Below are 72,089 nucleotides of genomic sequence, written 5' to 3' on the forward strand. Positions count from 1 at the left end.
GTGTAATCTTGAATCGCAGTTCTGGGCCTAATCCGCGCAAGCTTGAGTGACACCTATTTGCACATCATCCCTAAAAGTGCCTGTAAGGTGTAGGGTGTAGTAACTTGTTTCGATTCTTTAGCCGCTATGTGCAAACTTGAATCGCATTTCTGAGCCTAACGCGCGCAAGCTTGAGTGACGCCTATTTGCACATCATGCCTAAAAGTGCCTGTAAGGCTTTGTGTGTATTGTTGTGAGCCTAACCTGCTCAAGCTTGAGTGACACCTATTTGCCATTCATGCCTAAAAGTGCCTGTAAGGCGTTGTGTGTATTAACTTGTTGAGATTCTTTAGCAGCTATGTGCAAACTTGAATCGCATTTCTGAGCCTAACCCGCTCAAGCTTGAGTGACACCTATTTGCACATCATGCCTAAAATTGCCTGTAAGGCGTTGTGTGTATTAACTTGTTGCGATTCTTTAGCCGCTATGTGCAAACTTGAATCGCATTTCTGAGCCTAACACGCGCAATCTTGAGTGACCCCTATTAGCACATCATGCCTAAAAGTGCCTCTAAGTTGTTGTGTGTATTGCGATTCGCGATTCGTTTTAGCCGCTATGTGCAAACTCGAATCGCATTTCAGAGCCTAACCCGCGCAAGCTTGTTTGACACCTATTTGCACATCATGCCTAAAAGTGCCTGTAAGGCGTTGCGTGTATTAACTTGTTGCGATTCGTTTTAGCCGCTATGTGCAATCTTGAATCGCAGTTCCGAGCCTAACGCGCGCAAGCTTGAGTGACGCCTATTTGCACATCATGCCTAAAAGTACCTGTAAGGCTTTGTGTGTATTGTTGTGAGCCTAACCTGCGCAATCTTGAGTGACACCTATTTGCCATTCATGCCTAAAAGTGCCTGTAAGCCGTTGTGTGTATTAACTTGTTGCGATTCTTTAGCCGCTACGTGCAAACTTGAATCGCATTTCTGAGCCTAACGCCGCAAGCTTGAGACCCCTGTTTGCACATCATGCCTAAAAGTGCCTGTAAGTCGTTGTGTGTATTAAATTGTTGCGATTCTTTTTAGCCGCTATGTGCAAACTTGAATCGCAGTTGTGAGCCTAACCCGCGCAAGATTGAGTGACACCTATTTGCCATTCATGCCTAAAAGTGCCTGTAAGACGTTGTGTGTAATAACTTGTTGCGATTCTTAAGCCGCTATGTGCAAACTTGAATCGCATTTCTGAACCTAACCCGCGCAAGCTTGAGTGACCCCTATTTGCACATCATGCCTAAAAGTGCCTGTAAGGCGTTGTGTGTATTAACGTGTTGCGATTCGTTTTAGCCGCTATGTGTAATCTTGAATCGCAGTTCTGGGCCTAATCCGCGCAAGCTTGAGTGACACCTATTTGCACATCATCCCTAAAAGTGCCTGTAAGGTGTAGGGTGTAGTAACTTGTTTCGATTCTTTAGCCGCTATGTGCAAACTTGAATCGCATTTCTGAGCCTAACGCGCGCAAGCTTGAGTGACGCCTATTTGCACATCATGCCTAAAAGTGCCTGTAAGGCTTTGTGTGTATTGTTGTGAGCCTAACCTGCTCAAGCTTGAGTGACACCTATTTGCCATTCATGCCTAAAAGTGCCTGTAAGGCGTTGTGTGTATTAACTTGTTGAGATTCTTTAGCAGCTATGTGCAAACTTGAATCGCATTTCTGAGCCTAACCCGCTCAAGCTTGAGTGACACCTATTTGCACATCATGCCTAAAATTGCCTGTAAGGCGTTGTGTGTATTAACTTGTTGCGATTCTTTAGCCGCTATGTGCAAACTTGAATCGCATTTCTGAGCCTAACACGCGCAATCTTGAGTGACCCCTATTAGCACATCATGCCTAAAAGTGCCTCTAAGTTGTTGTGTGTATTGCGATTCGCGATTCGTTTTAGCCGCTATGTGCAAACTCGAATCGCATTTCAGAGCCTAACCCGCGCAAGCTTGTTTGACACCTATTTGCACATCATGCCTAAAAGTGCCTGTAAGGCGTTGCGTGTATTAACTTGTTGCGATTCGTTTTAGCCGCTATGTGCAATCTTGAATCGCAGTTCCGAGCCTAACGCGCGCAAGCTTGAGTGACGCCTATTTGCACATCATGCCTAAAAGTACCTGTAAGGCTTCGTGTGTATTGTTGTGAGCCTAACCCGCGCAAGCTTGAGTGACACCTATTTGCCATTCATGCCTAAAAGTGCCTGTAAGGCGTTATGTGTATTAACTTGTTGCGATTCTTTAGCCGCTATGTGCAAACTTGAATCGCATTTCTGAGCCTAGCGCGCGCAAGCTTGATTGACCCCTATTTGCACATCACGCCTAAAAGTGCCTGTAAGGCATTGTGTGTATTAACTTGTTGCGATTCGTTTTAGCCGCTATGTGCTATCTTGAATCGCAGTTCTGAGCCTAACCCGCGCAAGCTTGAGTGACACCTATTTGCACATCATGCCTAAAAGTGCCTGTAAGGCGTTGCGTGTATTAACTTGTTACGATTCGTTTTAGCCGCTATGTGCAATCTTGAATCGCAGTTCCGAGCTTAACGCGCGCAAGCTTGAGTGACGCCTATTTGCACTTCATGCCTAAAAGTGCCTGTAAGGCTTTGTGTGTATTGTTGTGAGCCTAACCTGCACAAGCTTGAGTGACACCTATTTGCCATTCATGCCTAAAAGTGCCTGTAAGGCGTTGTGTGTATTAACTTGTTGCGATTATTTAGCAGCTATGTGCAAACTTGAATCGCATTTCTGAGCCTAACCCGCGCAAGCTTGAGTGACACCTATTTGCACATCATGCCTAAACGTGCCTGTAAGGCGTTGTGTGTATTAACTTGTTGCGATTCTTTAGCCGCTATGTGCAAACTTGAATCGCATTTCTGAGCCTAACACGCGCAATCTTGAGTGACCCCTATTAGCACATCATGCCTAAAAGTGCCTCTAAGTTGTTGTGTGTATTAACCCTTTGCGATTCGTTTTAGCCGCTATGTGCGAACTCGAATCGCATTTCTGAGCCTAACCCGCGCAAGCTTGTTTGACACCTATTTGCACATCATGCCTAAAAGTTCCTGTAAGGCGTTGTGTGTATTAACTTGTTGCGATTCGTTTTAGCCGCTATGTGCAAACTTGAATCGCAGTTGTGAGCCTAACCCGCGCAAGCTTGAGTGACACCTATTTGCACATCATGCCTAAAAGTGCCTGTAAGGCGTTGCGTGTATTAACTTGTTGCGATTCGTTTTAGCCGCTATGTGCAATCTTGAATCGCAGTTCCAAGCCTAACGCGCGCAAGCTTGAGTGACGCCTATTTGCACATCATGCCTAAAAGTACCTGTAAGGCTTTGTGTGTATTGTTGTGAGCCTAACCTGCGCAATCTTGAGTGACACCTATTTGCCATTCATGCCTAAAAGTGCCTGTAAGCCGTTGTGTGTATTAACTTGTTGCGATTCTTTAGCCGCTACGTGCAAACTTGAATCGCATTTCTGAGCCTAACGCCGCAAGCTTGAGACCCCTGTTTGCACATCATGCCTAAAAGTGCCTGTAAGTCGTTGTGTGTATTAAATTGTTGCGATTCTTTTTAGCCGCTATGTGCAAACTTGAATCGCAGTTGTGAGCCTAACCCGCGCAAGATTGAGTGACACCTATTTGCCATTCATGCCTAAAAGTGCCTGTAAGACGTTGTGTGTAATAACTTGTTGCGATTCTTAAGCCGCTATGTGCAAACTTGAATCGCATTTCTGAACCTAACCCGCGCAAGCTTGAGTGACCCCTATTTGCACATCATGCCTAAAAGTGCCTGTAAGGCGTTGTGTGTATTAACGTGTTGCGATTCGTTTTAGCCGCTATGTGTAATCTTGAATCGCAGTTCTGGGCCTAATCCGCGCAAGCTTGAGTGACACCTATTTGCACATCATGCCTAAAAGTGCCTGTAAGGCGTTGCGTGTATTAACTTGTTGCGATTCGTTTTAGCCGCTATGTGCAATCTTGAATCGCAGTTCCGAGCCTAACGCGCGCAAGCTTGAGTGACGCCTATTTGCACATCATGCCTAAAAGTACCTGTAAGGCTTCGTGTGTATTGTTGTGAGCCTAACCCGCGCAAGCTTGAGTGACACCTATTTGCCATTCATGCCTAAAAGTGCCTGTAAGGCGTTATGTGTATTAACTTGTTGCGATTCTTTAGCCGCTATGTGCAAACTTGAATCGCATTTCTGAGCCTAGCGCGCGCAAGCTTGATTGACCCCTATTTGCACATCACGCCTAAAAGTGCCTGTAAGGCATTGTGTGTATTAACTTGTTGCGATTCGTTTTAGCCGCTATGTGCTATCTTGAATCGCAGTTCTGAGCCTAACCCGCGCAAGCTTGAGTGACACCTATTTGCACATCATGCCTAAAAGTGCCTGTAAGGCGTTGCGTGTATTAACTTGTTACGATTCGTTTTAGCCGCTATGTGCAATCTTGAATCGCAGTTCCGAGCTTAACGCGCGCAAGCTTGAGTGACGCCTATTTGCACTTCATGCCTAAAAGTGCCTGTAAGGCTTTGTGTGTATTGTTGTGAGCCTAACCTGCACAAGCTTGAGTGACACCTATTTGCCATTCATGCCTAAAAGTGCCTGTAAGGCGTTGTGTGTATTAACTTGTTGCGATTATTTAGCAGCTATGTGCAAACTTGAATCGCATTTCTGAGCCTAACCCGCGCAAGCTTGAGTGACACCTATTTGCACATCATGCCTAAACGTGCCTGTAAGGCGTTGTGTGTATTAACTTGTTGCGATTCTTTAGCCGCTATGTGCAAACTTGAATCGCATTTCTGAGCCTAACACGCGCAATCTTGAGTGACCCCTATTAGCACATCATGCCTAAAAGTGCCTCTAAGTTGTTGTGTGTATTAACCCTTTGCGATTCGTTTTAGCCGCTATGTGCGAACTCGAATCGCATTTCTGAGCCTAACCCGCGCAAGCTTGTTTGACACCTATTTGCACATCATGCCTAAAAGTTCCTGTAAGGCGTTGTGTGTATTAACTTGTTGCGATTCGTTTTAGCCGCTATGTGCAAACTTGAATCGCAGTTGTGAGCCTAACCCGCGCAAGCTTGAGTGACACCTATTTGCACATCATGCCTAAAAGTGCCTGTAAGGCGTTGCGTGTATTAACTTGTTGCGATTCGTTTTAGCCGCTATGTGCAATCTTGAATCGCAGTTCCGAGCCTAACGCGCGCAAGCTTGAGTGACGCCTATTTGCACATCATGCCTAAAAGTACCTGTAAGGCTTTGTGTGTATTGTTGTGAGCCTAACCTGCGCAATCTTGAGTGACACCTATTTGCCATTCATGCCTAAAAGTGCCTGTAAGCCGTTGTGTGTATTAACTTGTTGCGATTCTTTAGCCGCTACGTGCAAACTTGAATCGCATTTCTGAGCCTAACGCCGCAAGCTTGAGACCCCTGTTTGCACATCATGCCTAAAAGTGCCTGTAAGTCGTTGTGTGTATTAAATTGTTGCGATTCTTTTTAGCCGCTATGTGCAAACTTGAATCGCAGTTGTGAGCCTAACCCGCGCAAGATTGAGTGACACCTATTTGCCATTCATGCCTAAAAGTGCCTGTAAGACGTTGTGTGTAATAACTTGTTGCGATTCTTAAGCCGCTATGTGCAAACTTGAATCGCATTTCTGAACCTAACCCGCGCAAGCTTGAGTGACCCCTATTTGCACATCATGCCTAAAAGTGCCTGTAAGGCGTTGTGTGTATTAACGTGTTGCGATTCGTTTTAGCCGCTATGTGTAATCTTGAATCGCAGTTCTGGGCCTAATCCGCGCAAGCTTGAGTGACACCTATTTGCACATCATCCCTAAAAGTGCCTGTAAGGTGTAGGGTGTAGTAACTTGTTTCGATTCTTTAGCCGCTATGTGCAAACTTGAATCGCATTTCTGAGCCTAACGCGCGCAAGCTTGAGTGACGCCTATTTGCACATCATGCCTAAAAGTGCCTGTAAGGCTTTGTGTGTATTGTTGTGAGCCTAACCTGCTCAAGCTTGAGTGACACCTATTTGCCATTCATGCCTAAAAGTGCCTGTAAGGCGTTGTGTGTATTAACTTGTTGAGATTCTTTAGCAGCTATGTGCAAACTTGAATCGCATTTCTGAGCCTAACCCGCTCAAGCTTGAGTGACACCTATTTGCACATCATGCCTAAAATTGCCTGTAAGGCGTTGTGTGTATTAACTTGTTGCGATTCTTTAGCCGCTATGTGCAAACTTGAATCGCATTTCTGAGCCTAACACGCGCAATCTTGAGTGACCCCTATTAGCACATCATGCCTAAAAGTGCCTCTAAGTTGTTGTGTGTATTGCGATTCGCGATTCGTTTTAGCCGCTATGTGCAAACTCGAATCGCATTTCAGAGCCTAACCCGCGCAAGCTTGTTTGACACCTATTTGCACATCATGCCTAAAAGTGCCTGTAAGGCGTTGCGTGTATTAACTTGTTGCGATTCGTTTTAGCCGCTATGTGCAATCTTGAATCGCAGTTCCGAGCCTAACGCGCGCAAGCTTGAGTGACGCCTATTTGCACATCATGCCTAAAAGTACCTGTAAGGCTTCGTGTGTATTGTTGTGAGCCTAACCCGCGCAAGCTTGAGTGACACCTATTTGCCATTCATGCCTAAAAGTGCCTGTAAGGCGTTATGTGTATTAACTTGTTGCGATTCTTTAGCCGCTATGTGCAAACTTGAATCGCATTTCTGAGCCTAACACCGCAAGCTTGAGACCCCTATTTGCACATCATGCCTAAAAGTGCCTGTAAGTCGTTGTGTGTATTGACTTGTTGCGATTCTTTTTAGCCGCTATGTGCAAACTTGAATCGCAGTTGTGAGCCTAACCCGCGCAAGATTGAGTGACACCTATTTGCCATTCATGCCTAAAAGTGCCTGTAAGACGTTGTGTGTAATAACTTGTTGCGATTCTTAAGCCGCTATGTGCAAACTTGAATCGCATTTCTGAGCCTAACCCGCGCAAGCTTGAGTGACCCCTATTTGCACATCATGCCTAAAAGTGCCTGTAAGGTGTTGTGTGTTAACTTGTTGCGATTCGTTTTAGCCGCTATATGCAAATTTGAATCGCAGTTCTGAGCCTAACCCGCGCAAGCTTGAGTGACACCTATTTGCACATCATGCCTAAAAGTGCCTGTAAGGCGTTGCGTGTATTAACTTGTTGCGATTCGTTTTAGCCGCTATGTGCAAACTTGAATCGCATTTCTGAGCCTAACGCGCGCAAGCTTGGGTGACGCCTATTTGCACATCATGCCTAAAAGTGCCTGTAAGGCTTTGTGTGTATTGTTGTGAGCCTAAGCCGCGCAAGCTTGAGTGACACCTATTTGCCATTCATGCCTAAAAGTGCCTGTAAGGCGTTGTGTGTATTAACTTGTTGCGATTCTTTAGCAGCTTTGTGCAAACTTGAATCGCATTTCTGAGCCTAACCCGCGCAAGCTTGAGTGACCCCTATTTGCACATCATGCCTAAAAGTGCCTGTAAGGCGTTGTGTGTATTAACTTGTTGCGATTCGTTTTAGCCGCTATGTGCAATCTTGAATCGCAGTTCTGAGCCTAACCCGCGCAAGCTTGAGTGACACCGATTTGGACATCATGCCTAATAGTGCCTGTAAGGCGTTGTGTGTATTAACTTGTTGCGATTCGTTTTAGCCGCTATGTGCAAACTTGAATCGCAGTTGTGAGCCTAACCCGCGCAAGCTTGAGTGACACCTATTTGCACATCATGCCTAAAAGTGCCTGTAAGGCTTTTCGTGTATTAACTTGTTGCGATTCGTTTTAGCCGCCGTGTGCAAACTTGAATCGCAGTTCTGAGCCTAACCCGCGCAAGCTTGAGTGACACCTATTTGCACATCATGCCTAAAAGTTCCTGTAAGGCGTTGCGTGTATCAACTTGTTGCGATTCGTTTTAGCCGCTATGTGCAATCTTGAATCGCAGTTCCGAGCCTAACGCGCGCAAGCTTGAGTGACGCCCATTTGCACATCATGCCTGAAAGTACCTGTAAGGCTTTGTGTGTATTGTTGTGAGCCTAACCCGCGCAAGCTTGAGTGACACCTATTTGCCATTCATGCCTAAAAGTGCCTGTAAGGCGTTGTGTGTATTAACTTGTTGCGATTCTTTTTAGCCGCTATGTGCAAACTTGAATCGCATTTCTGAGCCTAACCCGCTCAAGCTTGAGTGACACCTATTTGCACATCATGCCTAAAATTGCCTGTAAGGCGTTGTGTGTATTAACTTGTTGCGATTCTTTAGCCGCTATGTGCAAACTTGAATCGCATTTCTGAGCCTAACACGCGCAATCTTGAGTGACCCCTATTAGCACATCATGCCTAAAAGTGCCTCTAAGTTGTTGTGTGTATTGCGATTCGCGATTCGTTTTAGCCGCTATGTGCAAACTCGAATCGCATTTCAGAGCCTAACCCGCGCAAGCTTGTTTGACACCTATTTGCACATCATGCCTAAAAGTGCCTGTAAGGCGTTGCGTGTATTAACTTGTTGCGATTCGTTTTAGCCGCTATGTGCAATCTTGAATCGCAGTTCCGAGCCTAACGCGCGCAAGCTTGAGTGACGCCTATTTGCACATCATGCCTAAAAGTACCTGTAAGGCTTCGTGTGTATTGTTGTGAGCCTAACCCGCGCAAGCTTGAGTGACACCTATTTGCCATTCATGCCTAAAAGTGCCTGTAAGGCGTTATGTGTATTAACTTGTTGCGATTCTTTAGCCGCTATGTGCAAACTTGAATCGCATTTCTGAGCCTAACACCGCAAGCTTGAGACCCCTATTTGCACATCATGCCTAAAAGTGCCTGTAAGTCGTTGTGTGTATTAACTTGTTGCGATTCTTTTTAGCCGCTATGTGCAAACTTGAATCGCAGTTGTGAGCCTAACCCGCGCAAGATTGAGTGACACCTATTTGCCATTCATGCCTAAAAGTGCCTGTAAGACGTTGTGTGTAATAACTTGTTGCGATTCTTAAGCCGCTATGTGCAAACTTGAATCGCATTTCTGAGCCTAACCCGCGCAAGCTTGAGTGACCCCTATTTGCACATCATGCCTAAAAGTGCCTGTAAGGTGTTGTGTGTTAACTTGTTGCGATTCGTTTTAGCCGCTATATGCAAATTTGAATCGCAGTTCTGAGCCTAACCCGCGCAAGCTTGAGTGACACCTATTTGCACATCATGCCTAAAAGTGCCTGTAAGGCGTTGCGTGTATTAACTTGTTGCGATTCGTTTTAGCCGCTATGTGCAAACTTGAATCGCATTTCTGAGCCTAACGCGCGCAAGCTTGAGTGACACCGATTTGGACATCATGCCTAAAAGTGCATGTAAGGCTTTGTGTGTATTGTTGTAAGCCTAACCCGCGCAAGCTTGAGTGACACCTATTTGCCATTCATGCCTAAAAGTGCCTGTAAGGCATTGTGTGTAATAACTTGTTGCGATTCTTTAGCAGCTATGTGCAAACTTGAATCGCATTTCTGAGCCTAACCCGCGCAACATTGAGTGACACCTATTTGCACATCATGCCTAAAAGTGCCTGTAAGGTGTTCCGTGTATTAACGTATTGCGATTCGTTTTAGCCGCTATATGCAATCTTGAATCGCAGTTCCGAGCCTAACGCGCGCAAGCTTGGGTGACGCCTATTTGCACATCATGCCTAAAAGTGCCTGTAAGGCTTTGTGTGTATTGTTGTGAGCCTAACCCGCGCAAGCTTGAGTGACACCTATTTGCCATTCATGCCTAAAAGTGCCTGTAAGGCGTTGTGTGTATTAACTTGTTGCGATTCTTTAGCAGCTTTGTGCAAACTTGAATCGCATTTCTGAGCCTAACCCGCGCAAGCTTGAGTGACCCCTATTTGCACATCATGCCTAAAAGTGCCTGTAAGGCGTTGTGTGTATTAACTTGTTGCGATTCGTTTTAGCCGCTATGTGCAATCTTGAATCGCAGTTCTGAGCCTAACCCGCGCAAGCTTGAGTGACACCGATTTGGACATCATGCCTAATAGTGCCTGTAAGGCGTTGTGTGTATTAACTTGTTGCGATTCGTTTTAGCCGCTATGTGCAAACTTGAATCGCAGTTGTGAGCCTAACCCGCGCAAGCTTAAGTGACACCTATTTGCACATCATGCCTAAAAGTGCCTGTAAGGCTTTTCGTGTATTAACTTGTTGCGATTCGTTTTAGCCGCCGTGTGCAAACTTGAATCGCAGTTCTGAGCCTAACCCGCGCAAGCTTGAGTGACACCTATTTGCACATCATGCCTAAAAGTTCCTGTAAGGCGTTGCGTGTATCAACTTGTTGCGATTCGTTTTAGCCGCTATGTGCAATCTTGAATCGCAGTTCCGAGCCTAACGCGCGCAAGCTTGAGTGACGCCCATTTGCACATCATGCCTGAAAGTACCTGTAAGGCTTTGTGTGTATTGTTGTGAGCCTAACCCGCGCAAGCTTGAGTGACACCTATTTGCCATTCATGCCTAAAAGTGCCTGTAAGGCGTTGTGTGTATTAACTTGTTGCGATTCTTTTTAGCCGCTATGTGCAAACTTGAATCGCAGTTGTGAGCCTAACCCGCGCAAGATTGAGTGACACCTATTTGTCATTCATGCCTGAAAGTGCCTGTAAGACGTTGTGTGTAATAACTTGTTGCGATTCTTAAGCCGCTATGTGCAAACTTGAATCGCATTTCTGAGCCTAACCCGCGCAAGCTTGAGTGACCCCTATTTGCACATCATGCCTAAAAGTGCCTGTAAGGCGTTGTGTGTATTAACTTGTTGCGATTCGTTTTAGCCGCTATGTGCAATCTTGAATCGCAGTTCTGGGCCTAATCCGCGCAAGCTTGAGTGACACCTATTTGCACATCATGCCTAAAAGTGCCTGTAAGGTGTAGGGTGTATTAACTTGTTGCGATTCTTTAGCCGCTATGTGCAAACTTGAATCGCATTTCTGAGCCTAACGCGCGCAAGCTTGATTGACCCCTATTTGCACATCATGCCTAAAAGTGCCTGTAAGGCGTTGTGTGTATTAACTTGTTGCGATTCGTTTTAGCCGCTATGTGCTATCTTGAATCGCAGTTCTGAGCCTAACCCGCGCAAGCTTGAGTGACGCCTATTTGCACATCATGCCTAAAAGTGCCTGTAAGGCTTTGTGTGTATTGTTGTGAGCCTAACCTGCGCAAGCTTGAGTGACACCTATTTGCCATTCATGCCTAAAAGTGCCTGTAATGCGTTGTGTGTATTAACTTGTTGCGACTCTTTAGCAGCTATGTGCAAACTTGAATCGCATTTCTGAGCCTAACCCGCGCAAGCTTGAGTGACACCTATTTGCACATCATGCCTAAAATTGCCCGTAAGGCGTTGTGTGTATTAACTTGTTGCGATTCTTTTTAGCCGCTATGTGCAAACTTGAATCGCAGTTGTGAGCCTAACCCGCGCAATGTTGAGTGACACCTATTTGCCATTCATGCCTAAAAGTGCCTGTAAGAGGTTGTGTGTAATAACTTGTTGCGATTCTTAAGCCGCTATGTGCAAACTTGAATCGCATTTCTGAGCCTAACCCGCGCAAGCTTGAGTGACCCCTATTTGCACATCATGCCTAAAAGTGTCTGTAAGGTGTTGTGTGTTAACTTGATGCGATTCGTTTTAGCCGCTATATGCAAATTTGAATCGCAGTTCTGAGCCTAACCCGCGCAAGCTTGAGTGACACCTATTTGCACATCATGCCTAAAAGTGCCTGTAAGGCGTTGCGTGTATTAACTTGTTGCGATTCGTTTTAGCCGCTATGTGCAAACTTGAATCGCATTTCTGAGCCTAACGCGCACAAGCTTGAGTGACACCGATTTGGACATCATGCCTAAAAGTGCATGTAAGGCTTTGTGTGTATTGTTGTGAGCCTAACCCGCGCAAGCTTGAGTGACACCTATTTGCCATTCATGCCTAAAAGTGCCTGTAAGGTGTTCCGTGTATTAACGTGTTGCGATTCGTTTTAGCCGCTATATGCAATCTTGAATCGCAGTTCCGAGCCTAACGCGCGCAAGCTTGGGTGACGCCTATTTGCGCATCATGCCTAAAAGTGCCTGTAAGGCTTTGTGTGTATTGTTGTGAGCCTAACCCGCGCAAGCTTGAGTGACACCTATTTGCCATTCATGCCTAAAAGTGCCTGTAAGGCGTTGTGTGTATTAACTTGTTGCGATTCTTTAGCAGCTTTGTGCAAACTTGAATCGCATTTCTGAGCCTAACCCGCGCAAGCTTGAGTGACCCCTATTTGCACATCATGCCTAAAAGTGCCTGTAAGGCGTTGTGTATATTAACTTGTTGCGATTCGTTTTAGCCGCTATGTGCAATCTTGAATCGCAGTTCTGAGCCTAACCCGCGCAAGCTTGAGTGACACCGATTTGGACATCATGCCTAATAGTGCCTGTAAGGCGTTGTGTGTATTAACTTGTTGCGATTCGTTTTAGCCGCTATGTGCAAACTTGAATCGCAGTTGTGAGCCTAACCCGCGCAAGCTTGAGTGACACCTATTTGCACATCATGCCTAAAAGTGCCAGTAAGGCTTTTCGTGTATTAACTTGTTGCGATTCGTTTTAGCCGCCGTGTGCAAACTTGAATCGCAGTTCTGAGCCTAACCCGCGCAAGCTTGAGTGACACCTATTTGCACATCATGCCTAAAAGTGCCTGTAAGGCGTTGCGTGTATTAACTTGTTGCGATTCGTTTTAGCCGCTATGTGCAATCTTGAATCGCAGTTCCGAGCCTAACGCGCGCAAGCTTGAGTGACGCCTATTTGCACATCATGCCTGAAAGTACCTGTAAGGCTTTGTGTGTATTGTTGTGAGCCTAACCCGCGCAAGCTTGAGTGACACCTATTTGCCATTCATGCCTAAAAGTGCCTGTAAGGCGTTGTGTGTATTAACTTGTTGCGATTCTTTTTAGCCGCTATGTGCAAACTTGAATCGCAGTTGTGAGCCTAACCCGCGCAAGATTGAGTGACACCTATTTGCCATTCATGCCTGAAAGTGCCTGTAAGACGTTGTGTGTAATAACTTGTTGCGATTCTTAAGCCGCTATGTGCAAACTTGAATCGCATTTCTGAGCCTAACCCGCGCAAGCTTGAGTGACCCCTATTTGCACATCATGCCTAAAAGTGCCTGTAAGGCGTTGTGTGTATTAACTTGTTGCGATTCGTTTTAGCCGCTATGTGCAATCTTGAATCGCAGTTCTGGGCCTAATCCGCGCAAGCTTGAGTGACACCTATTTGCACATCATGCCTAAAAGTTCCTGTAAGGTGTAGGGTGTATTAACTTGTTGCGATTCTTTAGCCGCTATGTGCAAACTTGAATCGCATTTCTGAGCCTAACGCGCGCAAGCTTGATTGACCCCTATTTGCACATCATGCCTAAAAGTGCCTGTAAGGCGTTGTGTGCATTAACTTGTTGCGATTCGTTTTAGCCGCTATGTGCTATCTTGAATCGCAGTTCTGAGCCTAACCCGCGCAAGTTTGAGTGACGCCTATTTGCACATAATGCCTAAAAGTGCCTGTAAGGCTTTGTGTGTATTGTTGTGAGCCTAACCTGCGCAAGCTTGAGTGACACCTATTTGCCATTCATGCCTAAAAGTGCCTGTAATGCGTTGTGTGTATTAACTTGTTGCGACTCTAGCAGCTATGTGCAAACTTGAATCGCATTTCTGAGCCTAACCCGCGCAAGCTTGAGTGACACCTATTTGCACATCATGCCTAAAATTGCCTGTAAGGCGTTGTGTGTATTAACTTGTTGCGATTCTTTAGCCGCTATGTGCAAACTTGAATCGCATTTCTGAGCCTAACCCGCGCAAGCTTGAGTGACCCCTATTTGCACATCATGCCTAAAAGTGCCTGTAAGGCGTTGTGTATATTAACTTGTTGCGATTCGTTTTAGCCGCTATGTGCAATCTTGAATCGCAGTTCTGAGCCTAACCCGCGCAAGCTTGAGTGACACCGATTTGGACATCATGCCTAATAGTGCCTGTAAGGCGTTGTGTGTATTAACTTGTTGCGATTCGTTTTAGCCGCTATGTGCAAACTTGAATCGCAGTTGTGAGCCTAACCCGCGCAAGCTTGAGTGACACCTATTTGCACATCATGCCTAAAAGTGCCAGTAAGGCTTTTCGTGTATTAACTTGTTGCGATTCGTTTTAGCCGCCGTGTGCAAACTTGAATCGCAGTTCTGAGCCTAACCCGCGCAAGCTTGAGTGACACCTATTTGCACATCATGCCTAAAAGTGCCTGTAAGGCGTTGCGTGTATTAACTTGTTGCGATTCGTTTTAGCCGCTATGTGCAATCTTGAATCGCAGTTCCGAGCCTAACGCGCGCAAGCTTGAGTGACGCCTATTTGCACATCATGCCTGAAAGTACCTGTAAGGCTTTGTGTGTATTGTTGTGAGCCTAACCCGCGCAAGCTTGAGTGACACCTATTTGCCATTCATGCCTAAAAGTGCCTGTAAGGCGTTGTGTGTATTAACTTGTTGCGATTCTTTTTAGCCGCTATGTGCAAACTTGAATCGCAGTTGTGAGCCTAACCCGCGCAAGATTGAGTGACACCTATTTGCCATTCATGCCTGAAAGTGCCTGTAAGACGTTGTGTGTAATAACTTGTTGCGATTCTTAAGCCGCTATGTGCAAACTTGAATCGCATTTCTGAGCCTAACCCGCGCAAGCTTGAGTGACCCCTATTTGCACATCATGCCTAAAAGTGCCTGTAAGGCGTTGTGTGTATTAACTTGTTGCGATTCGTTTTAGCCGCTATGTGCAATCTTGAATCGCAGTTCTGGGCCTAATCCGCGCAAGCTTGAGTGACACCTATTTGCACATCATGCCTAAAAGTTCCTGTAAGGTGTAGAGTGTATTAACTTGTTGCGATTCTTTAGCCGCTATGTGCAAACTTGAATCGCATTTCTGAGCCTAACGCGCGCAAGCTTGATTGACCCCTATTTGCACATCATGCCTAAAAGTGCCTGTAAGGCGTTGTGTGCATTAACTTGTTGCGATTCGTTTTAGCCGCTATGTGCTATCTTGAATCGCAGTTCTGAGCCTAACCCGCGCAAGTTTGAGTGACGCCTATTTGCACATCATGCCTAAAAGTGCCTGTAAGGCTTTGTGTGTATTGTTGTGAGCCTAACCTGCGCAAGCTTGAGTGACACCTATTTGCCATTCATGCCTAAAAGTGCCTGTAATGCGTTGTGTGTATTAACTTGTTGCGACTCTTTAGCAGCTATGTGCAAACTTGAATCGCATTTCTGAGCCTAATCCGCGCAAGCTTGAGTGACACCTATTTGCACATCATGCCTAAAATTGCCTGTAAGGCGTTGTGTGTATTAACTTGTTGCGATTCTTTAGCCGCTATGTGCAAACTTGAATCGCATTTCTGAGCCTAACACGCGCAATCTTGAGTGACCCCTATTAGCACATCATGCCTAAAAGTGCCTCTAAGTTGTTGTGTGTATTAACCCTTTGCGATTCGTTTTAGCCGCTATGTGCAAACTCGAATCGCATTTCTGAGCCTAACCCGCGCAAGCTTGTTTGACACCTATTTGCACATCATGCCTAAAAGTGCCTGTAAGGCGTTGTGTGTATTAACTTGTTGCGATTCGTTTTAGCCGCTATGTGCAAACTTGAATCGCAGTTGTGAGCCTAACCCGCGCAAGCTTGAGTGACACCTATTTGCACATCATGCCTAAAAGTGCCTGTAGGTCGTTGTGTGTATTAACTTGTTGCGATTCGTTTTAGCCGCTATGTGCAAACTTGAATCGCATTTCTGAGCCTAACGCGCGCAAGCTTGAGTGACGCCTATTTGCACATCATGCCTAAAAGTACCTGTAAGGCTTTGTGTGTATTGTTGTGAGCCTAACCTGCGGAAGCTTGAGTGACACCTTTTTGCCATTCATGCCTAAAGGTGCCTGTAAGGCATTGTGTGTACTAACTTGTTGCGATTCTTTAGCAGCTATGTGCAAACTTGAATCGCATTTCTGAGCCTAACCCGCGCAAGCTTGAGTGACACCTATTTGCACATCATGCCTAAAAGTGCCTGTAAGGCGTTGTGTGTATTAACTTGTTGCGATTGTTTAGCAGCTATGTGGAAACTTGAATCGCATTTCTGAGCCTAACCCGCGCAACATTGAGTGACACCTATTTGCACATCATGCCTAAAAGTGCCTGTAAGGCGTTCCATGTATTAACTTGTTGCGATTCGTTTTAGCCGCTATATGCAATCTTGAATCGCAGTTCCGAGCCTAACGCGCGCAAGCTTGGGTGACGCCTATTTGCACATCATGCCTAAAAGTGCCTGTAAGGCTTTGTGTGTATTGTTGTGAGCCTAACCCGCACAAGCTTGAGTGACACCTATTTGCCATTCATGCCTAAAAGTGCCTGTAAGGCGTTGTGTGTATTAACTTGTTGCGATTCTTTAGCAGCTATGTGGAAACTTGAATCGCATTTCTGAGCCTAACCCGCGCAAGCTTGAGTAACCCCTATTTGCACATCATGCCTAAAAGTGTCTGTAAGGCGTTGTGTGTATTAACTTGTTGCGATTCGTTTTAGCCGCTATGTGCAATCTTGAATCGCAGTTCTGAGCCTAACCCGCGCAAGCTTGAGTGACACCGATTTGGACATCATGCCTAATAGTGCCTGTAAGGCGTTGTGTGTACTAACTTTTTGCGAGTCTTTTTAGCCGCTATGTGCAAACTTGAATCGCAGTTCTGAGCCTAACCCGCGCAAGCTTGATTGGCACCTATTTGCACATCATGCCTAAAAGTGCCTGTAAGGCTTTTCGTGTATTAACTTGTTGCGATTCGTTTTAGCCGCCATGTGCAAACTTGAATCGCAGTTCTGAGCCTAACCCGCGCAAGCTTGAGTGACACCTATTTGCACATCACGCCTAAAAGTGCCTGTAAGGCGTTGCGTGTATTAACTTGTTGCGATTCGTTTTAGCCGCTATGTGCAATCTTGAATCGCAGTTCCGAGCCTAACGCGCGCAAGCTTGAGTGACGCCTATTTGCACATCATGCCTAAAAGTACCTGTAAGGCTTCGTGTGTATTGTTGTGAGCCTAACCCGCGCAAGCTTGAGTGACACCTATTTGCCATTCATGCCTAAAAGTGCCTGTAAGGCGTTATGTGTATTAACTTGTTGCGATTCTTTAGCCGCTATGTGCAAACTTGAATCGCATTTCTGAGCCTAACACCGCAAGCTTGAGACCCCTATTTGCACATCATGCCTAAAAGTGCCTGTAAGTCGTTGTGTGTATTAACTTGTTGCGATTCTTTTTAGCCGCTATGTGCAAACTTGAATCGCAGTTGTGAGCCTAACCCGCGCAAGATTGAGTGACACCTATTTGCCATTCATGCCTAAAAGTGCCTGTAAGACGTTGTGTGTAATAACTTGTTGCGATTCTTAAGCCGCTATGTGCAAACTTGAATCGCATTTCTGAGCCTAACCCGCGCAAGCTTGAGTGACCCCTATTTGCACATCATGCCTAAAAGTGCCTGTAAGGTGTTGTGTGTTAACTTGTTGCGATTCGTTTTAGCCGCTATATGCAAATTTGAATCGCAGTTCTGAGCCTAACCCGCGCAAGCTTGAGTGACACCTATTTGCACATCATGCCTAAAAGTGCCTGTAAGGCGTTGCGTGTATTAACTTGTTGCGATTCGTTTTAGCCGCTATGTGCAAACTTGAATCGCATTTCTGAGCCTAACGCGCGCAAGCTTGAGTGACACCGATTTGGACATCATGCCTAAAAGTGCATGTAAGGCTTTGTGTGTATTGTTGTGAGCCTAACCCGCGCAAGCTTGAGTGACACCTATTTGCCATTCATGCCTAAAAGTGCCTGTAAGGCATTGTGTGTAATAACTTGTTGCGATTCTTTAGCAGCTATGTGCAAACTTGAATCGCATTTCTGAGCCTAACCCGCGCAACATTGAGTGACACCTATTTGCTCATCATGCCTAAAAGTGCCTGTAAGGTGTTCCGTGTATTAACGTATTGCGATTCGTTTTAGCCGCTATATGCAATCTTGAATCGCAGTTCCGAGCCTAACGCGCGCAAGCTTGGGTGACGCCTATTTGCACATCATGCCTAAAAGTGCCTGTAAGGCTTTGTGTGTATTGTTGTGAGCCTAACCCGCGCAAGCTTGAGTGACACCTATTTGCCATTCATGCCTAAAAGTGCCTGTAAGGCGTTGTGTGTATTAACTTGTTGCGATTCTTTAGCAGCTTTGTGCAAACTTGAATCGCATTTCTGAGCCTAACCCGCGCAAGCTTGAGTGACCCCTATTTGCACATCATGCCTAAAAGTGCCTGTAAGGCGTTGTGTGTATTAACTTGTTGCGATTCGTTTTAGCCGCTATGTGCAATCTTGAATCGCAGTTCTGAGCCTAACCCGCGCAAGCTTGAGTGACACCGATTTGGACATCATGCCTAATAGTGCCTGTAAGGCGTTGTGTGTATTAACTTGTTGCGATTCGTTTTAGCCGCTATGTGCAAACTTGAATCGCGGTTGTGAGCCTAACCCGCGCAAGCTTGAGTGACACCTATTTGCACATCATGCCTAAAAGTGCCTGTAAGGCTTTTCGTGTATTAACTTGTTGCGATTCGTTTTAGCCGCCGTGTGCAAACTTGAATCGCAGTTCTGAGCCTAACCCGCGCAAGCTTGAGTGACACCTATTTGCACATCATGCCTAAAAGTGCCTGTAAGGCGTTGCGTGTATCAACTTGTTGCGATTCGTTTTAGCCGCTATGTGCAATCTTGAATCGCAGTTCCGAGCCTAACGCGCGCAAGCTTGAGTGACGCCCATTTGCACATCATGCCTGAAAGTACCTGTAGGGCTTTGTGTGTATTGTTGTGAGCCTAACCCGCGCAAGCTTGAGTGACACCTATTTGCCATTCATGCCTAAAAGTGCCTGTAAGGCGTTGTGTGTATTAACTTGTTGCGATTCTTTTTAGCCGCTATGTGCAAACTTGAATCGCAGTTGTGAGCCTAACCCGCGCAAGATTGAGTGACACCTATTTGCCATTCATGCCTGAAAGTGCCTGTAAGACGTTGTGTGTAATAACTTGTTGCGATTCTTAAGCCGCTATGTGCAAACTTGAATCGCATTTCTGAGCCTAACCCGCGCAAGCTTGAGTGACCCCTATTTGCACATCATGCCTAAAAGTGCCTGTAAGGCGTTGTGTGTATTAACTTGTTGCGATTCGTTTTAGCCGCTATGTGCAATCTTGAATCGCAGTTCTGGGCCTAATCCGCGCAAGCTTGAGTGACACCTATTTGCACATCATGCCTAAAAGTGCCTGTAAGGTGTAGGGTGTATTAACTTGTTGCGATTCTTTAGCCGCTATGTGCAAACTTGAATCGCATTTCTGAGCCTAACGCGCGCAAGCTTGATTGACCCCTATTTGCACATCATGCCTAAAAGTGCCTGTAAGGCGTTGTGTGTATTAACTTGTTGCGATTCGTTTTAGCCGCTATGTGCTATCTTGAATCGCAGTTCTGAGCCTAACCCGCGCAAGCTTGAGTGACGCCTATTTGCACATCATGCCTAAAAGTGCCTGTAAGGCTTTGTGTGTATTGTTGTGAGCCTAACCTGCGCAAGCTTGAGTGACACCTATTTGCCATTCATGCCTAAAAGTGCCTGTAATGCGTTGTGTGTATTAACTTGTTGCGACTCTTTAGCAGCTATGTGCAAACTTGAATCGCATTTCTGAGCCTAACCCGCGCAAGCTTGAGTGACACCTATTTGCACATCATGCCTAAAATTGCCCGTAAGGCGTTGTGTGTATTAACTTGTTGCGATTCTTTTTAGCCGCTATGTGCAAACTTGAATCGCAGTTGTGAGCCTAACCCGCGCAATGTTGAGTGACACCTATTTGCCATTCATGCCTAAAAGTGCCTGTAAGACGTTGTGTGTAATAACTTGTTGCGATTCTTAAGCCGCTATGTGCAAACTTGAATCGCATTTCTGAGCCTAACCCGCGCAAGCTTGAGTGACCCCTATTTGCACATCATGCCTAAAAGTGCCTGTAAGGTGTTGTGTGTTAACTTGATGCGATTCGTTTTAGCCACTATATGCAAATTTGAATCGCAGTTCTGAGCCTAACCCGCGCAAGCTTGAGTGACACCTATTTGCCATTCATGCCTAAAAGTGCCTGTAAGGCATTGTGTGTAATAACTTGTTGCGATTCTTTAGCAGCTATGTGCAAACTTGAATCGCATTTCTGAGCCTAACCCGCGCAACATTGAGTGACACCTATTTGCTCATCATGCCTAAAAGTGCCTGTAAGGTGTTCCGTGTATTAACGTATTGCGATTCGTTTTAGCCGCTATATGCAATCTTGAATCGCAGTTCCGAGCCTAACGCGCGCAAGCTTGGGTGACGCCTATTTGCACATCATGCCTAAAAGTGCCTGTAAGGCTTTGTGTGTATTGTTGTGAGCCTAACCCGCGCAAGCTTGAGTGACACCTATTTGCCATTCATGCCTAAAAGTGCCTGTAAGGCGTTGTGTGTATTAACTTGTTGCGATTCTTTAGCAGCTTTGTGCAAACTTGAATCGCATTTCTGAGCCTAACCCGCGCAAGCTTGAGTGACCCCTATTTGCACATCATGCCTAAAAGTGCCTGTAAGGCGTTGTGTGTATTAACTTGTTGCGATTCGTTTTAGCCGCTATGTGCAATCTTGAATCGCAGTTCTGAGCCTAACCCGCGCAAGCTTGAGTGACACCGATTTGGACATCATGCCTAATAGTGCCTGTAAGGCGTTGTGTGTATTAACTTGTTGCGATTCGTTTTAGCCGCTATGTGCAAACTTGAATCGCGGTTGTGAGCCTAACCCGCGCAAGCTTGAGTGACACCTATTTGCACATCATGCCTAAAAGTGCCTGTAAGGCTTTTCGTGTATTAACTTGTTGCGATTCGTTTTAGCCGCCGTGTGCAAACTTGAATCGCAGTTCTGAGCCTAACCCGCGCAAGCTTGAGTGACACCTATTTGCACATCATGCCTAAAAGTGCCTGTAAGGCGTTGCGTGTATCAACTTGTTGCGATTCGTTTTAGCCGCTATGTGCAATCTTGAATCGCAGTTCCGAGCCTAACGCGCGCAAGCTTGAGTGACGCCCATTTGCACATCATGCCTGAAAGTACCTGTAGGGCTTTGTGTGTATTGTTGTGAGCCTAACCCGCGCAAGCTTGAGTGACACCTATTTGCCATTCATGCCTAAAAGTGCCTGTAAGGCGTTGTGTGTATTAACTTGTTGCGATTCTTTTTAGCCGCTATGTGCAAACTTGAATCGCAGTTGTGAGCCTAACCCGCGCAAGTTTGAGTGACACCTATTTGCCATTCATGCCTGAAAGTGCCTGTAAGACGTTGTGTGTAATAACTTGTTGCGATTCTTAAGCCGCTATGTGCAAACTTGAATCGCATTTCTGAGCCTAACCCGCGCAAGCTTGAGTGACCCCTATTTGCACATCATGCCTAAAAGTGCCTGTAAGGCGTTGTGTGTATTAACTTGTTGCGATTCGTTTTAGCCGCTATGTGCAATCTTGAATCGCAGTTCTGGGCCTAATCCGCGCAAGCTTGAGTGACACCTATTTGCACATCATGCCTAAAAGTGCCTGTAAGGTGTAGGGTGTATTAACTTGTTGCGATTCTTTAGCCGCTATGTGCAAACTTGAATCGCATTTCTGAGCCTAACGCGCGCAAGCTTGATTGACCCCTATTTGCACATCATGCCTAAAAGTGCCTGTAAGGCGTTGTGTGTATTAACTTGTTGCGATTCGTTTTAGCCGCTATGTGCTATCTTGAATCGCAGTTCTGAGCCTAACCCGCGCAAGCTTGAGTGACGCCTATTTGCACATCATGCCTAAAAGTGCCTGTAAGGCTTTGTGTGTATTGTTGTGAGCCTAACCTGCGCAAGCTTGAGTGACACCTATTTGCCATTCATGCCTAAAAGTGCCTGTAATGCGTTGTGTGTATTAACTTGTTGCGACTCTTTAGCAGCTATGTGCAAACTTGAATCGCATTTCTGAGCCTAACCCGCGCAAGCTTGAGTGACACCTATTTGCACATCATGCCTAAAATTGCCCGTAAGGCGTTGTGTGTATTAACTTGTTGCGATTCTTTTTAGCCGCTATGTGCAAACTTGAATCGCAGTTGTGAGCCTAACCCGCGCAATGTTGAGTGACACCTATTTGCCATTCATGCCTAAAAGTGCCTGTAAGACGTTGTGTGTAATAACTTGTTGCGATTCTTAAGCCGCTATGTGCAAACTTGAATCGCATTTCTGAGCCTAACCCGCGCAAGCTTGAGTGACCCCTATTTGCACATCATGCCTAAAAGTGCCTGTAAGGTGTTGTGTGTTAACTTGATGCGATTCGTTTTAGCCGCTATATGCAAATTTGAATCGCAGTTCTGAGCCTAACCCGCGCAAGCTTGAGTGACACCTATTTGCACATCATGCCTAAAAGTGCCTGTAAGGCGTTGCGTGTATTAACTTGTTGCGATTCGTTTTAGCCGCTATGTGCAAACTTGAATCGCATTTCTGAGCCTAACGCGCACAAGCTTGAGTGACACCGATTTGGACATCATGCCTAAAAGTGCATGTAAGGCTTTGTGTGTATTGTTGTGAGCCTAACCCGCGCAAGCTTGAGTGACACCTATTTGCCATTCATGCCTAAAAGTGCCTGTAAGGCATTGTGTGTAATAACTTGTTGCGATTCTTTAGCAGCTATGTGCAAACTTGAATCGCATTTCTGAGCCTAACCCGCGCAACATTGAGTGACACCTATTTGCTCATCATGCCTAAAAGTGCCTGTAAGGTGTTCCGTGTATTAACGTATTGCGATTCGTTTTAGCCGCTATATGCAATCTTGAATCGCAGTTCCGAGCCTAACGCGCGCAAGCTTGGGTGACGCCTATTTGCACATCATGCCTAAAAGTGCCTGTAAGGCTTTGTGTGTATTGTTGTGAGCCTAACCCGCGCAAGCTTGAGTGACACCTATTTGCCATTCATGCCTAAAAGTGCCTGTAAGGCGTTGTGTGTATTAACTTGTTGCGATTCTTTAGCAGCTTTGTGCAAACTTGAATCGCATTTCTGAGCCTAACCCGCGCAAGCTTGAGTGACCCCTATTTGCACATCATGCCTAAAAGTGCCTGTAAGGCGTTGTGTGTATTAACTTGTTGCGATTCGTTTTAGCCGCTATGTGCAATCTTGAATCGCAGTTCTGAGCCTAACCCGCGCAAGCTTGAGTGACACCGATTTGGACATCATGCCTAATAGTGCCTGTAAGGCGTTGTGTGTATTAACTTGTTGCGATTCGTTTTAGCCGCTATGTGCAAACTTGAATCGCGGTTGTGAGCCTAACCCGCGCAAGCTTGAGTGACACCTATTTGCACATCATGCCTAAAAGTGCCTGTAAGGCGTTGCGTGTATTAACTTGTTGCGATTCGTTTTAGCCGCTATGTGCAATCTTGAATCGCAGTTCCGAGCCTAACGCGCGCAAGCTTGAGTGACGCCTATTTGCACATCATGCCTGAAAGTACCTGTAAGGCTTTGTGTGTATTGTTGTGAGCCTAACCCGCGCAAGCTTGAGTGACACCTATTTGCCATTCATGCCTAAAAGTGCCTGTAAGGCGTTGTGTGTATTAACTTGTTGCGATTCTTTTTAGCCGCTATGTGCAAACTTGAATCGCAGTTGTGAGCCTAACCCGCGCAAGATTGAGTGACACCTATTTGCCATTCATGCCTGAAAGTGCCTGTAAGACGTTGTGTGTAATAACTTGTTGCGATTCTTAAGCCGCTATGTGCAAACTTGAATCGCATTTCTGAGCCTAACCCGCGCAAGCTTGAGTGACCCCTATTTGCACATCATGCCTAAAAGTGCCTGTAAGGCGTTGTGTGTATTAACTTGTTGCGATTCGTTTTAGCCGCTATGTGCAATCTTGAATCGCAGTTCTGGGCCTAATCCGCGCAAGCTTGAGTGACACCTATTTGCACATCATGCCTAAAAGTTCCTGTAAGGTGTAGGGTGTATTAACTTGTTGCGATTCTTTAGCCGCTATGTGCAAACTTGAATCGCATTTCTGAGCCTAACGCGCGCAAGCTTGATTGACCCCTATTTGCACATCATGCCTAAAAGTGCCTGTAAGGCGTTGTGTGCATTAACTTGTTGCGATTCGTTTTAGCCGCTATGTGCTATCTTGAATCGCAGTTCTGAGCCTAACCCGCGCAAGTTTGAGTGACGCCTATTTGCACATAATGCCTAAAAGTGCCTGTAAGGCTTTGTGTGTATTGTTGTGAGCCTAACCTGCGCAAGCTTGAGTGACACCTATTTGCTATTCATGCCTAAAAGTGCCTGTAATGCGTTGTGTGTATTAACTTGTTGCGACTCTAGCAGCTATGTGCAAACTTGAATCGCATTTCTGAGCCTAACCCGCGCAAGCTTGAGTGACACCTATTTGCACATCATGCCTAAAATTGCCTGTAAGGCGTTGTGTGTATTAACTTGTTGCGATTCTTTAGCCGCTATGTGCAAACTTGAATCGCATTTCTGAGCCTAACCCGCGCAAGCTTGAGTGACCCCTATTTGCACATCATGCCTAAAAGTGCCTGTAAGGCGTTGTGTATATTAACTTGTTGCGATTCGTTTTAGCCGCTATGTGCAATCTTGAATCGCAGTTCTGAGCCTAACCCGCGCAAGCTTGAGTGACACCGATTTGGACATCATGCCTAATAGTGCCTGTAAGGCGTTGTGTGTATTAACTTGTTGCGATTCGTTTTAGCCGCTATGTGCAAACTTGAATCGCAGTTGTGAGCCTAACCCGCGCAAGCTTGAGTGACACCTATTTGCACATCATGCCTAAAAGTGCCAGTAAGGCTTTTCGTGTATTAACTTGTTGCGATTCGTTTTAGCCGCCGTGTGCAAACTTGAATCGCAGTTCTGAGCCTAACCCGCGCAAGCTTGAGTGACACCTATTTGCACATCATGCCTAAAAGTGCCTGTAAGGCGTTGCGTGTATTAACTTGTTGCGATTCGTTTTAGCCGCTATGTGCAATCTTGAATCGCAGTTCCGAGCCTAACGCGCGCAAGCTTGAGTGACGCCTATTTGCACATCATGCCTGAAAGTACCTGTAAGGCTTTGTGTGTATTGTTGTGAGCCTAACCCGCGCAAGCTTGAGTGACACCTATTTGCCATTCATGCCTAAAAGTGCCTGTAAGGCGTTGTGTGTATTAACTTGTTGCGATTCTTTTTAGCCGCTATGTGCAAACTTGAATCGCAGTTGTGAGCCTAACCCGCGCAAGATTGAGTGACACCTATTTGCCATTCATGCCTGAAAGTGCCTGTAAGACGTTGTGTGTAATAACTTGTTGCGATTCTTAAGCCGCTATGTGCAAACTTGAATCGCATTTCTGAGCCTAACCCGCGCAAGCTTGAGTGACCCCTATTTGCACATCATGCCTAAAAGTGCCTGTAAGGCGTTGTGTGTATTAACTTGTTGCGATTCGTTTTAGCCGCTATGTGCAATCTTGAATCGCAGTTCTGGGCCTAATCCGCGCAAGCTTGAGTGACACCTATTTGCACATCATGCCTAAAAGTTCCTGTAAGGTGTAGAGTGTATTAACTTGTTGCGATTCTTTAGCCGCTATGTGCAAACTTGAATCGCATTTCTGAGCCTAACGCGCGCAAGCTTGATTGACCCCTATTTGCACATCATGCCTAAAAGTGCCTGTAAGGCGTTGTGTGCATTAACTTGTTGCGATTCGTTTTAGCCGCTATGTGCTATCTTGAATCGCAGTTCTGAGCCTAACCCGCGCAAGTTTGAGTGACGCCTATTTGCACATCATGCCTAAAAGTGCCTGTAAGGCTTTGTGTGTATTGTTGTGAGCCTAACCTGCGCAAGCTTGAGTGACACCTATTTGCCATTCATGCCTAAAAGTGCCTGTAATGCGTTGTGTGTATTAACTTGTTGCGACTCTTTAGCAGCTATGTGCAAACTTGAATCGCATTTCTGAGCCTAATCCGCGCAAGCTTGAGTGACACCTATTTGCACATCATGCCTAAAATTGCCTGTAAGGCGTTGTGTGTATTAACTTGTTGCGATTCTTTAGCCGCTATGTGCAAACTTGAATCGCATTTCTGAGCCTAACACGCGCAATCTTGAGTGACCCCTATTAGCACATCATGCCTAAAAGTGCCTCTAAGTTGTTGTGTGTATTAACCCTTTGCGATTCGTTTTAGCCGCTATGTGCAAACTCGAATCGCATTTCTGAGCCTAACCCGCGCAAGCTTGTTTGACACCTATTTGCACATCATGCCTAAAAGTGCCTGTAAGGCGTTGTGTGTATTAACTTGTTGCGATTCGTTTTAGCCGCTATGTGCAAACTTGAATCGCAGTTGTGAGCCTAACCCGCGCAAGCTTGAGTGACACCTATTTGCACATCATGCCTAAAAGTGCCTGTAGGTCGTTGTGTGTATTAACTTGTTGCGATTCGTTTTAGCCGCTATGTGCAAACTTGAATCGCATTTCTGAGCCTAACGCGCGCAAGCTTGAGTGACGCCTATTTGCACATCATGCCTAAAAGTACCTGTAAGGCTTTGTGTGTATTGTTGTGAGCCTAACCTGCGGAAGCTTGAGTGACACCTTTTTGCCATTCATGCCTAAAGGTGCCTGTAAGGCATTGTGTGTACTAACTTGTTGCGATTCTTTAGCAGCTATGTGCAAACTTGAATCGCATTTCTGAGCCTAACCCGCGCAAGCTTGAGTGACACCTATTTGCACATCATGCCTAAAAGTGCCTGTAAGGCGTTGTGTGTATTAACTTGTTGCGATTGTTTAGCAGCTATGTGGAAACTTGAATCGCATTTCTGAGCCTAACCCGCGCAACATTGAGTGACACCTATTTGCACATCATGCCTAAAAGTGCCTGTAAGGCGTTCCATGTATTAACTTGTTGCGATTCGTTTTAGCCGCTATATGCAATCTTGAATCGCAGTTCCGAGCCTAACGCGCGCAAGCTTGGGTGACGCCTATTTGCACATCATGCCTAAAAGTGCCTGTAAGGCTTTGTGTGTATTGTTGTGAGCCTAACCCGCGCAAGCTTGAGTGACACCTATTTGCCATTCATGCCTAAAAGTGCCTGTAAGGCGTTGTGTGTATTAACTTGTTGCGATTCTTTAGCAGCTATGTGGAAACTTGAATCGCATTTCTGAGCCTAACCCGCGCAAGCTTGAGTAACCCCTATTTGCACATCATGCCTAAAAGTGTCTGTAAGGCGTTGTGTGTATTAACTTGTTGCGATTCGTTTTAGCCGCTATGTGCAATCTTGAATCGCAGTTCTGAGCCTAACCCGCGCAAGCTTGAGTGACACCGATTTGGACATCATGCCTAATAGTGCCTGTAAGGCGTTGTGTGTACTAACTTTTTGCGAGTCTTTTTAGCCGCTATGTGCAAACTTGAATCGCAGTTCTGAGCCTAACCCGCGCAAGCTTGATTGGCACCTATTTGCACATCATGCCTAAAAGTGCCTGTAAGGCTTTTCGTGTATTAACTTGTTGCGATTCGTTTTAGCCGCCATGTGCAAACTTGAATCGCAGTTCTGAGCCTAACCCGCGCAAGCTTGAGTGACACCTATTTGCACATCACGCCTAAAAGTGCCTGTAAGGCGTTGCGTGTATTAACTTGTTGCGATTCGTTTTAGCCGCTATGTGCAATCTTGAATCGCAGTTCCGAGCCTAACGCGCGCAAGCTTGAGTGACGCCTATTTGCACATCATGCCTAAAAGTACCTGTAAGGCTTCGTGTGTATTGTTGTGAGCCTAACCCGCGCAAGCTTGAGTGACACCTATTTGCCATTCATGCCTAAAAGTGCCTGTAAGGCGTTATGTGTATTAACTTGTTGCGATTCTTTAGCCGCTATGTGCAAACTTGAATCGCATTTCTGAGCCTAACACCGCAAGCTTGAGACCCCTATTTGCACATCATGCCTAAAAGTGCCTGTAAGTCGTTGTGTGTATTAACTTGTTGCGATTCTTTTTAGCCGCTATGTGCAAACTTGAATCGCAGTTGTGAGCCTAACCCGCGCAAGATTGAGTGACACCTATTTGCCATTCATGCCTAAAAGTGCCTGTAAGACGTTGTGTGTAATAACTTGTTGCGATTCTTAAGCCGCTATGTGCAAACTTGAATCGCATTTCTGAGCCTAACCCGCGCAAGCTTGAGTGACCCCTATTTGCACATCATGCCTAAAAGTGCCTGTAAGGTGTTGTGTGTTAACTTGTTGCGATTCGTTTTAGCCGCTATATGCAAATTTGAATCGCAGTTCTGAGCCTAACCCGCGCAAGCTTGAGTGACACCTATTTGCACATCATGCCTAAAAGTGCCTGTAAGGCGTTGCGTGTATTAACTTGTTGCGATTCGTTTTAGCCGCTATGTGCAAACTTGAATCGCATTTCTGAGCCTAACGCGCGCAAGCTTGAGTGACACCGATTTGGACATCATGCCTAAAAGTGCATGTAAGGCTTTGTGTGTATTGTTGTGAGCCTAACCCGCGCAAGCTTGAGTGACACCTATTTGCCATTCATGCCTAAAAGTGCCTGTAAGGCATTGTGTGTAATAACTTGTTGCGATTCTTTAGCAGCTATGTGCAAACTTGAATCGCATTTCTGAGCCTAACCCGCGCAACATTGAGTGACACCTATTTGCTCATCATGCCTAAAAGTGCCTGTAAGGTGTTCCGTGTATTAACGTATTGCGATTCGTTTTAGCCGCTATATGCAATCTTGAATCGCAGTTCCGAGCCTAACGCGCGCAAGCTTGGGTGACGCCTATTTGCACATCATGCCTAAAAGTGCCTGTAAGGCTTTGTGTGTATTGTTGTGAGCCTAACCCGCGCAAGCTTGAGTGACACCTATTTGCCATTCATGCCTAAAAGTGCCTGTAAGGCGTTGTGTGTATTAACTTGTTGCGATTCTTTAGCAGCTTTGTGCAAACTTGAATCGCATTTCTGAGCCTAACCCGCGCAAGCTTGAGTGACCCCTATTTGCACATCATGCCTAAAAGTGCCTGTAAGGCGTTGTGTGTATTAACTTGTTGCGATTCGTTTTAGCCGCTATGTGCAATCTTGAATCGCAGTTCTGAGCCTAACCCGCGCAAGCTTGAGTGACACCGATTTGGACATCATGCCTAATAGTGCCTGTAAGGCGTTGTGTGTATTAACTTGTTGCGATTCGTTTTAGCCGCTATGTGCAAACTTGAATCGCGGTTGTGAGCCTAACCCGCGCAAGCTTGAGTGACACCTATTTGCACATCATGCCTAAAAGTGCCTGTAAGGCTTTTCGTGTATTAACTTGTTGCGATTCGTTTTAGCCGCCGTGTGCAAACTTGAATCGCAGTTCTGAGCCTAACCCGCGCAAGCTTGAGTGACACCTATTTGCACATCATGCCTAAAAGTGCCTGTAAGGCGTTGCGTGTATCAACTTGTTGCGATTCGTTTTAGCCGCTATGTGCAATCTTGAATCGCAGTTCCGAGCCTAACGCGCGCAAGCTTGAGTGACGCCCATTTGCACATCATGCCTGAAAGTACCTGTAGGGCTTTGTGTGTATTGTTGTGAGCCTAACCCGCGCAAGCTTGAGTGACACCTATTTGCCATTCATGCCTAAAAGTGCCTGTAAGGCGTTGTGTGTATTAACTTGTTGCGATTCTTTTTAGCCGCTATGTGCAAACTTGAATCGCAGTTGTGAGCCTAACCCGCGCAAGATTGAGTGACACCTATTTGCCATTCATGCCTGAAAGTGCCTGTAAGACGTTGTGTGTAATAACTTGTTGCGATTCTTAAGCCGCTATGTGCAAACTTGAATCGCATTTCTGAGCCTAACCCGCGCAAGCTTGAGTGACCCCTATTTGCACATCATGCCTAAAAGTGCCTGTAAGGCGTTGTGTGTATTAACTTGTTGCGATTCGTTTTAGCCGCTATGTGCAATCTTGAATCGCAGTTCTGGGCCTAATCCGCGCAAGCTTGAGTGACACCTATTTGCACATCATGCCTAAAAGTGCCTGTAAGGTGTAGGGTGTATTAACTTGTTGCGATTCTTTAGCCGCTATGTGCAAACTTGAATCGCATTTCTGAGCCTAACGCGCGCAAGCTTGATTGACCCCTATTTGCACATCATGCCTAAAAGTGCCTGTAAGGCGTTGTGTGTATTAACTTGTTGCGATTCGTTTTAGCCGCTATGTGCTATCTTGAATCGCAGTTCTGAGCCTAACCCGCGCAAGCTTGAGTGACGCCTATTTGCACATCATGCCTAAAAGTGCCTGTAAGGCTTTGTGTGTATTGTTGTGAGCCTAACCTGCGCAAGCTTGAGTGACACCTATTTGCCATTCATGCCTAAAAGTGCCTGTAATGCGTTGTGTGTATTAACTTGTTGCGACTCTTTAGCAGCTATGTGCAAACTTGAATCGCATTTCTGAGCCTAACCCGCGCAAGCTTGAGTGACACCTATTTGCACATCATGCCTAAAATTGCCCGTAAGGCGTTGTGTGTATTAACTTGTTGCGATTCTTTTTAGCCGCTATGTGCAAACTTGAATCGCAGTTGTGAGCCTAACCCGCGCAATGTTGAGTGACACCTATTTGCCATTCATGCCTAAAAGTGCCTGTAAGACGTTGTGTGTAATAACTTGTTGCGATTCTTAAGCCGCTATGTGCAAACTTGAATCGCATTTCTGAGCCTAACCCGCGCAAGCTTGAGTGACCCCTATTTGCACATCATGCCTAAAAGTGCCTGTAAGGTGTTGTGTGTTAACTTGATGCGATTCGTTTTAGCCGCTATATGCAAATTTGAATCGCAGTTCTGAGCCTAACCCGCGCAAGCTTGAGTGACACCTATTTGCCATTCATGCCTAAAAGTGCCTGTAAGGCATTGTGTGTAATAACTTGTTGCGATTCTTTAGCAGCTATGTGCAAACTTGAATCGCATTTCTGAGCCTAACCCGCGCAACATTGAGTGACACCTATTTGCTCATCATGCCTAAAAGTGCCTGTAAGGTGTTCCGTGTATTAACGTATTGCGATTCGTTTTAGCCGCTATATGCAATCTTGAATCGCAGTTCCGAGCCTAACGCGCGCAAGCTTGGGTGACGCCTATTTGCACATCATGCCTAAAAGTGCCTGTAAGGCTTTGTGTGTATTGTTGTGAGCCTAACCCGCGCAAGCTTGAGTGACACCTATTTGCCATTCATGCCTAAAAGTGCCTGTAAGGCGTTGTGTGTATTAACTTGTTGCGATTCTTTAGCAGCTTTGTGCAAACTTGAATCGCATTTCTGAGCCTAACCCGCGCAAGCTTGAGTGACCCCTATTTGCACATCATGCCTAAAAGTGCCTGTAAGGCGTTGTGTGTATTAACTTGTTGCGATTCGTTTTAGCCGCTATGTGCAATCTTGAATCGCAGTTCTGAGCCTAACCCGCGCAAGCTTGAGTGACACCGATTTGGACATCATGCCTAATAGTGCCTGTAAGGCGTTGTGTGTATTAACTTGTTGCGATTCGTTTTAGCCGCTATGTGCAAACTTGAATCGCGGTTGTGAGCCTAACCCGCGCAAGCTTGAGTGACACCTATTTGCACATCATGCCTAAAAGTGCCTGTAAGGCTTTTCGTGTATTAACTTGTTGCGATTCGTTTTAGCCGCCGTGTGCAAACTTGAATCGCAGTTCTGAGCCTAACCCGCGCAAGCTTGAGTGACACCTATTTGCACATCATGCCTAAAAGTGCCTGTAAGGCGTTGCGTGTATCAACTTGTTGCGATTCGTTTTAGCCGCTATGTGCAATCTTGAATCGCAGTTCCGAGCCTAACGCGCGCAAGCTTGAGTGACGCCCATTTGCACATCATGCCTGAAAGTACCTGTAGGGCTTTGTGTGTATTGTTGTGAGCCTAACCCGCGCAAGCTTGAGTGACACCTATTTGCCATTCATGCCTAAAAGTGCCTGTAAGGCGTTGTGTGTATTAACTTGTTGCGATTCTTTTTAGCCGCTATGTGCAAACTTGAATCGCAGTTGTGAGCCTAACCCGCGCAAGATTGAGTGACACCTATTTGCCATTCATGCCTGAAAGTGCCTGTAAGACGTTGTGTGTAATAACTTGTTGCGATTCTTAAGCCGCTATGTGCAAACTTGAATCGCATTTCTGAGCCTAACCCGCGCAAGCTTGAGTGACCCCTATTTGCACATCATGCCTAAAAGTGCCTGTAAGGCGTTGTGTGTATTAACTTGTTGCGATTCGTTTTAGCCGCTATGTGCAATCTTGAATCGCAGTTCTGGGCCTAATCCGCGCAAGCTTGAGTGACACCTATTTGCACATCATGCCTAAAAGTGCCTGTAAGGTGTAGGGTGTATTAACTTGTTGCGATTCTTTAGCCGCTATGTGCAAACTTGAATCGCATTTCTGAGCCTAACGCGCGCAAGCTTGATTGACCCCTATTTGCACATCATGCCTAAAAGTGCCTGTAAGGCGTTGTGTGTATTAACTTGTTGCGATTCGTTTTAGCCGCTATGTGCTATCTTGAATCGCAGTTCTGAGCCTAACCCGCGCAAGCTTGAGTGACGCCTATTTGCACATCATGCCTAAAAGTGCCTGTAAGGCTTTGTGTGTATTGTTGTGAGCCTAACCTGCGCAAGCTTGAGTGACACCTATTTGCCATTCATGCCTAAAAGTGCCTGTAATGCGTTGTGTGTATTAACTTGTTGCGACTCTTTAGCAGCTATGTGCAAACTTGAATCGCATTTCTGAGCCTAACCCGCGCAAGCTTGAGTGACACCTATTTGCACATCATGCCTAAAATTGCCCGTAAGGCGTTGTGTGTATTAACTTGTTGCGATTCTTTTTAGCCGCTATGTGCAAACTTGAATCGCAGTTGTGAGCCTAACCCGCGCAATGTTGAGTGACACCTATTTGCCATTCATGCCTAAAAGTGCCTGTAAGACGTTGTGTGTAATAACTTGTTGCGATTCTTAAGCCGCTATGTGCAAACTTGAATCGCATTTCTGAGCCTAACCCGCGCAAGCTTGAGTGACCCCTATTTGCACATCATGCCTAAAAGTGCCTGTAAGGTGTTGTGTGTTAACTTGATGCGATTCGTTTTAGCCGCTATATGCAAATTTGAATCGCAGTTCTGAGCCTAACCCGCGCAAGCTTGAGTGACACCTATTTGCACATCATGCCTAAAAGTGCCTGTAAGGCGTTGCGTGTATTAACTTGTTGCGATTCGTTTTAGCCGCTATGTGCAAACTTGAATCGCATTTCTGAGCCTAACGCGCACAAGCTTGAGTGACACCGATTTGGACATCATGCCTAAAAGTGCATGTAAGGCTTTGTGTGTATTGTTGTGAGCCTAACCCGCGCAAGCTTGAGTGACACCTATTTGCCATTCATGCCTAAAAGTGCCTGTAAGGCATTGTGTGTAATAACTTGTTGCGATTCTTTAGCAGCTATGTGCAAACTTGAATCGCAGTTCTGAGCCTAACCCGCGCAAGCTTGAGTGACACCTATTTGCACATCATGCCTAAAAGTGCCTGTAAGGCGTTGCGTGTATTAACTTGTTGCGATTCGTTTTAGCCGCTATGTGCAAACTTGAATCGCATTTCTGAGCCTAACGCGCGCAAGCTTGAGTGACACCGATTTGGACATCATGCCTAAAAGTGCATGTAAGGCTTTGTGTGTATTGTTGTGAGCCTAACCCGCGCAAGCTTGAGTGACACCTATTTGCCATTCATACCTAAAAGTGCCTGTAAGGCATTGTGTGTAATAACTTGTTGCGATTCTTTAGCAGCTATGTGCAAACTTGAATCGCATTTCTGAGCCTAACCCGCGCAAGCTTGAGTGACCCCTATTTGCACATCATGCCTAAAAGTGCCTGTAAGGCGTTGTGTGTATTAACTTGTTGCGATTCGTTTTAGCCGCTATGTGCAATCTTGAATCGCAGTTCTGAGCCTAACCCGCGCAAGCTTGAGTGACACCGATTTGGACATCATGCCTAATAGTGCCTGTAAGGCGTTGTGTGTATTAACTTGTTGCGATTCGTTTTAGCCGCTATGTGCAAACTTGAATCGCAGTTGTGAGCCTAACCCGCGCAAGCTTGAGTGACACCTATTTGCACATCATGCCTAAAAGTGCCTGTAAGGCTTTTCGTGTATTAACTTGTTGCGATTCGTTTTAGCCGCAGTGTGCAATCTTGAATCGCAGTTCTGAGCCTAACCCGCGCAAGCTTGAGTGACACCTATTTGCACATCATGCCTAAAAGTGCCTGTAAGGCGTTGCGTGTATCAACTTGTTGCGATTCGTTTTAGCCGCTATGTGCAATCTTGAATCGCAGTTCCGAGCCTAACGCGCGCAAGCTTGAGTGACGCCCATTTGCACATCATGCCTGAAAGTACCTGTAAGGCTTTGTGTGTATTGTTGTGAGCCTAACCCGCGCAAGCTTGAGTGACACCTATTTGCCATTCATGCCTAAAAGTGCCTGTAAGGCGTTGTGTGTATTAACTTGTTGCGATTCTTTTTAGCCGCTATGTGCAAACTTGAATCGCAGTTGTGAGCCTAACCCGCGCAAGATTGAGTGACACCTATTTGTCATTCATGCCTGAAAGTGCCTGTAAGACGTTGTGTGTAATAACTTGTTGCGATTCTTAAGCCGCTATGTGCAAACTTGAATCGCATTTCTGAGCCTAACCCGCGCAAGCTTGAGTGACCCCTATTTGCACATCATGCCTAAAAGTGCCTGTAAGGCGTTGTGTGTATTAACTTGTTGCGATTCGTTTTAGCCGCTATGTGAAATCTTGAATCGCAGTTCTGGGCCTAATCCGCGCAAGCTTGAGTGACACCTATTTGCACATCATGCCTAAAAGTGCCTGTAAGGTGTAGGGTGTATTAACTTGTTGCGATTCTTTAGCCGCTATGTGCAAACTTGAATCGCATTTCTGAGCCTAACGCGCGCAAGCTTGATTGACCCCTATTTGCACATCATGCCTAAAAGTGCCTGTAAGGCGTTGTGTGTATTAACTTGTTGCGATTCGTTTTAGCCGCTATGTGCTATCTTGAATCGCAGTTCTGAGCCTAACCCGCGCAAGCTTCAGTGATGCCTATTTGCACATCATGCCTAAAAGTGCCTGTAAGGCTTTGTGTGTATTGTTGTGAGCCTAACCTGCGCAAGCTTGAGTGACACCTATTTGCCATTCATGCCTAAAAGTGCCTGTAATGCGTTGTGTGTATTAACTTGTTGCGACTCTTTAGCAGCTATGTGCAAACTTGAATCGCATTTCTGAGCCTAACCCGCGCAAGCTTGAGTGACACCTATTTGCACATCATGCCTAAAATTGCCCGTAAGGCGTTGTGTGTATTAACTTGTTGCGATTCTTTTTAGCCGCTATGTGCAAACTTGAATCGCAGTTGTGAGCCTAACCCGCGCAATGTTGAGTGACACCTATTTGCCATTCATGCCTAAAAGTGCCTGTAAGACGTTGTGTGTAATAACTTGTTGCGATTCTTAAGCCGCTATGTGCAAACTTGAATCGCATTTCTGAGCCTAACCCGCGCAAGCTTGAGTGACCCCTATTTGCACATCATGCCTAAAAGTGCCTGTAAGGTGTTGTGTGTTAACTTGATGCGATTCGTTTTAGCCGCTATATGCAAATTTGAATCGCAGTTCTGAGCCTAACCCGCGCAAGCTTGAGTGACACCTATTTGCACATCATGCCTAAAAGTGCCTGTAAGGCGTTGCGTGTATTAACTTGTTGCGATTCGTTTTAGCCGCTATGTGCAAACTTGAATCGCATTTCTGAGCCTAACGCGCACAAGCTTGAGTGACACCGATTTGGACATCATGCCTAAAAGTGCATGTAAGGCTTTGTGTGTATTGTTGTGAGCCTAACCCGCGCAAGCTTGAGTGACACCTATTTGCCATTCATGCCTAAACGTGCCTGTAAGGCATTGTGTGTAATAACTTGTTGCGATTCTTTAGCAGCTATGTGCAAACTTGAATCGCATTTCTGAGCCTAACCCGCGCAACATTGAGTGACACCTATTTGCACATCATGCCTAAAAGTGCCTGTAAGGTGTTCCGTGTATTAACGTGTTGCGATTCGTTTTAGCCGCTATATGCAATCTTGAATCGCAGTTCCGAGCCTAACGCGCGCAAGCTTGGGTGACGCCTATTTGCGCATCATGCCTAAAAGTGCCTGTAAGGCTTTGTGTGTATTGTTGTGAGCCTAACCCGCGCAAGCTTGAGTGACACCTATTTGCCATTCATGCCTAAAAGTGCCTGTAAGGTGTTGTGTGTATTAACTTGTTGCGACTCTTTAGCAGCTTTGTGCAAACTTGAATCGCATTTCTGAGCCTAACCCGCGCAAGCTTGAGTGACCCCTATTTGCACATCATGCCTAAAAGTGCCTGTAAGGCGTTGTGTGTATTAACTTGTTGCGATTCGTTTTAGCTGCTATGTGTAATCTTGAATCGCAGTTCTGAGCCTAACCCGCGCAAGCTTGAGTGACACCGATTTGGACATCATGCCTAATAGTGCCTGTAAGGCGTTGTGTGTATTAACTTGTTGCGATTCGTTTTAGCCGCTATGTGCAAACTTGAATCGCAGTTGTGAGCCTAACCCGCGCAAGCTTGAGTGACACCTATTTGCACATCATGCCTAAAAGTGCCTGTAAGGCTTTTCGTGTATTAACTTGTTGCGATTCGTTTTAGCCGCCGTGTGCAAACTTGAATCGCAGTTCTGAGCCTAACCCGCGCAAGCTTGAGTGACACCTATTTGCACATCATGCCTAAAAGTGCCTGTAAGGCGTTGCGTGTATTAACTTGTTGCGATTCGTTTTAGCCGCTATGTGCAATCTTGAATCGCAGTTCCGAGCCTAACGCGCGCAAGCTTGAGTGACGCCTATTTGCACATCATGCCTGAAAGTACCTGTAAGGCTTTGTGTGTATTGTTGTGAGCCTAACCCGCGCAAGCTTGAGTGACACCTATTTGCCATTCATGCCTAAAAGTGCCTGTAAGGCGTTGTGTGTATTAACTTGTTGCGATTCTTTTTAGCCGCTATGTGCAAACTTGAATCGCAGTTGTGAGCCTAACCCGCGCAAGATTGAGTGACACCTATTTGCCATTCATGCCTGAAAGTGCCTGTAAGACGTTGTGTGTAATAACTTGTTGCGATTCTTAAGCCGCTATGTGCAAACTTGAATCGCATTTCTGAGCCTAACCCGCGCAAGCTTGAGTGACCCCTATTTGCACATCATGCCTAAAAGTGCCTGTAAGGCGTTGTGTGTATTAACTTGTTGCGATTCGTTTTAGCCGCTATGTGCAATCTTGAATCGCAGTTCTGGGCCTAATCCGCGCAAGCTTGAGTGACACCTATTTGCACATCATGCCTAAAAGTTCCTGTAAGGTGTAGGGTGTATTAACTTGTTGCGATTCTTTAGCCGCTATGTGCAAACTTGAATCGCATTTCTGAGCCTAACGCGCGCAAGCTTGATTGACCCCTATTTGCACATCATGCCTAAAAGTGCCTGTAAGGCGTTGTGTGCATTAACTTGTTGCGATTCGTTTTAGCCGCTATGTGCTATCTTGAATCGCAGTTCTGAGCCTAACCCGCGCAAGCTTGAGTGACGCCTATTTGCACATCATGCCTAAAAGTGCCTGTAAGGCTTTGTGTGTATCGTTGTGAGCCTAACCTGCGCAAGCTTGAGTGACACCTATTTGCCATTCATGCCTAAAAGTGCCTGTAATGCGTTGTGTGTATTAACTTGTTGCGACTCTTTAGCAGCTATGTGCAAACTTGAATCGCATTTCTGAGCCTAACCCGCGCAAGCTTGAGTGACACCTATTTGCACATCATGCCTAAAATTGCCTGTAAGGCGTTGTGTGTATTAACTTGTTGCGATTCTTTAGCCGCTATGTGCAAACTTGAATCGCATTTCTGAGCCTAACACGCGCAATCTTGAGTGACCCCTATTAGCACATCATGCCTAAAAGTGCCTCTAAGTTGTTGTGTGTATTAACCCTTTGCGATTCGTTTTAGCCGCTATGTGCAAACTCGAATCGCATTTCTGAGCCTAACCCGCGCAAGCTTGTTTGACACCTATTTGCACATCATGCCTAAAAGTGCCTGTAAGGCGTTGTGTGTATTAACTTGTTGCGATTCGTTTTAGCCGCTATGTGCAAACTTGAATCGCAGTTGTGAGCCTAACCCGCGCAAGCTTGAGTGACACCTATTTGCACATCATGCCTAAAAGTGCCTGTAGGTCGTTGTGTGTATTAACTTGTTGCGATTCGTTTTAGCCGCTATGTGCAAACTTGAATCGCATTTCTGAGCCTAACGCGCGCAAGCTTGAGTGACGCCTATTTGCACATCATGCCTAAAAGTACCTGTAAGGCTTTGTGTGTATTGTTGTGAGCCTAACCTGCGGAAGCTTGAGTGACACCTTTTTGCCATTCATGCCTAAAGGTGCCTGTAAGGCATTGTGTGTACTAACTTGTTGCGATTCTTTAGCAGCTATGTGCAAACTTGAATCGCATTTCTGAGCCTAACCCGCGCAAGCTTGAGTGACACCTATTTGCACATCATGCCTAAAAGTGCCTGTAAGGCGTTGTGTGTATTAACTTGTTGCGATTGTTTAGCAGCTATGTGGAAACTTGAATCGCATTTCTGAGCCTAACCCGCGCAACATTGAGTGACACCTATTTGCACATCATGCCTAAAAGTGCCTGTAAGGCGTTCCATGTATTAACTTGTTGCGATTCGTTTTAGCCGCTATATGCAATCTTGAATCGCAGTTCCGAGCCTAACGCGCGCAAGCTTGGGTGACGCCTAGTTGCACATCATGCCTAAAAGTGCCTGTAAGGCTTTGTGTGTATTGTTGTGAGCCTAACCCGCGCAAGCTTGAGTGACACCTATTTGCCATTCATGCCTAAAAGTGCCTGTAAGGCGTTGTGTGTATTAACTTGTTGCGATTCTTTAGCAGCTATGTGGAAACTTGAATCGCATTTCTGAGCCTAACCCGCGCAAGCTTGAGTAACCCCTATTTGCACATCATGCCTAAAAGTGTCTGTAAGGCGTTGTGTGTATTAACTTTTTGCGAGTCTTTTTAGCCGCTATGTGCAAACTTGAATCGCAGTTCTGAGCCTAACCCGCGCAAGCTTGATTGGCACCTATTTGCACATCATGCCTAAAAGTGCCTGTAAGGCTTTTCGTGTATTAACTTGTTGCGATTCGTTTTAGCCGCCATGTGCAAACTTGAATCGCAGTTCTGAGCCTAACCCGCGCAAGCTTGAGTGACACCTATTTGCACATCACGCCTAAAAGTGCCTGTAAGGCGTTGCGTGTATTAACTTGTTGCGATTCGTTTTAGCCGCTATGTGCAATCTTGAATCGCAGTTCCGAGCCTAACGCGCGCAAGCTTGAGTGACGCCTATTTGCACATCATGCCTAAAAGTACCTGTAAGGCTTCGTGTGTATTGTTGTGAGCCTAACCCGCGCAAGCTTGAGTGACACCTATTTGCCATTCATGCCTAAAAGTGCCTGTAAGGCGTTATGTGTATTAACTTGTTGCGATTCTTTAGCCGCTATGTGCAAACTTGAATCGCATTTCTGAGCCTAACACCGCAAGCTTGAGACCCCTATTTGCACATCATGCCTAAAAGTGCCTGTAAGTCGTTGTGTGTATTAACTTGTTGCGATTCTTTTTAGCCGCTATGTGCAAACTTGAATCGCAGTTGTGAGCCTAACCCGCGCAAGATTGAGTGACACCTATTTGCCATTCATGCCTAAAAGTGCCTGTAAGACGTTGTGTGTAATAACTTGTTGCGATTCTTAAGCCGCTATGTGCAAACTTGAATCGCATTTCTGAGCCTAACCCGCGCAAGCTTGAGTGACCCCTATTTGCACATCATGCCTAAAAGTGCCTGTAAGGTGTTGTGTGTTAACTTGTTGCGATTCGTTTTAGCCGCTATATGCAAATTTGAATCGCAGTTCTGAGCCTAACCCGCGCAAGCTTGAGTGACACCTATTTGCACATCATGCCTAAAAGTGCCTGTAAGGCGTTGCGTGTATTAACTTGTTGCGATTCGTTTTAGCCGCTATGTGCAAACTTGAATCGCATTTCTGAGCCTAACGCGCGCAAGCTTGAGTGACACCGATTTGGACATCATGCCTAAAAGTGCATGTAAGGCTTTGTGTGTATTGTTGTGAGCCTAACCCGCGCAAGCTTGAGTGACACCTATTTGCCATTCATGCCTAAAAGTGCCTGTAAGGCATTGTGTGTAATAACTTGTTGCGATTCTTTAGCAGCTATGTGCAAACTTGAATCGCATTTCTGAGCCTAACCCGCGCAACATTGAGTGACACCTATTTGCTCATCATGCCTAAAAGTGCCTGTAAGGTGTTCCGTGTATTAACGTATTGCGATTCGTTTTAGCCGCTATATGCAATCTTGAATCGCAGTTCCGAGCCTAACGCGCGCAAGCTTGGGTGACGCCTATTTGCACATCATGCCTAAAAGTGCCTGTAAGGCTTTGTGTGTATTGTTGTGAGCCTAACCCGCGCAAGCTTGAGTGACACCTATTTGCCATTCATGCCTAAAAGTGCCTGTAAGGCGTTGTGTGTATTAACTTGTTGCGATTCTTTAGCAGCTTTGTGCAAACTTGAATCGCATTTCTGAGCCTAACCCGCGCAAGCTTGAGTGACCCCTATTTGCACATCATGCCTAAAAGTGCCTGTAAGGCGTTGTGTGTATTAACTTGTTGCGATTCGTTTTAGCCGCTATGTGCAATCTTGAATCGCAGTTCTGAGCCTAACCCGCGCAAGCTTGAGTGACACCGATTTGGACATCATGCCTAATAGTGCCTGTAAGGCGTTGTGTGTATTAACTTGTTGCGATTCGTTTTAGCCGCTATGTGCAAACTTGAATCGCAGTTGTGAGCCTAACCCGCGCAAGCTTGAGTGACACCTATTTGCACATCATGCCTAAAAGTGCCTGTAAGGCTTTTCGTGTATTAACTTGTTGCGATTCGTTTTAGCCGCCGTGTGCAAACTTGAATCGCAGTTCTGAGCCTAACCCGCGCAAGCTTGAGTGACACCTATTTGCACATCATGCCTAAAAGTGCCTGTAAGGCGTTGCGTGTATCAACTTGTTGCGATTCGTTTTAGCCGCTATGTGCAATCTTGAATCGCAGTTCCGAGCCTAACGCGCGCAAGCTTGAGTGACGCCCATTTGCACATCATGCCTGAAAGTACCTGTAAGGCTTTGTGTGTATTGTTGTGAGCCTAACCCGCGCAAGCTTGAGTGACACCTATTTGCCATTCATGCCTAAAAGTGCCTGTAAGGCGTTGTGTGTATTAACTTGTTGCGATTCTTTTTAGCCGCTATGTGCAAACTTGAATCGCAGTTGTGAGCCTAACCCGCGCAAGATTGAGTGACACCTATTTGCCATTCATGCCTGAAAGTGCCTGTAAGACGTTGTGTGTAATAACTTGTTGCGATTCTTAAGCCGCTATGTGCAAACTTGAATCGCATTTCTGAGCCTAACCCGCGCAAGCTTGAGTGACCCCTATTTGCACATCATGCCTAAAAGTGCCTGTAAGGCGTTGTGTGTATTAACTTGTTGCGATTCGTTTTAGCCGCTATGTGCAATCTTGAATCGCAGTTCTGGGCCTAATCCGCGCAAGCTTGAGTGACACCTATTTGCACATCATGCCTAAAAGTGCCTGTAAGGTGTAGGGTGTATTAACTTGTTGCGATTCTTTAGCCGCTATGTGCAAACTTGAATCGCATTTCTGAGCCTAACGCGCGCAAGCTTGATTGACCCCTATTTGCACATCATGCCTAAAAGTGCCTGTAAGGCGTTGTGTGTATTAACTTGTTGCGATTCGTTTTAGCCGCTATGTGCTATCTTGAATCGCAGTTCTGAGCCTAACCCGCGCAAGCTTGAGTGACGCCTATTTGCACATCATGCCTAAAAGTGCCTGTAAGGCTTTGTGTGTATTGTTGTGAGCCTAACCTGCGCAAGCTTGAGTGACACCTATTTGCCATTCATGCCTAAAAGTGCCTGTAATGCGTTGTGTGTATTAACTTGTTGCGACTCTTTAGCAGCTATGTGCAAACTTGAATCGCATTTCTGAGCCTAACCCGCGCAAGCTTGAGTGACACCTATTTGCACATCATGCCTAAAATTGCCCGTAAGGTGTTGTGTGTATTAACTTGTTGCGATTCTTTTTAGCCGCTATGTGCAAACTTGAATCGCAGTTGTGAGCCTAACCCGCGCAATGTTGAGTGACACCTATTTGCCATTCATGCCTAAAAGTGCCTGTAAGACGTTGTGTGTAATAACTTGTTGCGATTCTTAAGCCGCTATGTGCAAACTTGAATCGCATTTCTGAGCCTAACCCGCGCAAGCTTGAGTGACCCCTATTTGCACATCATGCCTAAAAGTGCCTGTAAGGTGTTGTGTGTTAACTTGATGCGATTCGTTTTAGCCGCTATATGCAAATTTGAATCGCAGTTCTGAGCCTAACCCGCGCAAGCTTGAGTGACACCTATTTGCACATCATGCCTAAAAGTGCCTGTAAGGCGTTGCGTGTATTAACTTGTTGCGATTCGTTTTAGCCGCTATGTGCAAACTTGAATCGCATTTCTGAGCCTAACGCGCACAAGCTTGAGTGACACCGATTTGGACATCATGCCTAAAAGTGCATGTAAGGCTTTGTGTGTATTGTTGTGAGCCTAACCCGCGCAAGCTTGAGTGACACCTATTTGCCATTCATGCCTAAAAGTGCCTGTAAGGCATTGTGTGTAATAACTTGTTGCGATTCTTTAGCAGCTATGTGCAAACTTGAATCGCATTTCTGAGCCTAACCCGCGCAACATTGAGTGACACCTATTTGCACATCATGCCTAAAAGTGCCTGTAAGGTGTTCCGTGTATTAACGTGTTGCGATTCGTTTTAGCCGCTATATGCAATCTTGAATCGCAGTTCCGAGCCTAACGCGCGCAAGCTTGGGTGACGCCTATTTGCGCATCATGCCTAAAAGTGCCTGTAAGGCTTTGTGTGTATTGTTGTGAGCCTAACCCGCGCAAGCTTGAGTGACACCTATTTGCCATTCATGCCTAAAAGTGCCTGTAAGGCATTGTGTGTAATAACTTGTTGCGATTCTTTAGCAGCTATGTGCAAACTTGAATCGCATTTCTGAGCCTAACCCGCGCAACATTGAGTGACACCTATTTGCACATCATGCCTAAAAGTGCCTGTAAGGTGTTCCGTGTATTAACGTGTTGCGATTCGTTTTAGCCGCTATATGCAATCTTGAATCGCAGTTCCGAGCATAACGCGCGCAAGCTTGGGTGACGCCTATTTGCGCATCATGCCTAAAAGTGCCTGTAAGGCTTTGTGTGTATTGTTGTGAGCCTAACCCGCGCAAGCTTGAGTGACACCTATTTGCCATTCATGCCTAAAAGTGCCTGTAAGGCGTTGTGTGTATCAACTTGTTGCGATTCTTTAGCAGCTTTGTGCAAACTTGAATCGCATTTCTGAGCCTAACCCGCGCAAGCTTGAGTGACCCCTATTTGCACATCATGCCTAAAAGTGCCTGTAAGGCGTTGTGTGTATTAACTTGTTGCGATTCGTTTTAGCCGCTATGTGCAATCTTGAATCGCAGTTCTGAGCCTAACCCGCGCAAGCTTGAGTGACACCGATTTGGACATCATGCCTAATAGTGCCTGTAAGGTGTTGTGTGTATTAACTTGTTGCGATTCGTTTTAGCCGCTATGTGCAAACTTGAATCGCAGTTGTGAGCCTAACCCGCGCAAGCTTGAGTGACACCTATTTGCACATCATGCCTAAAAGTGCCTGTAAGGCTTTTCGTGTATTAACTTGTTGCGATTCGTTTTAGCCGCCGTGTGCAAACTTGAATCGCAGTTCTGAGCCTAACCCGCGCAAGCTTGAGTGACACCTATTTGCACACCATGCCTAAAAGTGCCTGTAAGGCGTTGCGTGTATTAACTTGTTGCGATTCGTTTTAGCCGCTATATGCAATCTTGAATCGCAGTTCCGAGAATAACGCGCGCAAGCTTGAGTGACGCCTATTTGCACATCATGCCTGAAAGTACCTGTAAGGCTTTGTGTGTATTGTTGTGAGCCTAACCCGCGCAAGCTTGAGTGACACCTATTTGCCATTCATGCCTAAAAGTGCCTGTAAGGCGTTGTGTGTATTAACTTGTTGCGATTCTTTTTAGCCGCTATGTGCAAACTTGAATCGCATTTCTGAGCCTAACCCGCGCAAGCTTGAGTGACCCCTATTTGCACATCATGCCTAAAAGTGCCTGTAAGGCGTTGTGTGTATTAACTTGTTGCGATTCGTTTTAGCCGCTATGTGCAATCTTGAATCGCAGTTCTGAGCCTAACCCGCGCAAGCTTGAGTGACACCGATTTGGACATCATGCCTAATAGTGCCTGTAAGGCGTTGTGTGTATTAACTTGTTGCGATTCGTTTTAGCCGCTATGTGCAAACTTGAATCGCAGTTGTGAGCCTAACCCGCGCAAGCTTGAGTGACACCTATTTGCACATCATGCCTAAAAGTGCCTGTAAGGCTTTTCGTGTATTAACTTGTTGCGATTCGTTTTAGCCGCAGTGTGCAATCTTGAATCGCAGTTCTGAGCCTAACCCGCGCAAGCTTGAGTGACACCTATTTGCACATCATGCCTAAAAGTGCCTGTAAGGCGTTGCGTGTATCAACTTGTTGCGATTCGTTTTAGCCGCTATGTGCAATCTTGAATCGCAGTTCCGAGCCTAACGCGCGCAAGCTTGAGTGACGCCCATTTGCACATCATGCCTGAAAGTACCTGTAAGGCTTTGTGTGTATTGTTGTGAGCCTAACCCGCGCAAGCTTGAGTGACACCTATTTGCCATTCATGCCTAAAAGTGCCTGTAAGGCGTTGTGTGTATTAACTTGTTGCGATTCTTTTTAGCCGCTATGTGCAAACTTGAATCGCAGTTGTGAGCCTAACCCGCGCAAGATTGAGTGACACCTATTTGTCATTCATGCCTGAAAGTGCCTGTAAGACGTTGTGTGTAATAACTTGTTGCGATTCTTAAGCCGCTATGTGCAAACTTGAATCGCATTTCTGAGCCTAACCCGCGCAAGCTTGAGTGACCCCTATTTGCACATCATGCCTAAAAGTGCCTGTAAGGCGTTGTGTGTATTAACTTGTTGCGATTCGTTTTAGCCGCTATGTGAAATCTTGAATCGCAGTTCTGGGCCTAATCCGCGCAAGCTTGAGTGACACCTATTTGCACATCATGCCTAAAAGTGCCTGTAAGGTGTAGGGTGTATTAACTTGTTGCGATTCTTTAGCCGCTATGTGCAAACTTGAATCGCATTTCTGAGCCTAACGCGCGCAAGCTTGATTGACCCCTATTTGCACATCATGCCTAAAAGTGCCTGTAAGGCGTTGTGTGTATTAACTTGTTGCGATTCGTTTTAGCCGCTATGTGCTATCTTGAATCGCAGTTCTGAGCCTAACCCGCGCAAGCTTCAGTGATGCCTATTTGCACATCATGCCTAAAAGTGCCTGTAAGGCTTTGTGTGTATTGTTGTGAGCCTAACCTGCGCAAGCTTGAGTGACACCTATTTGCCATTCATGCCTAAAAGTGCCTGTAATGCGTTGTGTGTATTAACTTGTTGCGACTCTTTAGCAGCTATGTGCAAACTTGAATCGCATTTCTGAGCCTAACCCGCGCAAGCTTGAGTGACACCTATTTGCACATCATGCCTAAAATTGCCCGTAAGGCGTTGTGTGTATTAACTTGTTGCGATTCTTTTTAGCCGCTATGTGCAAACTTGAATCGCAGTTGTGAGCCTAACCCGCGCAATGTTGAGTGACACCTATTTGCCATTCATGCCTAAAAGTGCCTGTAAGACGTTGTGTGTAATAACTTGTTGCGATTCTTAAGCCGCTATGTGCAAACTTGAATCGCATTTCTGAGCCTAACCCGCGCAAGCTTGAGTGACCCCTATTTGCACATCATGCCTAAAAGTGCCTGTAAGGTGTTGTGTGTTAACTTGATGCGATTCGTTTTAGCCGCTATATGCAAATTTGAATCGCAGTTCTGAGCCTAACCCGCGCAAGCTTGAGTGACACCTATTTGCACATCATGCCTAAAAGTGCCTGTAAGGCGTTGCGTGTATTAACTTGTTGCGATTCGTTTTAGCCGCTATGTGCAAACTTGAATCGCATTTCTGAGCCTAACGCGCACAAGCTTGAGTGACACCGATTTGGACATCATGCCTAAAAGTGCATGTAAGGCTTTGTGTGTATTGTTGTGAGCCTAACCCGCGCAAGCTTGAGTGACACCTATTTGCCATTCATGCCTAAACGTGCCTGTAAGGCATTGTGTGTAATAACTTGTTGCGATTCTTTAGCAGCTATGTGCAAACTTGAATCGCATTTCTGAGCCTAACCCGCGCAACATTGAGTGACACCTATTTGCACATCATGCCTAAAAGTGCCTGTAAGGTGTTCCGTGTATTAACGTGTTGCGATTCGTTTTAGCCGCTATATGCAATCTTGAATCGCAGTTCCGAGCCTAACGCGCGCAAGCTTGGGTGACGCCTATTTGCGCATCATGCCTAAAAGTGCCTGTAAGGCTTTGTGTGTATTGTTGTGAGCCTAACCCGCGCAAGCTTGAGTGACACCTATTTGCCATTCATGCCTAAAAGTGCCTGTAAGGTGTTGTGTGTATTAACTTGTTGCGACTCTTTAGCAGCTTTGTGCAAACTTGAATCGCATTTCTGAGCCTAACCCGCGCAAGCTTGAGTGACCCCTATTTGCACATCATGCCTAAAAGTGCCTGTAAGGCGTTGTGTGTATTAACTTGTTGCGATTCGTTTTAGCTGCTATGTGTAATCTTGAATCGCAGTTCTGAGCCTAACCCGCGCAAGCTTGAGTGACACCGATTTGGACATCATGCCTAATAGTGCCTGTAAGGCGTTGTGTGTATTAACTTGTTGCGATTCGTTTTAGCCGCTATGTGCAAACTTGAATCGCAGTTGTGAGCCTAACCCGCGCAAGCTTGAGTGACACCTATTTGCACATCATGCCTAAAAGTGCCTGTAAGGCTTTTCGTGTATTAACTTGTTGCGATTCGTTTTAGCCGCCGTGTGCAAACTTGAATCGCAGTTCTGAGCCTAACCCGCGCAAGCTTGAGTGACACCTATTTGCACATCATGCCTAAAAGTGCCTGTAAGGCGTTGCGTGTATTAACTTGTTGCGATTCGTTTTAGCCGCTATGTGCAATCTTGAATCGCAGTTCCGAGCCTAACGCGCGCAAGCTTGAGTGACGCCTATTTGCACATCATGCCTGAAAGTACCTGTAAGGCTTTGTGTGTATTGTTGTGAGCCTAACCCGCGCAAGCTTGAGTGACACCTATTTGCCATTCATGCCTAAAAGTGCCTGTAAGGCGTTGTGTGTATTAACTTGTTGCGATTCTTTTTAGCCGCTATGTGCAAACTTGAATCGCAGTTGTGAGCCTAACCCGCGCAAGATTGAGTGACACCTATTTGCCATTCATGCCTGAAAGTGCCTGTAAGACGTTGTGTGTAATAACTTGTTGCGATTCTTAAGCCGCTATGTGCAAACTTGAATCGCATTTCTGAGCCTAACCCGCGCAAGCTTGAGTGACCCCTATTTGCACATCATGCCTAAAAGTGCCTGTAAGGCGTTGTGTGTATTAACTTGTTGCGATTCGTTTTAGCCGCTATGTGCAATCTTGAATCGCAGTTCTGGGCCTAATCCGCGCAAGCTTGAGTGACACCTATTTGCACATCATGCCTAAAAGTTCCTGTAAGGTGTAGGGTGTATTAACTTGTTGCGATTCTTTAGCCGCTATGTGCAAACTTGAATCGCATTTCTGAGCCTAACGCGCGCAAGCTTGATTGACCCCTATTTGCACATCATGCCTAAAAGTGCCTGTAAGGCGTTGTGTGCATTAACTTGTTGCGATTCGTTTTAGCCGCTATGTGCTATCTTGAATCGCAGTTCTGAGCCTAACCCGCGCAAGCTTGAGTGACGCCTATTTGCACATCATGCCTAAAAGTGCCTGTAAGGCTTTGTGTGTATCGTTGTGAGCCTAACCTGCGCAAGCTTGAGTGACACCTATTTGCCATTCATGCCTAAAAGTGCCTGTAATGCGTTGTGTGTATTAACTTGTTGCGACTCTTTAGCAGCTATGTGCAAACTTGAATCGCATTTCTGAGCCTAACCCGCGCAAGCTTGAGTGACACCTATTTGCACATCATGCCTAAAATTGCCTGTAAGGCGTTGTGTGTATTAACTTGTTGCGATTCTTTAGCCGCTATGTGCAAACTTGAATCGCATTTCTGAGCCTAACACGCGCAATCTTGAGTGACCCCTATTAGCACATCATGCCTAAAAGTGCCTCTAAGTTGTTGTGTGTATTAACCCTTTGCGATTCGTTTTAGCCGCTATGTGCAAACTCGAATCGCATTTCTGAGCCTAACCCGCGCAAGCTTGTTTGACACCTATTTGCACATCATGCCTAAAAGTGCCTGTAAGGCGTTGTGTGTATTAACTTGTTGCGATTCGTTTTAGCCGCTATGTGCAAACTTGAATCGCAGTTGTGAGCCTAACCCGCGCAAGCTTGAGTGACACCTATTTGCACATCATGCCTAAAAGTGCCTGTAGGTCGTTGTGTGTATTAACTTGTTGCGATTCGTTTTAGCCGCTATGTGCAAACTTGAATCGCATTTCTGAGCCTAACGCGCGCAAGCTTGAGTGACGCCTATTTGCACATCATGCCTAAAAGTACCTGTAAGGCTTTGTGTGTATTGTTGTGAGCCTAACCTGCGGAAGCTTGAGTGACACCTTTTTGCCATTCATGCCTAAAGGTGCCTGTAAGGCATTGTGTGTACTAACTTGTTGCGATTCTTTAGCAGCTATGTGCAAACTTGAATCGCATTTCTGAGCCTAACCCGCGCAAGCTTGAGTGACACCTATTTGCACATCATGCCTAAAAGTGCCTGTAAGGCGTTGTGTGTATTAACTTGTTGCGATTGTTTAGCAGCTATGTGGAAACTTGAATCGCATTTCTGAGCCTAACCCGCGCAACATTGAGTGACACCTATTTGCACATCATGCCTAAAAGTGCCTGTAAGGCGTTCCATGTATTAACTTGTTGCGATTCGTTTTAGCCGCTATATGCAATCTTGAATCGCAGTTCCGAGCCTAACGCGCGCAAGCTTGGGTGACGCCTAGTTGCACATCATGCCTAAAAGTGCCTGTAAGGCTTTGTGTGTATTGTTGTGAGCCTAACCCGCGCAAGCTTGAGTGACACCTATTTGCCATTCATGCCTAAAAGTGCCTGTAAGGCGTTGTGTGTATTAACTTGTTGCGATTCTTTAGCAGCTATGTGGAAACTTGAATCGCATTTCTGAGCCTAACCCGCGCAAGCTTGAGTAACCCCTATTTGCACATCATGCCTAAAAGTGTCTGTAAGGCGTTGTGTGTATTAACTTTTTGCGAGTCTTTTTAGCCGCTATGTGCAAACTTGAATCGCAGTTCTGAGCCTAACCCGCGCAAGCTTGATTGGCACCTATTTGCACATCATGCCTAAAAGTGCCTGTAAGGCTTTTCGTGTATTAACTTGTTGCGATTCGTTTTAGCCGCCATGTGCAAACTTGAATCGCAGTTCTGAGCCTAACCCGCGCAAGCTTGAGTGACACCTATTTGCACATCACGCCTAAAAGTGCCTGTAAGGCGTTGCGTGTATTAACTTGTTGCGATTCGTTTTAGCCGCTATGTGCAATCTTGAATCGCAGTTCCGAGCCTAACGCGCGCAAGCTTGAGTGACGCCTATTTGCACATCATGCCTAAAAGTACCTGTAAGGCTTCGTGTGTATTGTTGTGAGCCTAACCCGCGCAAGCTTGAGTGACACCTATTTGCCATTCATGCCTAAAAGTGCCTGTAAGGCGTTATGTGTATTAACTTGTTGCGATTCTTTAGCTGCTATGTGCAAACTTGAATCGCATTTCTGAGCCTAACACCGCAAGCTTGAGACCCCTATTTGCACATCATGCCTAAAAGTGCCTGTAAGTCGTTGTGTGTATTAACTTGTTGCGATTCTTTTTAGCCGCTATGTGCAAACTTGAATCGCAGTTGTGAGCCTAACCCGCGCAAGATTGAGTGACACCTATTTGCCATTCATGCCTAAAAGTGCCTGTAAGACGTTGTGTGTAATAACTTGTTGCGATTCTTAAGCCGCTATGTGCAAACTTGAATCGCATTTCTGAGCCTAACCCGCGCAAGCTTGAGTGACCCCTATTTGCACATCATGCCTAAAAGTGCCTGTAAGGTGTTGTGTGTTAACTTGTTGCGATTCGTTTTAGCCGCTATATGCAAATTTGAATCGCAGTTCTGAGCCTAACCCGCGCAAGCTTGAGTGACACCTATTTGCACATCATGCCTAAAAGTGCCTGTAAGGCGTTGCGTGTATTAACTTGTTGCGATTCGTTTTAGCCGCTATGTGCAAACTTGAATCGCATTTCTGAGCCTAACGCGCGCAAGCTTGAGTGACACCGATTTGGACATCATGCCTAAAAGTGCATGTAAGGCTTTGTGTGTATTGTTGTGAGCCTAACCCGCGCAAGCTTGAGTGACACCTATTTGCCATTCATGCCTAAAAGTGCCTGTAAGGCATTGTGTGTAATAACTTGTTGCGATTCTTTAGCAGCTATGTGCAAACTTGAATCGCATTTCTGAGCCTAACCCGCGCAACATTGAGTGACACCTATTTGCTCATCATGCCTAAAAGTGCCTGTAAGGTGTTCCGTGTATTAACGTATTGCGATTCGTTTTAGCCGCTATATGCAATCTTGAATCGCAGTTCCGAGCCTAACGCGCGCAAGCTTGGGTGACGCCTATTTGCACATCATGCCTAAAAGTGCCTGTAAGGCTTTGTGTGTATTGTTGTGAGCCTAACCCGCGCAAGCTTGAGTGACACCTATTTGCCATTCATGCCTAAAAGTGCCTGTAAGGCGTTGTGTGTATTAACTTGTTGCGATTCTTTAGCAGCTTTGTGCAAACTTGAATCGCATTTCTGAGCCTAACCCGCGCAAGCTTGAGTGACCCCTATTTGCACATCATGCCTAAAAGTGCCTGTAAGGCGTTGTGTGTATTAACTTGTTGCGATTCGTTTTAGCCGCTATGTGCAATCTTGAATCGCAGTTCTGAGCCTAACCCGCGCAAGCTTGAGTGACACCGATTTGGACATCATGCCTAATAGTGCCTGTAAGGCGTTGTGTGTATTAACTTGTTGCGATTCGTTTTAGCCGCTATGTGCAAACTTGAATCGCAGTTGTGAGCCTAACCCGCGCAAGCTTGAGTGACACCTATTTGCACATCATGCCTAAAAGTGCCTGTAAGGCTTTTCGTGTATTAACTTGTTGCGATTCGTTTTAGCCGCCGTGTGCAAACTTGAATCGCAGTTCTGAGCCTAACCCGCGCAAGCTTGAGTGACACCTATTTGCACATCATGCCTAAAAGTGCCTGTAAGGCGTTGCGTGTATCAACTTGTTGCGATTCGTTTTAGCCGCTATGTGCAATCTTGAATCGCAGTTCCGAGCCTAACGCGCGCAAGCTTGAGTGACGCCCATTTGCACATCATGCCTGAAAGTACCTGTAAGGCTTTGTGTGTATTGTTGTGAGCCTAACCCGCGCAAGCTTGAGTGACACCTATTTGCCATTCATGCCTAAAAGTGCCTGTAAGGCGTTGTGTGTATTAACTTGTTGCGATTCTTTTTAGCCGCTATGTGCAAACTTGAATCGCAGTTGTGAGCCTAACCCGCGCAAGCTTGAGTGACACCTATTTGCACATCATGCCTAAAAGTGCCTGTAAGGCGTTGCGTGTATTAACTTGTTGCGATTCGTTTTAGCCGCTATGTGCAAACTTGAATCGCATTTCTGAGCCTAACGCGCGCAAGCTTGAGTGACACCGATTTGGACATCATGCCTAAAAGTGCATGTAAGGCTTTGTGTGTATTGTTGTGAGCCTAACCCGCGCAAGCTTGAGTGACACCTATTTGCCATTCATGCCTAAAAGTGCCTGTAAGGCATTGTGTGTAATAACTTGTTGCGATTCTTTAGCAGCTATGTGCAAACTTGAATCGCATTTCTGAGCCTAACCCGCGCAACATTGAGTGACACCTATTTGCTCATCATGCCTAAAAGTGCCTGTAAGGTGTTCCGTGTATTAACGTATTGCGATTCGTTTTAGCCGCTATATGCAATCTTGAATCGCAGTTCCGAGCCTAACGCGCGCAAGCTTGGGTGACGCCTATTTGCACATCATGCCTAAAAGTGCCTGTAAGGCTTTGTGTGTATTGTTGTGAGCCTAACCCGCGCAAGCTTGAGTGACACCTATTTGCCATTCATGCCTAAAAGTGCCTGTAAGGCGTTGTGTGTATTAACTTGTTGCGATTCTTTAGCAGCTTTGTGCAAACTTGAATCGCATTTCTGAGCCTAACCCGCGCAAGCTTGAGTGACCCCTATTTGCACATCATGCCTAAAAGTGCCTGTAAGGCGTTGTGTGTATTAACTTGTTGCGATTCGTTTTAGCCGCTATGTGCAATCTTGAATCGCAGTTCTGAGCCTAACCCGCGCAAGCTTGAGTGACACCGATTTGGACATCATGCCTAATAGTGCCTGTAAGGCGTTGTGTGTATTAACTTGTTGCGATTCGTTTTAGCCGCTATGTGCAAACTTGAATCGCAGTTGTGAGCCTAACCCGCGCAAGCTTGAGTGACACCTATTTGCACATCATGCCTAAAAGTGCCTGTAAGGCTTTTCGTGTATTAACTTGTTGCGATTCGTTTTAGCCGCCGTGTGCAAACTTGAATCGCAGTTCTGAGCCTAACCCGCGCAAGCTTGAGTGACACCTATTTGCACATCATGCCTAAAAGTGCCTGTAAGGCGTTGCGTGTATCAACTTGTTGCGATTCGTTTTAGCCGCTATGTGCAATCTTGAATCGCAGTTCCGAGCCTAACGCGCGCAAGCTTGAGTGACGCCCATTTGCACATCATGCCTGAAAGTACCTGTAAGGCTTTGTGTGTATTGTTGTGAGCCTAACCCGCGCAAGCTTGAGTGACACCTATTTGCCATTCATGCCTAAAAGTGCCTGTAAGGCGTTGTGTGTATTAACTTGTTGCGATTCTTTTTAGCCGCTATGTGCAAACTTGAATCGCAGTTGTGAGCCTAACCCGCGCAAGATTGAGTGACACCTATTTGCCATTCATGCCTGAAAGTGCCTGTAAGACGTTGTGTGTAATAACTTGTTGCGATTCTTAAGCCGCTATGTGCAAACTTGAATCGCATTTCTGAGCCTAACCCGCGCAAGCTTGAGTGACCCCTATTTGCACATCATGCCTAAAAGTGCCTGTAAGGCGTTGTGTGTATTAACTTGTTGCGATTCGTTTTAGCCGCTATGTGCAATCTTGAATCGCAGTTCTGGGCCTAATCCGCGCAAGCTTGAGTGACACCTATTTGCACATCATGCCTAAAAGTGCCTGTAAGGTGTAGGGTGTATTAACTTGTTGCGATTCTTTAGCCGCTATGTGCAAACTTGAATCGCATTTCTGAGCCTAACGCGCGCAAGCTTGATTGACCCCTATTTGCACATCATGCCTAAAAGTGCCTGTAAGGCGTTGTGTGTATTAACTTGTTGCGATTCGTTTTAGCCGCTATGTGCTATCTTGAATCGCAGTTCTGAGCCTAACCCGCGCAAGCTTGAGTGACGCCTATTTGCACATCATGCCTAAAAGTGCCTGTAAGGCTTTGTGTGTATTGTTGTGAGCCTAACCTGCGCAAGCTTGAGTGACACCTATTTGCCATTCATGCCTAAAAGTGCCTGTAATGCGTTGTGTGTATTAACTTGTTGCGACTCTTTAGCAGCTATGTGCAAACTTGAATCGCATTTCTGAGCCTAACCCGCGCAAGCTTGAGTGACACCTATTTGCACATCATGCCTAAAATTGCCCGTAAGGTGTTGTGTGTATTAACTTGTTGCGATTCTTTTTAGCCGCTATGTGCAAACTTGAATCGCAGTTGTGAGCCTAACCCGCGCAATGTTGAGTGACACCTATTTGCCATTCATGCCTAAAAGTGCCTGTAAGACGTTGTGTGTAATAACTTGTTGCGATTCTTAAGCCGCTATGTGCAAACTTGAATCGCATTTCTGAGCCTAACCCGCGCAAGCTTGAGTGACCCCTATTTGCACATCATGCCTAAAAGTGCCTGTAAGGTGTTGTGTGTTAACTTGATGCGATTCGTTTTAGCCGCTATATGCAAATTTGAATCGCAGTTCTGAGCCTAACCCGCGCAAGCTTGAGTGACACCTATTTGCACATCATGCCTAAAAGTGCCTGTAAGGCGTTGCGTGTATTAACTTGTTGCGATTCGTTTTAGCCGCTATGTGCAAACTTGAATCGCATTTCTGAGCCTAACGCGCACAAGCTTGAGTGACACCGATTTGGACATCATGCCTAAAAGTGCATGTAAGGCTTTGTGTGTATTGTTGTGAGCCTAACCCGCGCAAGCTTGAGTGACACCTATTTGCCATTCATGCCTAAAAGTGCCTGTAAGGCATTGTGTGTAATAACTTGTTGCGATTCTTTAGCAGCTATGTGCAAACTTGAATCGCATTTCTGAGCCTAACCCGCGCAACATTGAGTGACACCTATTTGCACATCATGCCTAAAAGTGCCTGTAAGGTGTTCCGTGTATTAACGTGTTGCGATTCGTTTTAGCCGCTATATGCAATCTTGAATCGCAGTTCCGAGCCTAACGCGCGCAAGCTTGGGTGACGCCTATTTGCGCATCATGCCTAAAAGTGCCTGTAAGGCTTTGTGTGTATTGTTGTGAGCCTAACCCGCGCAAGCTTGAGTGACACCTATTTGCCATTCATGCCTAAAAGTGCCTGTAAGGCATTGTGTGTAATAACTTGTTGCGATTCTTTAGCAGCTATGTGCAAACTTGAATCGCATTTCTGAGCCTAACCCGCGCAACATTGAGTGACACCTATTTGCACATCATGCCTAAAAGTGCCTGTAAGGTGTTCCGTGTATTAACGTGTTGCGATTCGTTTTAGCCGCTATATGCAATCTTGAATCGCAGTTCCGAGCCTAACGCGCGCAAGCTTGGGTGACGCCTATTTGCGCATCATGCCTAAAAGTGCCTGTAAGGCTTTGTGTGTATTGTTGTGAGCCTAACCCGCGCAAGCTTGAGTGACACCTATTTGCCATTCATGCCTAAAAGTGCCTGTAAGGCGTTGTGTGTATCAACTTGTTGCGATTCTTTAGCAGCTTTGTGCAAACTTGAATCGCATTTCTGAGCCTAACCCGCGCAAGCTTGAGTGACCCCTATTTGCACATCATGCCTAAAAGTGCCTGTAAGGCGTTGTGTGTATTAACTTGTTGCGATTCGTTTTAGCCGCTATGTGCAATCTTGAATCGCAGTTCTGAGCCTAACCCGCGCAAGCTTGAGTGACACCGATTTGGACATCATGCCTAATAGTGCCTGTAAGGTGTTGTGTGTATTAACTTGTTGCGATTCGTTTTAGCCGCTATGTGCAAACTTGAATCGCAGTTGTGAGCCTAACCCGCGCAAGCTTGAGTGACACCTATTTGCACATCATGCCTAAAAGTGCCTGTAAGGCTTTTCGTGTATTAACTTGTTGCGATTCGTTTTAGCCGCCGTGTGCAAACTTGAATCGCAGTTCTGAGCCTAACCCGCGCAAGCTTGAGTGACACCTATTTGCACACCATGCCTAAAAGTGCCTGTAAGGCGTTGCGTGTATTAACTTGTTGCGATTCGTTTTAGCCGCTATGTGCAATCTTGAATCGCAGTTCCGAGAATAACGCGCGCAAGCTTGAGTGACGCCTATTTGCACATCATGCCTGAAAGTACCTGTAAGGCTTTGTGTGTATTGTTGTGAGCCTAACCCGCGCAAGCTTGAGTGACACCTATTTGCCATTCATGCCTAAAAGTGCCTGTAAGGCGTTGTGTGTATTAACTTGTTGCGATTCTTTTTAGCCGCTATGTGCAAACTTGAATCGCAGTTGTGAGCCTAACCCGCGCAAGATTGAGTGACACCTATTTGCCATTCATGCCTGAAAGTGCCTGTAAGACGTTGTGTGTAATAACTTGTTGCGATTCTTAAGCCGCTATGTGCAAACTTGAATCGCATTTCTGAGCCTAACCCGCGCAACCTTGAGTGACCCCTATTTGCACATCATGCCTAAAAGTGCCTGTAAGGCGTTGTGTGTATTAACTTGTTGCGATTCGTTTTAGCCGCTATGTGCAATCTGGAATCGCAGTTCTGGGCCTAATCCGCGCAAGCTTGAGTGACACCTATTTGCACATCATGCCTAAAAGTTCCTGTAAGGTGTAGGGTGTATTAACTTGTTGCGATTCTTTAGCCGCTATGTGCAAACTTGAATCGCATTTCTGAGCCTAACGCGCGCAAGCTTGATTGACCCCTATTTGCACATCATGCCTAAAAGTGCCTGTAAGGCGTTGTGTGCATTAACTTGTTGCGATTCGTTTTAGCCGCTATGTGCTATCTTGAATCGCAGTTCTGAGCCTAAAACGCGCAAGCTTGAGTGACGCCTATTTGCACATCATGCCTAAAAGTGCCTGTAAGGCTTTGTGTGTATTGTTGTGAGCCTAACCTGCGCAAGCTTGAGTGACACCTATTTGCCATTCATGCCTAAAAGTGCCTGTAATGCGTTGTGTGTATTAACTTATTGCGACTCTTTAGCAGCTATGTGCAAACTTGAATCGCATTTCTGAGCCTAACCCGCGCAAGCTTGAGTGACACCTATTTGCACATCATGCCTAAAATTGCCTGTAAGGCGTTGTGTGTATTAACTTGTTGCGATTCTTTAGCCGCTATGTGCAAACTTGAATCGCATTTCTGAGCCTAACACGCGCAATCTTGAGTGACCCCTATTAGCACATCATGCCTAAAAGTGCCTCTAAGTTGTTGTGTGTATTAACCCTTTGCGATTCGTTTTAGCCGCTATGTGCAAACTCGAATCGCATTTCTGAGCCTAACCCGCGCAAGCTTGTTTGACACCTATTTGCCATTCATGCCTAAAAGTGCCTGTAAGGCATTGTGTGTATTAACTTGTTGCGATTCTTTAGCAGCTATGTGCAAACTTGAATCGCATTTCTGAGCCTAACCCGCGCAACATTGAGTGACACCTATTTGCACATCATGCCTAAAAGTGCCTGTAAAGCGTTCCGTGTATTAACTTGTTGCGATTCGTTTTAGCCGCTATATGCAATCTTGAATCGCAGTTCCGAGCCTAACGCGCGCAAGCTTGAGTGACGCCTATTTGCACATCATGCCTAAAAGTGCCTGTAAGGCTTTGTGTGTATTGTTGTGAGCCTAACCTGCGCAAGCTTGAGTGACACCTATTTGCCATTCATGCCTAAAAGTGCCTGTAATGCGTTGTGTGTATTAACTTGTTGCGACTCTTTAGCAGCTATGTGCAAACTTGAATCGCATTTCTGAGCCTAACCCGCGCAAGCTTGAGTGACACCTATTTGCACATCATGCCTAAAATTGCCTGTAAGGCGTTGTGTGTATTAACTTGTTGCGATTCTTTAGCCGCTATGTGCAAACTTGAATCGCATTTCTGAGCCTAACACGCGCAATCTTGAGTGACCCCTATTAGCACATCATGCCTAAAAGTGCCTCTAAGTTGTTGTGTGTATTAACCCTTTGCGATTCGTTTTAGCCGCTATGTGCAAACTCGAATCGCATTTCTGAGCCTAACCCGCGCAAGCTTGTTTGACACCTATTTGCACATCATGCCTAAAAGTGCCTGTAAGGCGTTGTGTGTATTAACTTGTTGCGATTCGTTTTAGCCGCTATGTGCAAACTTGAATCGCAGTTGTGAGCCTAACCCGCGCAAGATTGAGTGACACCTATTTGCCATTCATGCCTGAAAGTGCCTGTAAGACGTTGTGTGTAATAACTTGTTGCGATTCTTAAGCCGCTATGTGCAAACTTGAATCGCATTTCTGAGCCTAACCCGCGCAAGCTTGAGTGACCCCTATTTGCACATCATGCCTAAAAGTGCCTGTAAGGCGTTGTGTGTATTAACTTGTTGCGATTCGTTTTAGCCGCTATGTGCAATCTTGAATCGCAGTTCTGGGCCTAATCCGCGCAAGCTTGAGTGACACCTATTTGCACATCATGCCTAAAAGTGCCTGTAAGGTGTAGGGTGTATTAACTTGTTGCGATTCTTTAGCCGCTATGTGCAAACTTGAATCGCATTTCTGAGCCTAACGCGCGCAAGCTTGATTGACCCCTATTTGCACATCATGCCTAAAAGTGCCTGTAAGGCGTTGTGTGTATTAACTTGTTGCGATTCGTTTTAGCCGCTATGTGCTATCTTGAATCGCAGTTCTGAGCCTAACCCGCGCAAGCTTGAGTGACGCCTATTTGCACATCATGCCTAAAAGTGCCTGTAAGGCTTTGTGTGTATTGTTGTGAGCCTAACCTGCGCAAGCTTGAGTGACACCTATTTGCCATTCATGCCTAAAAGTGCCTGTAATGCGTTGTGTGTATTAACTTGTTGCGACTCTTTAGCAGCTATGTGCAAACTTGAATCGCATTTCTGAGCCTAACCCGCGCAAGCTTGAGTGACACCTATTTGCACATCATGCCTAAAATTGCCCGTAAGGTGTTGTGTGTATTAACTTGTTGCGATTCTTTTTAGCCGCTATGCGCAAACTTGAATCGCAGTTGTGAGCCTAACCCGCGCAATGTTGAGTGACACCTATTTGCCATTCATGCCTAAAAGTGCCTGTAAGACGTTGTGTGTAATAACTTGTTGCGATTCTTAAGCCGCTATGTGCAAACTTGAATCGCATTTCTGAGCCTAACCCGCGCAAGCTTGAGTGACCCCTATTTGCACATCATGCCTAAAAGTGCCTGTAAGGTGTTGTGTGTTAACTTGATGCGATTCGTTTTAGCCGCTATATGCAAATTTGAATCGCAGTTCTGAGCCTAACCCGCGCAAGCTTGAGTGACACCTATTTGCACATCATGCCTAAAAGTGCCTGTAAGGCGTTGCGTGTATTAACTTGTTGCGATTCGTTTTAGCCGCTATGTGCAAACTTGAATCGCATTTCTGAGCCTAACGCGCACAAGCTTGAGTGACACCGATTTGGACATCATGCCTAAAAGTGCATGTAAGGCTTTGTGTGTATTGTTGTGAGCCTAACCCGCGCAAGCTTGAGTGACACCTATTTGCCATTCATGCCTAAAAGTGCCTGTAAGGCATTGTGTGTAATAACTTGTTGCGATTCTTTAGCAGCTATGTGCAAACTTGAATCGCATTTCTGAGCCTAACCCGCGCAACATTGAGTGACACCTATTTGCACATCATGCCTAAAAGTGCCTGTAAGGTGTTCCGTGTATTAACGTGTTGCGATTCGTTTTAGCCGCTATATGCAATCTTGAATCGCAGTTCCGAGCCTAACGCGCGCAAGCTTGGGTGACGCCTATTTGCGCATCATGCCTAAAAGTGCCTGTAAGGCTTTGTGTGTATTGTTGTGAGCCTAACCCGCGCAAGCTTGAGTGAGACCTATTTGCCATTCATGCCTAAAAGTGCCTGTAAGGCATTGTGTGTAATAACTTGTTGCGATTCTTTAGCAGCTATGTGCAAACTTGAATCGCATTTCTGAGCCTAACCCGCGCAACATTGAGTGACACCTATTTGCACATCATGCCTAAAAGTGCCTGTAAGGTGTTCCGTGTATTAACGTGTTGCGATTCGTTTTAGCCGCTATATGCAATCTTGAATCGCAGTTCCGAGCCTAACGCGCGCAAGCTTGGGTGACGCCTATTTGCGCATCATGCCTAAAAGTGCCTGTAAGGCTTTGTGTGTATTGTTGTGAGCCTAACCCGCGCAAGCTTGAGTGACACCTATTTGCCATTCATGCCTAAAAGTGCCTGTAAGGCGTTGTGTGTATCAACTTGTTGCGATTCTTTAGCAGCTTTGTGCAAACTTGAATCGCATTTCTGAGCCTAACCCGCGCAAGCTTGAGTGACCCCTATTTGCACATCATGCCTAAAAGTGCCTGTAAGGCGTTGTGTGTATTAACTTGTTGCGATTCGTTTTAGCCGCTATGTGCAATCTTGAATCGCAGTTCTGAGCCTAACCCGCGCAAGCTTGAGTGACACCGATTTGGACATCATGCCTAATAGTGCCTGTAAGGTGTTGTGTGTATTAACTTGTTGCGATTCGTTTTAGCCGCTATGTGCAAACTTGAATCGCAGTTGTGAGCCTAACCCGTGCAAGCTTGAGTGACACCTATTTGCACACCATGCCTAAAAGTGCCTGTAAGGCGTTGCGTGTATTAACTTGTTGCGATTCGTTTTAGCCGCTATGTGCAATCTTGAATCGCAGTTCCGAGAATAACGCGCGCAAGCTTGAGTGACGCCTATTTGCACATCATGCCTGAAAGTACCTGTAAGGCTTTGTGTGTATTGTTGTGAGCCTAACCCGCGCAAGCTTGAGTGACACCTATTTGCCATTCATGCCTAAAAGTGCCTGTAAGGCGTTGTGTGTATTAACTTGTTGCGATTCTTTTTAGCCGCTATGTGCAAACTTGAATCGCAGTTGTGAGCCTAACCCGCGCAAGATTGAGTGACACCTATTTGCCATTCATGCCTGAAAGTGCCTGTAAGACGTTGTGTGTAATAACTTGTTGCGATTCTTAAGCCGCTATGTGCAAACTTGAATCGCATTTCTGAGCCTAACCCGCGCAACCTTGAGTGACCCCTATTTGCACATCATGCCTAAAAGTGCCTGTAAGGCGTTGTGTGTATTAACTTGTTGCGATTCGTTTTAGCCGCTATGTGCAATCTTGAATCGCAGTTCTGGGCCTAATCCGCGCAAGCTTGAGTGACACCTATTTGCACATCATGCCTAAAAGTTCCTGTAAGGTGTAGGGTGTATTAACTTGTTGCGATTCTTTAGCCGCTATGTGCAAACTTGAATCGCATTTCTGAGCCTAACGCGCGCAAGCTTGATTGACCCCTATTTGCACATCATGCCTAAAAGTGCCTGTAAGGCGTTGTGTGCATTAACTTGTTGCGATTCGTTTTAGCCGCTATGTGCTATCTTGAATCGCAGTTCTGAGCCTAAAACGCGCAAGCTTGAGTGACGCCTATTTGCACATCATGCCTAAAAGTGCCTGTAAGGCTTTGTGTGTATTGTTGTGAGCCTAACCTGCGCAAGCTTGAGTGACACCTATTTGCCATTCATGCCTAAAAGTGCCTGTAATGCGTTGTGTGTATTAACTTATTGCGACTCTTTAGCAGCTATGTGCAAACTTGAATCGCATTTCTGAGCCTAACCCGCGCAAGCTTGAGTGACACCTATTTGCACATCATGCCTAAAATTGCCTGTAAGGCGTTGTGTGTATTAACTTGTTGCGATTCTTTAGCCGCTATGTGCAAACTTGAATCGCATTTCTGAGCCTAACACGCGCAATCTTGAGTGACCCCTATTAGCACATCATGCCTAAAAGTGCCTCTAAGTTGTTGTGTGTATTAACCCTTTGCGATTCGTTTTAGCCGCTATGTGCAAACTCGAATCGCATTTCTGAGCCTAACCCGCGCAAGCTTGTTTGACACCTATTTGCCATTCATGCCTAAAAGTGCCTGTAAGGCATTGTGTGTATTAACTTGTTGCGATTCTTTAGCAGCTATGTGCAAACTTGAATCGCATTTCTGAGCCTAACCCGCGCAACATTGAGTGACACCTATTTGCACATCATGCCTAAAAGTGCCTGTAAAGCGTTCCGTGTATTAACTTGTTGCGATTCGTTTTAGCCGCTATATGCAATCTTGAATCGCAGTTCCGAGCCTAACGCGCGCAAGCTTGAGTGACGCCTATTTGCACATCATGCCTAAAAGTGCCTGTAAGGCTTTGTGTGTATTGTTGTGAGCCTAACCTGCGCAAGCTTGAGTGACACCTATTTGCCATTCATGCCTAAAAGTGCCTGTAATGCGTTGTGTGTATTAACTTGTTGCGACTCTTTAGCAGCTATGTGCAAACTTGAATCGCATTTCTGAGCCTAACCCGCGCAAGCTTGAGTGACACCTATTTGCACATCATGCCTAAAATTGCCTGTAAGGCGTTGTGTGTATTAACTTGTTGCGATTCTTTAGCCGCTATGTGCAAACTTGAATCGCATTTCTGAGCCTAACACGCGCAATCTTGAGTGACCCCTATTAGCACATCATGCCTAAAAGTGCCTCTAAGTTGTTGTGTGTATTAACCCTTTGCGATTCGTTTTAGCCGCTATGTGCAAACTCGAATCGCATTTCTGAGCCTAACCCGCGCAAGCTTGTTTGACACCTATTTGCACATCATGCCTAAAAGTGCCTGTAAGGCGTTGTGTGTATTAACTTGTTGCGATTCGTTTTAGCCGCTATGTGCAAACTTGAATCGCAGTTGTGAGCCTAACCCGCGCAAGCTTGAGTGACACCTATTTGCACATCATGCCTAAAAGTGCCTGTAGGTCGTTGTGTGTATTAACTTGTTGCGATTCGTTTTAGCCGCTATGTGCAAACTTGAATCGCATTTCTGAGCCTAACGCGCGCAAGCTTGAGTGACGCCTATTTGCACATCATGCCTAAAAGTACCTGTAAGGCTTTGTGTGTATTGTTGTGAGCCTAACCTGCGGAAGCTTGAGTGACACCTTTTTGCCATTCATGCCTGAAGGTGCCTGTAAGGCATTGTGTGTACTAACTTGTTGCGATTCTTTAGCAGCTACGTGCAAACTTGAATCGCATTTCTGAGCCTAACCCGCGCAAGCTTGAGTGACACCTATTTGCACATCATGCCTAAAAGTGCCTGTAAGGCGTTGTGTGTATTAACTTGTTGCGATTCTTTAGCCGCTATGTGCAAACTTGAATCGCATTTCTGAGCCTAACGCGCGCAAGCTTGAGTGACCCCTATTTGCACATCATGCCTAAAGTGCCTGTAAGGTGTTGTGTGTTAACTTGTTGCGATTCGTTTTAGCCGCTATATGCAAATTTGAATCGCAGTTCTGAGCCTAACCCGCGCAAGCTTGAGTGACACCTATTTGCCATTCATGCCTAAAAGTGCCTGTAAGGCATTGTGTGTATTAACTTGTTGCGATTCTTTAGCAGCTATGTGCAAACTTGAATCGCATTTCTGAGCCTAACCCGCGCAACATTGACACCTATTTGCACATCATGCCTAAAAGTGCCTGTAAGGCGTTCCGTGTATTAACTTGTTGCGATTCGTTTTAGCCGCTATATGCAATCTTGAATCGCAGTTCCGAGCCTAACGCGCGCAAGCTTGGGTGACGCCTATTTGTACATCATGCCTAAAAGTGCCTGTAAGGCTTTGTGTGTATTGTTGTGAGCCTAACCCGCGCAAGCTTGAGTGACACCTATTTGCCATTCATGCCTAAAAGTGCCTGTAAGGCGTTGTGTGTATTAACTTGTTGCGATTCTTTAGCAGCTATGTGCAAACTTGAATCGCATTTCTGAGCCTAACCCGCGCAAGCTTGAGTGACCCCTATTTGCACATCATGCCTAAAAGTGTCTGTAAGGCGTTGTGTGTATTAACTTGTTGCGATTCGTTTTAGCCGCTATGTGCAAACTTGAATCGCATTTCTGAGCCTAACGCGCGCAAGCTTGAGTGACGCCTATTTGCACATCATGCATAAAAGTACCTGTAAGGCTTTGTGTGTATTGTTGTGAGCCTAACCTGCGGAAGCTTGAGTGACACCTATTTGCCATTCATGCCTAAAGGTGCCTGTAAGGCATTGTGTGTATTAACTTGTTGCGATTCTTTAGCAGCTATGTGCAAACTTGAATCGCATTTCTGAGCCTAACCCACGCAAGCTTGAGTGACACCTATTTGCACATCATGCCTAAAAGTGCCTGTAAGGCGTTGTGTGTATTAACTTGTTGCGATTCTTTAGCCGCTATGTGCAAACTTGAATCGCATTTCTGAGCCTAACGCGCGCAAGCTTGAGTGACCCCTATTTGCACATCATGCCTAAAAGTGCCTGTAAGGTGTTGTGTGTTAACTTGTTGCGATTCGTTTTAGCCGCTATATGCAAATTTGAATCGCAGTTCTGAGCCTAACCCGCGCAAGCTTGAGTGACACCTATTTGCCATTCATGCCTAAAAGTGTTTGTAAGGCATTGTGTGTATTAACTTGTTGCGATTCTTTAGCAGCTATGTGCAAACTTGAATCGCATTTCTGAGCCTAACCCGCGCAACATTGAGTGACACCGATTTGGACATCATGCCTAAAAGTGCCTGTAAGGCTTTGTGTGTATTGTTGTGAGCCTAACCCGCGCAAGCTTGAGTGACACCTATTTGCCATTCATGCCTAAAAGTGCCTGTAAGGTGTTATGTGTATTAACTTGTTGCGACTCTTTAGCCGCTATGTGCAAACTTGAATCGCATTTCTGAGCCTAACACCGCAAGCTTGAGACCCCTATTTGCACATCATGCCTAAAAGTGCCTGTAAGTCGTTATGTGTATTAACTTGTTGCGATTCTTAAGCCGCTATGTGCAAACTTGAATCGCATTTCTGAGCCTAACCAGCGCAAGCTTGAGTGACCTCAATTTGCACATCATGCCTAAAAGTGCCTGTAAGGCGTTGTGTGTATTAACTTGTTGCGATTCATTTTAGCCGCTATGTGCAATCTTGAATCGCAGTTCTGGGCCTAATCCGCGCAAGCTTGAGTGACACCTATTTGCACATCATGCCTAAAAGTGCCTGTAAGGTGTAGGGTGTATTAACTTGTTGCGATTCTTTAGCCGCTATGTGCAAACTTGAATCGCATTTCTGAGCCTAACGCGCGCAAGCTTGATTGACCCCTATTTGCACATCATGCCTAAAAGTGTCTGTAAGGCGTTGTGTGTATTAACTTGTTGCGATTCGTTTTAGCCGCTATGTGCAAACTTGAATCGCATTTCTGAGCCTAACGCGCGCAAGCTTGAGTGACGCCTATTTGCACATCATGCCTAAAAGTACCTGTAAGGCTTTGTGTGTATTGTTGTGAGCCTAACCTGCGGAAGCTTGAGTGACACCTATTTGCCATTCATGCCTAAAGGTGCCTGTAAGGCATTGTGTGTATTAACTTGTTGCGATTCTTTAGCAGCTATGTGCAAACTTGAATCGCATTTCTGAGCCTAACCCGCGCAAGCTTGAGTGACACCTATTTGCACATCATGCCTAAAAGTGCCTGTAAGGCGTTGTGTGTATTAAGTTGTTGCGATTCTTTAGCCGCTATGTGCAAACTTGAATCGCATTTCTGAGCCTAACGCGCGCAAGCTTGAGTGACCCCTATTTGCACATCATGCCTAAAAGTGCCTGTAAGGTGTTGTGTGTTAACTTGTTGCGATTCGTTTTAGCCGCTATATGCAAATTTGAATCGCATTTCTGAGCCTAACGCGCGCAAGCTTGAGTGACCCCTATTTGCACATCATGCCTAAAAGTGCCTGTAAGGTGTTGTGTGTTAACTTGTTGCGATTCGTTTTAGCCGCTATATGCAAATTTGAATCGCAGTTCTGAGCCTAACCCGCGCAAGCTTGAGTGACACCGATTTGGACATCATGCCTAAAAGTGCCTGTAAGGCTTTGTGTGTATTGTTGTGAGCCTAACCCGCGCAAGCTTGAGTGACACCTATTTGCCATTCATGCCTAAAAGTGCCTGTAAGGTGTTATGTGTATTAACTTGTTGCGACTCTTTAGCCGCTATGTGCAAACTTGAATCGCATTTCTGAGCCTAACACCGCAAGCTTGAGACCCCTATTTGCACATCATGCCTAAAAGTGCCTGTAAGTCGTTATGTGTATTAACTTGTTGCGATTCTTAAGCCGCTATGTGCAAACTTGAATCGCATTTCTGAGCCTAACCAGCGCAAGCTTGAGTGACCCCAATTTGCACATCATGCCTAAAAGTGCCTGTAAGGCGTTGTGTGTATTAACTTGTTGCGATTCATTTTAGCCGCTATGTGCAATCTTGAATCGCAGTTCTGGGCCTAATCCGCGCAAGCTTGAGTGACACCTATTTGCACATCATGCCTAAAAGTGCCTGTAAGGTGTAGGGTGTATTAACTTGTTGCGATTCTTTAGCCGCTATGTGCAAACTTGAATCGCATTTCTGAGCCTAACGCGCGCAAGCTTGATTGACCCCTATTTGCACATCATGCCTAAAAGTGCCTGTAAGGCCTTGTGTGTATTAACTTGTTGCGATTCGTTTTAGCCGCTATGTGCTATCTTGAATCGCAGTTCTGAGCCTAACCCGCGCAAGCTTGAGTGACGCCTATTTGCACATCATGCCTAAAAGTGCCTGTAAGGCTTTTTGTGTATTGTTGTGAGCCTAACCTGCGCAAGCTTGAGTGACACCTGTTTGCCATTCATGCCTAAAAGTGCCTGTAAGGCGTTGTGTGTATTAACTTGTTGCGACTCTTTAGCAGCTATGTGCAAACTTGAATCGCATTTCTGAGCCTAACCCGCGCAAGCTTGAGTGATACCTATTTGCACATCATGCCTAAAATTGCCTGTAAGGCGTTGTGTGTATTAACTTGTTGCGATTCTTTAGCCGCTATGTGCAAACTTGAATCGCATTTCTGAGCCTAACACGCGCAATCTTGGGTGACCCCTATTAGCACATCATGCCTAAAAGTGCCTCTAAGTTGTTGTGTGTATTAACCCTTTGCGATTCGTTTTAGCCGCTATGTGCAAACTCGAATCGCATTTCTGAGCCTAACCCGCGCAAGCTTGTTTGACACCTATTTGCACATCATGCCTAAAAGTGCCTGTAAGGCGTTGTGTGTATTAACTTGTTGCGATTCGTTTTAGCCGCTATGTGCAAACTTGAATCGCAGTTGTGAGCCTAACCCGCGCAAGCTTGAGTGACACCTATTTGCACATCATGCCTAAAAGTGCCTGTAAGGCGTTGTGTGTATTAACTTGTTGCGATTCTTAAGCCGCTATGTGCAAACTTGAATCGCATTTCTGAGCCTAACCCGCGCAAGCTTGTGTGACCCCTATTTGCACATCATGCCTAAAAGTGCCTGTAAGGCGTTGTGTGTATTAACTTGTTGCGATTCGTTTTAGCCGCTATGTGCAATCTTGAATCGCAGTTCTGGGCCTAACCCGCGCAAGCTTGAGTGACACCTATTTGCACATCATGCCTAAAAGTGCCTGTAAGGTGTAGGGTGTATTAACTTGTTGCGATTCTTTAGCCGCTATGTGCAAACTTGAATCGCATTTCTGAGCCTAGCGCGCGCAAGCTTGATTGACCCCTATTTGCACATCACGCCTAAAAGTGCCTGTAAGGCATTGTGTGTATTAACTTGTTGCGATTCGTTTTAGCCGCTATGTGCTATCTTGAATCGCAGTTCTGAGCCTAACCCGCGCAAGCTTGAGTGACACCTATTTGCACATCATGCCTAAAAGTGCCTGTAAGGCGTTGCGTGTATTAACTTGTTACGATTCGTTTTAGCCGCTATGTGCAATCTTGAATCGCAGTTCCGAGCTTAACGCGCGCAAGCTTGAGTGACGCCTATTTGCACTTCATGCCTAAAAGTGCCTGTAAGGCTTTGTGTGTATTGTTGTGAGCCTAACCTGCACAAGCTTGAGTGACACCTATTTGCCATTCATGCCTAAAAGTGCCTGTAAGGCGTTGTGTGTATTAACTTGTTGCGATTATTTAGCAGCTATGTGCAAACTTGAATCGCATTTCTGAGCCTAACCCGCGCAAGCTTGAGTGACACCTATTTGCACATCATGCCTAAACGTGCCTGTAAGGCGTTGTGTGTATTAACTTTTTGCGATTCTTTAGCCGCTATGTGCAAACTTGAATCGCATTTCTGAGCCTAACACGCGCAATCTTGAGTGACCCCTATTAGCACATCATGCCTAAAAGTGCCTCTAAGTTGTTGTGTGTATTAACCCTTTGCGATTCGTTTTAGCCGCTATGTGCGAACTCGAATCGCATTTCTGAGCCTAACCCGCGCAAGCTTGTTTGACACCTATTTGCACATCATGCCTAAAAGTTCCTGTAAGGCGTTGTGTGTATTAACTTGTTGCGATTCGTTTTAGCCGCTATGTGCAAACTTGAATCGCAGTTGTGAGCCTAACCCGCGCAAGCTTGAGTGACACCTATTTGCACATCATGCCTAAAAGTGCCTGTAAGGCGTTGCGTGTATTAACTTGTTGCGATTCGTTTTAGCCGCTATGTGCAATCTTGAATCGCAGTTCCGAGCCTAACGCGCGCAAGCTTGAGTGACGCCTATTTGCACATCATGCCTAAAAGTACCTGTAAGGCTTTGTGTGTATTGTTGTGAGCCTAACCTGCGCAATCTTGAGTGACACCTATTTGCCATTCATGCCTAAAAGTGCCTGTAAGCCGTTGTGTGTATTAATTGGTGCGATTCTTTAGCCGCTATGTGCAAACTTGAATCGCATTTCTGAGCCTAACGCCGCAAGCTTGAGACCCCTGTTTGCACATCATGCCTAAAAGTGCCTGTAAGTCGTTGTGTGTATTAAATTGTTGCGATTCTTTTTAGCCGCTATGTGCAAACTTGAATCGCAGTTGTGAGCCTAACCCGCGCAAGATTGAGTGACACCTATTTGCCATTCATGCCTAAAAGTGCCTGTAAGACGTTGTGTGTAATAACTTGTTGCGATTCTTAAGCCGCTATGTGCAAACTTGAATCGCATTTCTGAACCTAACCCGCGCAAGCTTGAGTGACCCCTATTTGCACATCATGCCTAAAAGTGCCTGTAAGGCGTTGTGTGTATTAACTTGTTGCGATTCGTTTTAGCCGCTATGTGTAATCTTGAATCGCAGTTCTGGGCCTAATCCGCGCAAGCTTGAGTGACACCTATTTGCACATCATCCCTAAAAGTGCCTGTAAGGTGTAGGGTGTAGTAACTTGTTTCGATTCTTTAGCCGCTATGTGCAAACTTGAATCGCAATTCTGAGCCTAACGCGCGCAAGCTTGAGTGACGCCTATTTGCACATCATGCCTAAAAGTGCCTGTAAGGCTTTGTGTCTATTGTTGTGAGCCTAACCTGCTCAAGCTTGAGTGACACCTATTTGCCATTCATGAATAAAAGTGCCTGTAAGGCGTTGTGTGTATTAACTTGTTGAGATTCTTTAGCAGCTATGTGCAAACTTGAATCGCATTTCTGAGCCTAACCCGCTCAAGCTTGAGTGACACCTATTTGCACATCATGCCTAAAATTGCCTGTAAGGCGTTGTGTGTATTAACTTGTTGCGATTCTTTAGCCGCTATGTGCAAACTTGAATCGCATTTCTGAGCCTAACACGCGCAATCTTGAGTGACCCCTATTAGCACATCATGCCTAAAAGTGCCTCTAAGTTGTTGTGTGTATTGCGATTCGCGATTCGTTTTAGCCGCTATGTGCAAACTCGAATCGCATTTCAGAGCCTAACCCGCGCAAGCTTGTTTGACACCTATTTGCACATCATGCCTAAAAGTGCCTGTAAGGCGTTGTGTGCATTAACTTGTTGCGATTCGTTTTAGCCGCTATGTGCAAACTTGAATCGCAGTTGTGAGCCTAACCCGCGCAAGCTTGAGTGACACCTATTTGCCATTCATGCCTAAAAGTGCCTGTAAGGCGTTATGTGTATTAACTTGTTGCGATTCTTTAGCCGCTATGTTCAAACTTGAATCGCATTTCTGAGCCTAACACCGCAAGCTTGAGACCCCTATTTGCACATCATGCCTAAAAGTGCCTGTAAGTCGTTGTGTGTATTAACTTGTTGCGATTCTTTTTAGCCGCTATGTGCAAACTTGAATCGCAGTTGTGAGCCTAACCCGCGCAAGATTGAGTGACACCTATTTGCCATTCATGCCTAAAAGTGCCTGTAAGACGTTGTGTGTAATAACTTGTTGCGATTCTTAAGCCGCTATGTGCAAACTTGAATCGCATTTCTGAGCCTAACCCGCGCAAGCTTGAGTGACCCCTATTTGCACATCATGCCTAAAAGTGCCTGTAAGGTGTTGTGTGTTAACTTGTTGCGATTCGTTTTAGCCGCTATATGCAAATTTGAATCGCAGTTCTGAGCCTAACCCGCGCAAGCTTGAGTGACACCTATTTGCACATCATGCCTAAAAGTGCCTGTAAGGTGTTGCGTGTATTAACTTGTTGCGATTCGTTTTAGCCGCTATGTGCAAACTTGAATCGCATTTCTGAGCCTAACGCGCGCAAGCTTGAGTGACACCGATTTGGACATCATGCCTAAAAGTGCATGTAAGGCTTTGTGTGTATTGTTGTGAGCCTAACCCGCGCAAGCTTGAGTGACACCTATTTGCCATTCATGCCTAAAAGTGCCTGTAAGGCATTGTGTGTAATAACTTGTTGCGATTCTTTAGCAGCTATGTGCAAACTTGAATCGCATTTCTGAGCCTAACCCGCGCAACATTGAGTGACACCTATTTGCTCATCATGCCTAAAAGTGCCTGTAAGGTGTTCCGTGTATTAACGTATTGCGATTCGTTTTAGCCGCTATATGCAATCTTGAATCGCAGTTCCGAGCCTAACGCGCGCAAGCTTGGGTGACGCCTATTTGCACATCATGCCTAAAAGTGCCTGTAAGGCTTTGTGTGTATTGTTGTGAGCCTAACCCGCGCAAGCTTGAGTGACACCTATTTGCCATTCATGCCTAAAAGTGCCTGTAAGGCGTTGTGTGTATTAACTTGTTGCGATTCTTTAGCAGCTTTGTGCAAACTTGAATCGCATTTCTGAGCCTAACCCGCGCAAGCTTGAGTGACCCCTATTTGCACATCATGCCTAAAAGTGCCTGTAAGGCGTTGTGTGTATTAACTTGTTGCGATTCGTTTTAGCCGCTATGTGCAATCTTGAATCGCAGTTCTGAGCCTAACCCGCGCAAGCTTGAGTGACACCGATTTGGACATCATGCCTAATAGTGCCTGTAAGGCGTTGTGTGTATTAACTTGTTGCGATTCGTTTTAGCCGCTATGTGCAAACTTGAATCGCAGTTGTGAGCCTAACCCGCGCAAGCTTGAGTGACACCTATTTGCACATCATGCCTAAAAGTGCCTGTAAGGCTTTTCGTGTATTAACTTGTTGCGATTCGTTTTAGCCGCCGTGTGCAAACTTGAATCGCAGTTCTGAGCCTAACCCGCGCAAGCTTGAGTGACACCTATTTGCACATCATGCCTAAAAGTGCCTGTAAGGCGTTGCGTGTATCAACTTGTTGCGATTCGTTTTAGCCGCTATGTGCAATCTTGAATCGCAGTTCCGAGCCTAACGCGCGCAAGCTTGAGTGACGCCCATTTGCACATCATGCCTGAAAGTACCTGTAAGGCTTTGTGTGTATTGTTGTGAGCCTAACCCGCGCAAGCTTGAGTGACACCTATTTGCCATTCATGCCTAAAAGTGCCTGTAAGGCGTTGTGTGTATTAACTTGTTGCGATTCTTTTTAGCCGCTATGTGCAAACTTGAATCGCAGTTGTGAGCCTAACCCGCGCAAGATTGAGTGACACCTATTTGCCATTCATGCCTGAAAGTGCCTGTAAGACGTTGTGTGTAATAACTTGTTGCGATTCTTAAGCCGCTATGTGCAAACTTGAATCGCATTTCTGAGCCTAACCCGCGCAAGCTTGAGTGACCCCTATTTGCACATCATGCCTAAAAGTGCCTGTAAGGCGTTGTGTGTATTAACTTGTTGCGATTCGTTTTAGCCGCTATGTGCAATCTTGAATCGCAGTTCTGGGCCTAATCCGCGCAAGCTTGAGTGACACCTATTTGCACATCATGCCTAAAAGTGCCTGTAAGGTGTAGGGTGTATTAACTTGTTGCGATTCTTTAGCCGCTATGTGCAAACTTGAATCGCATTTCTGAGCCTAACGCGCGCAAGCTT

The sequence above is a fragment of the Amblyomma maculatum genome, chromosome 1, assembly GCF_055883805.1.
Source record: "Amblyomma maculatum isolate TAMU_Amacu chromosome 1, ASM5588380v1, whole genome shotgun sequence".
Classification (NCBI taxonomy): domain Eukaryota; kingdom Metazoa; phylum Arthropoda; class Arachnida; order Ixodida; family Ixodidae; genus Amblyomma; species Amblyomma maculatum.